Genomic DNA, 72,089 nt, shown 5'->3' on the forward strand with positions numbered 1-72,089 from the left:
TGTGAATGGCCCCAAAGAGCTGTTCCGCCTGGACGCAAAGGGGCGGGCCTTCGTCATTGTGCGTCACCCAGTCATTGGCTGCCGGCCACCCCTGAGGGTTGTAATGACCAGGTGGCTCCTTTCAGCCAAAGGCAGTTCTCCGGAGAAGTGTACAGCTATGGGCGGCAGCAGCCGACAGTCTCAGCTCTGGGAGTGGGTGGCAGGGATCTGGGCAAGGCATCTGTAGAGTCTCCTGCGGCCTCCAACCTTGCCTCCTCTTGCCCCAGGGTGAACCACACCCCTCCTCCCAGGTGCCTTTGCCTCTGCCACCTCCCCTGCCTCCAAGGTCCCCTTCCTGCTCCTCTGAAAAGTCCTCCTCAAACACCAGCATTGCACCCTTTGAGCCCTATGGGGCTGATTGACCTGAATCACCTCCTCTTCTGCTTCCCCGACATTCCTCCACATCCTAACAGGTATGTGGGCCATGTCTCCTCTTGCCCTTGGAAGCAAGGACCAGCCCCATCTGTGTCTCTAACAGGGCCTCACACAGACCTGGGAGTCTATGAAGTGACTTAGAATGGACAACAGAATTCAGAGGACCCTACGCTCAGGAGCCCACAGCCCAGGGTCTGTCTAAGGTCTCCAGGCTGTTGGCAGAGCTGGGATGCGAGCCCATGACACCGCTCAAGTGTCCCCTGATGCCAAGTCCGGGTGAGAGGACATATTTTCTAACTCACACACCTGGTCTCAGTATTTTGTGTTTCTGGGTGTTAGGCTTCTTGGGATTGTAACCGTTGCTCCCCTGGGTCAGAAAGCTCTAACTTTGTCATCTTACGGAAGTTGATCCACTGCTCAGAAATCCCGTCAACCAAAACTCCCAGGGGAATTTAGAATCTATACATATTGCAGAAACCTCAGCGGTCAAGTGCATGGGATTTCCAAAGGAAGTGAAAGCTGGCCCTCAGCACCAGCTGGGACACCCAGACCGGATGGCCACAGCCCCCCAAAGCTAACTTTGTCCTGCAATCCGGAATAAGCTCATTTTCCCTGAACCAAAACTCACAAGCCCCCCCAGCAGACAACAGAACTGGGTCACTTGTCAGTGGCACTGACACGGTGTCCCCTGAGGGTCTAGGAGGCATTGGAAAGACTCTGGCCATGGACTTTGCATTTAGAAATCAAAGACTCTCCCCGCCCCCCGCCCCCCATAAGCAATTGCCGTAGGATCCTGCCCTAGGCCACCCAGGAATGGGCAAAAGGATAGACAAAAGACAAAAAAGACACTCTTAGGACAAATCAGAGGCCAGTGTTGTATCTGTTCCCTAAGGGTGCTAAGAAAGGACGTGCCCATCAAGAATAATTTTGAACAACAGCCAAGGCAGCAGCTGGAATGTCCCTCTAAGACGATCTAAAGAAAGGAAATAGTGCAAAGAAGGGCGTTCTTCAGAGCCACAAATGTCCTCTTTCTCCGGCTCAGTCTCACCCTTGGTCTCTGAAATTCTTCTTCCCATGCACAGGCACCAGCATTTCTGCCCCATGATCGTGTGTGTGGGGGGAGAATGGGAGAAGTGGCCGCCTGACTCTGCCGGGCCAGTTGCCTGCAAATTGTAGGTCATGGAACACAAGGGGCTCCAGGCTCGGGGTGATGTTCCCCAGACACCATCTGTCACCCCTTTAGGGTCTTCTATTTGCTACCATCCAGGGGACCAAAGATTTTTCTCTCCCTCAAACCGTACCTTTAGACTCAGGGCCTTTCTTTCAGGAGGGCTTAGAGAGGGTTGATAGGAAGAGGGTCTGACAAAATATGGGGTCACCAGCTTTGCCAGGGAAAGGGAGGCCTAGGCCAAGACCTGTAGAGTGTATTTGTGTTTATCTGACTTGGACAGTTGGTTGGGATGAAAAAAGAGAAGGCCCTTTTCAGCAAGTGTATACTCCCTGGCGATAAAAAGGAAGGAACCGTTGATACAACCACTTGGATAAATCACAATGGTGTTCATGTAGAGCAAGAGAAGCCAGTCTCAGATGTTTATATACTGTGAGATTCCACTGATAGGACATTCTCGAGGACAGAACTATGGGGGGGGTTATGCGTGGGGGCCAGGGTACTAGATAACAGGAGAGTGGCTTGGTGTTTTGGGGGGATAGGATAATGGAACTATTGTGTATCTGACTATGGCGACAGTTACATGACTCTATACAGGTGCTAAAATTAAAAGAATCATACACCAAAATAAGTCAATTGTACTCTAATGATTTTTTTTCAAATAAAAACTTAAAAAGTTAATAATGATAGTGGCTGACATTTGTTTCCCATGTACCTGACTCTGTGCTAAGTGCATGTTTCTTCTCGATGAGCCCATCTGGCATCAGGTTTTGCAGCTTGCGCAAGGTCATGTAGTCGGTGGCAACTCGAACCCATGTCTGTCTGACTCAAGAGCCTGTGGTCGAACCACTGTGTGATGGTGCCTCATTTGGTGGGCAGAAGAGGGAAATGATCACAGTGTCTGAGAAGAGAACACCAGCAAGAATCAGGTTCTCTTCTTCTTCTTCCTCCTCTTTTCTTTTTTTTTTTTTTTTTAAATATTTATTTATTTGTTTGGCTGCACCAGGTCTTAGTTGCAGCATGCAGGATCTTTGTTATAGCATGCGAGATCTTTGTTATAGCATGCGAGATCTTCGTTACAGCAGGTGGGATGTAGTTCCCTGACCAGGGATCAAACCCGGGCCCCCTGCATTGGGAGCACGGAGTCTTAACTGCTGGACCACCAGGGAAGTCCCTCAGGTTCTCTTCTAATGGAGGGAAAGTGTTGGGTGTGGAGAGGGTTAGCCCTGTTATAGACAGGGCCACAGGGTTGAATTTATATCCATCTGCTTCAGGTGGCTTTTGGAGACCCAACCCCATTTCTGTGGTTCTCCCCCAGGGTCGGGGACTGGGAAGCTGAGTGGAACCACTGTCCACTGGGAGCCACACCCACCATCAAAGGAAAACATGATTGGACCAGTTAGAGCCCCCTGCCCAGGGCCAGGGATGGAGAAGTAGGGATTGGAAGTGTTGACTTGAAAAAATGCACAACATGAGAGTTGCGAGTTGAGTTTAGTTGGGGCAAAATGAGGACTGCAACCCAGGAGACAGCATCCCAAATAGCTCTGAGAAACTGTTCCAAAGAGGCAGGGGGACGATTAGTGTATGTGTATTCTTGGTAAAGGAGAAGTACATGCAATCAAACACAAATTTTTCTACCGGGTTTCTGCTAGTCACGAGGAGCAGAGGTCACCATGTGGGGATTCAGTGCTTTTCTAGATGTGAGGAGATGCAAGGGTTGGGCTCATGAAATCAGCTCCTGAAAACATCTAACTATCTAAAGACCTGTTCCTCCCATCCTCCAAAGCACAGAGTGCCTCCTTCCTGGTCTCCACCCTGAATTCCCTTCAGGGGATGCGGAAGGTCAGTAGCTACAGCAGCACAAAGTGATTTAATTCTTGTACAGGCAGATGGCAAGTTCCAGTTTATAGCTGACAGGAGATAAGGGGGTGTTTTTTGTTTTCTTCTCATTTATCTGTCCCATAAACTGACTTCTTTTCCTATTTTGTTAAAGAATATTTCATTTGTTGGACCGCACAGATGGGTCAGATAGGTAGGCTGCCTGTAAGTTACTAAAGTTGTTCTATGGGAATCAATGGTCCTAGAGAGCCCTGTAAGGCAAGTAGGAGCTACTCAGCACAGGCCGGGTACGGAGTATTATAAGTAGAGGAAACACAGGTGCAGAGGCCCGAGGTTGAAGAGGAACAGCATGTATTTAGCAAACTGAAGAGTTCAGAGTGTTTCAGGAGAGCCAAGCATAGAAGCCAAGCCAGGAGGGGGCCTGGGCTGGGCCACGCAGGACTCCTGGGCTGACCAGAGGACTGGGAACCTTTACCCTGTTGGCAGTGACAGGCAGAGTGGAGGTGACATTTAGAAAGATCACTCAGACGGGCAGACAGAGTCTGTTAGGTTTGAGTTATATCCAGGTGTGAGTTGAGTGGTCTGGAGTCTGGCAAGGGCAGGAAGGACACATGGATGGGTTCAAAGGTATTTGGAGGGTAGGATCAGCAGGCCATGGAGAAGGTTCAGATGAGGAGGCCAGGAAGGGAGCACTCACAGAACTCGGAGCCAGTAACGACGCTGCTCCTTGAGATGGGAACACAGAAAGAAGACACTGGGCTGTGACCAGGAGTTTGCTTTTGGAAACATTCTAGTTTAGGTGCCCATGGGTCATTGGAGTGGAGATGTCCTGTTGGTGGTCACTTACCTGTTCTAGGGCTCGGGGTGCGGGTGGGGGGTGGGGTTGGAAGGCACTGAGCTAGCAGTGAGGGCTGGGCTTGGAGGGGATCAGCACGTGAATGGTTCTCAGAAGCCCTGGGAGTGGACAGCCTGAGTGGGAAGAAATAGGAAAACTGTAGAGGGAACAAGGAAGAGAGCCAAGAAGGAGGACCAAGGCAGAACCTCAGGAACCCCCGCATCTAAGCACAGTCACTCACCCTCCACCCTCGCTGGATTTTCCATAGCAGTACTCTACCTCTACTATTTTCTATGTAATATTTTTTCTTTAAAATAAATTGCGCAGTTCTAGCTAGGTGATGTGGCCTCCTTTCTTTGTTTGAAAAGGAGATTCTCAAATGTGAATCGTGCTTGCAAGACATGCCCACACCCACCTGAGACTTGTTCCTGTAAGAAATCAGGGTTGGGAGAGAGTTGAAAAGAGAATGACTTTCTTGCTGACACCTAAAAATCAGCTCAAAAAAAAAAAAAAAAAATCAGCTCAGATCTCACCTACAACCAGTGCACTTGGCACCCGTGGGAGCCATGCCCTTTGTTTAAAGCAGGGGTCCTCAGACTTTTTCTGTAAATGACCAGATAGGGAATAATTTAGACTTTGAGGGCCACTTACGTCCCTGTGGCGTATTCCTCACCCCTTGCTCCGTCTCCTCGTGCAATCCTTTAAAACCCTTCACAGTTCCGGGTGTATAAAAAACAGGCCCAGGGCTGGATTTGGTGCCCAGGCTGTAGGAGAGAAGAGCAGACCCCAAGAGAGATAGGAGTCTGTGGTGTTCCTTGGCACTCAGCTTCTTTTTTTAAATTTCTATTTTATATTGGAGTATAGTTGATTAACAATGTTGTGTTAGTTTCAGGTGTACAGCAAAGTGATTTAGTTATACACATACATGTATCTATCCTTTTTCAAGTTCTTTTTCCATTTAGGTTATTACAGACTATTGAGCAGAGTTCACTGTGCTGTGTAGTAGGTCTTTGTTGGTTACCTATTTTATTTTATTACTATTTTCCAAATTTTATTTATTTATTTATATTTTTATTTGTTGACTGTGTTGGGTCTTCGTTGCTGCATGCGTGCTTTTCTCTAGTTGCAGAGAGCAGGGCTACTCTTCATTGTGGTGCCCAGGCTTCCCGTTGCGGTGGCTTCTCTTGTGGAGCACGGGCCCTAGGCACATGGGCCTCAGTAGTTGTGGCATGTGGGCTCAGTAGTTGTGGCGCATGGGCTTAGTTTCTCCTCAGCACGTGGGATCTTCCAGGATTGAACCCATGTCCCCTGCATTGGCAGGCGGATTCTTAAGGACTGCGCCACCAAGGAAGTCTCTGTTATCTATTTTAAATATAGCAGTGTGCACATGTCAATCCCAAACTCCCAATCTGTCCAACTCCCCCCCATAACCGTAAGTTAGTTCTCAAAACACTCATCTTCTGGCCACAAATAGCATCCCCTTTGGAGCCACGAAAGTCCCTTCACCACCTGTTTTTAGGCTCCTCCCACAGGATGGCTCCTTCCTTATCCCTGGCGAGTCCTGATGGAGGTTTGCCTACACCTCCTTGCTGGTAGTGTCACAGGATCAGAGACTCTCAGAACCCTTTGTTCAGGGATCCACTTTTGGGGTGGCCCCTCAGGCTCGGTCAGCATTTCAGCACCAAAACCTCCCTCTGGACCCCACAGACTCCTCTTCTGATGTCACTCCTTCCCTTCAGGGTCTCTCCATGCCTCAGCCTAAGGCCTCACTGTCCCTCCTTCCCTCACTGAAGAGCAGCCAAGTTGAGATCACCTTATGACCCCTGATCTCTGAGGACTGCCTTCCCTCCCTCATGTCAGGAGGTGGAGTTCAGTGACCCCACTTCCACCTTGGGTGTGAGTGTCGCTTCCATCTGAGGTGGAAGGGGTGCTCTAGGTCTTGCAGGGCAAGGCTGTAAGAAGCCTTGCAGGTTCTGATGGAACCTGTCTTTTTTTTTTTTTTTTTTTTTTTGCCTGCTCCTGGTCTTAGTTGTGGCATGCGGGATCTTCCTTGCAGCATGTGGACTTCTTAGTTGTGGCATGCATGCCCAATCTAGCTCCTTGACCAGGGATCCAACCTGGAGCCCTTTCACTGGGAGTGCAGAGTTTTACCCACTGCACCACCAGGGAGTCCTGAACCTGTCTTTTGGACACCTGTTTAGAGTGAGGCCAGCTGCCTTGAAAGAAGTCTGACAATCCCAGGACCACCATGCTGTGGGGAAGCCCAAGCTGGTCAAGCAGAGAGAACAAATGGAAAGAGAGGTGCTCTACATCCTGCAGCTGGCTTGTTGATTTCTCCAAAATAGATCATTTTTTTAATATAAAAATACCTCCCCGAACTTCATGAAATGTTCAAGGGTGAGTCAAAAATTATCCTCACTCCGGTTATATTAAAACTCCTGTTAATTCTACAGCCAGAGTGCAGATAATTTTTCACTCATCCTCATATGTTAGGGGACAAAATCAATATAATTTTAATGATATAACCATGGATTCAACTTCACAATATCTCTGGTGGTTCGGTTTTGGCAGACATGCTGTGATAAGTGATATACTTAAATCCATATTGGTTTGTTGTTGTTGTTGTTGTTTTTAACTTTTAGCTGTGTTGGGTCTTCGTTGCAGTGTGCAGGCTTCTCATTGCGGTGGCGTCTCTTGTTGCAGAGCATGGGCCCTAGAGCGCGTGGGCTTCTGTAGTTGGGGCACGTGGACTCAGTAGCTGTGGCGCACGGGCTTCGTTGCTCCATGGCATGTGGGATCTTCCCAGACCAAGGCTTGAACCTGTGTCCTCTGCACTGGCAGGTGGATTCTTAACCACTGCGCCGCAGTTAAGGGAAGTCCTTAAATCCATATTGTTAACAAACTGAGTCACAATGGAGTTCTAATGTAGTGGAGTCAAGGTGAATTGTCCATGCAAGACACAAATGCAATCTCAGTATACCCTGTTAGCATACATGTCAGCTCTATTTGGGTTTTCCTTTTCATCCAGTTATTACCATCTAGGAGAGACATATGGTGTGCCAGTGGTACAGCTTATTCAGGTGTTTGAGGAGGAAATATTAAGAATGTGCACAGATGGTATCTAACTCCATAAGAGCAAAAATGATTACCAGGTAGTTGCTATTGTCTTTTCTCCTTGATAATCATATATAACTCACAGTACTTGTGGAAACGACATTTAAAAAACACCAATGTAGTACCTTTTTTTTTTTTTTAAATTTTTATTGGAGTATAGGCGATTAACAATGTTGTGCTAGTTTCAGTTGTACAGCAATGGTAATCTGTTATGCAGATACATATATCCACCCTTTTTTAGATTCTTTTCTCATATAGGCCATTACAGAGTATTGAGTGGAGTTCCCTGTGCTATACAGTAGGTCCTTATTAGTTATCTGTTTTATAGGTAGTAGTGTGTATATGTCAATCTCAGTCTTCCGATTTATCCCTCCCCTCCCTACCCCTGATAACCATACGTTTCTTTTCTACAACTGTAACTCTATTTCTGTTTTCTAGATGAGTTCATTTGTAGCCTGTTTTTAGATTCCACTTATAAGCGCTACCATATGATATTTGCCTTCCTCTGTCTGACTGACTTTGCTCAGGACGACAGTCTCTGGGTCCATCCATGTTGCTGCAGATCTTTTTTAATGTATTTTTTTCAGTTTGTTTTTATTTTTTTATTGAAGTATAATTGACCTACGATACTATGTTAGTATTGTAGGGGCGCAGTGTAGTGATTTGACATTTCTATACATTTCAAAATGCTCACCACAATAAATCTAGGTACCATCAGTCACCGTACAAAGATGTTATGTAATCATTGACTGTATTCCCCACACTGTATGTTTCATACATGTGACTCATTTATTTTGCCACTGGAAGTTTATACCTCTAACCTCCCTCACCTAGTTCTTCCCTTTCCTCACCCCCTTCCCTTCTGGGAAGCACCCGTTTGTTCTCTGTATCTATGACTCTTGCCGTTTTGTTATGTTTGTTTATTTTGTTGTCACACGTAAGTGAACTCATCTGGTAGTTTGTCTTTCTCTGTCTGACTTGTTTCACTTAGCATAATACCCTCTAGGTCCATCCATGTTGTTACAAATGGCAAGATTTCTTTCTTTTCTTTTCTTTTCTTTTCTTTTTTTCTTATGGCCATGCCACATGGCTTGTGGGATCTTAGTCCTCCGAGCAGGGGTGGAAACTTGACCCTTGGCAGTGAGAGCTCGGAGTCCTAACCACTGGACTGCCAGGGAACTCCCCCAAGATTTCATTCTTTTTTATGGGTGAGTAATATTCCATCATATATCTTCTTTATGCGTTCATCTATTGATGGGCACTTAGGTTGCTTCAGCCACTCTTTGTCTTTTGATTGGAGGGTTTAGTCCATTTACAAGCATGTTTAAAGTAATTATTGGGGCTTCCCTGGTGGTGCGGTGGTTAAGAATCCATCTGCCAAAGCTGGGGACATGGGTTCCATCCTTGGGCCAGGAAGATCCCACAAGCCATGGAGCAACTATGTCCGTGCATCACAACTACTGAGCCTGAGCTCTCTAGAGTCTGTGAGCCACAACTATTGAGCCCACGTGCCACAACTACTGAAGCCTGCATGCCTACAGCCCATGCACCACAACAAGAGAAGCACCACACTGAGAAGCCCATGCACAGCAATGAAGAGTAGCCCCCGCTCTCCCCAACTAGGGAAAGCCCGTGTGCAGCAACAGAGACCCCATGCAGGCAATAAATTAAAAAAAAAAAAAACACGTAATTATTGATTAGTATGTTCTTGTGGCCATTTTGGTTAATTGTTTTCTGGTTGGTTTTGTAGTTCTTTTTTGTTCCTTCTTCTTTTACTCTCTTCTCTTGTGATTTGATAACTACCTTTAATGTTATGTTTGGATTCCTTTCTCTTTTTTTGTGTACCTAGTATAAGTATAGTTTTTTTGGTTTGTGGTTACCATGAGGTTTATTTTTTATTTATTTTTTTAAAATTTATTTTTTTGGCTGCATTGGATCTTCGTTGCTGCATGCGGGCTTTCTCTAGTTGCAGAGAGTGGGGACCACTCTTTGTTGAGGTGCAGGCTTCTCGTGATGGTTTCTCTTATTGCGGAGCATGGACTCTAGGTGCGTGGGCTTCAGTAGTTGTGGCTCTCAGGCTCTAGAGCGCAGGCTCAGTCGTTGTGGTGCATGGACTTAGTTGTTCTGTGGCATGTGGGATCTTCCTGGCCCAGGGATCGAACCCATGTCCCCTGCATTGGCAGGCAGATTCTTAACCACTGCGCCACCAGGCAAGTCCCTACCGTGAGGTTTATATACAACAACCTATATGTACATGATTATTTTAAGTTAATAACTTCTTAAATTTGAACACATTCTAACAACTCTGCATTTTCACTCCCCTCTGCCACTGCGTTTAATGTTTTTGACATCATATTTTACACCCTTTTGTTTTGTGTGTTCCTTAACTACTTATGTGGATATAGATGATTGCTCTAGCTGTTTTAGCTATCCCAGCCCAGGAACCAGACATTTAAATAAAGACAATTTCAGATGGCTCCAGCCCACACTGTAATGTCATGAGACCCCAAGTAAGAACAGCCCTGCTGAGCCCAGTCGACTCCCAGATCATAAGAGATAATCAAAAGCAATTATCCTTTTAAATCACTACATTTTGGGGTGGTTTGTTACACAGCAATTGGCAACTGGAACACCACCTAAAATCGATGTCTCATCAGGAAGTTTTCTGTCTCACTCAGGGATAGGGTTTACATTCTCTCTTCTCTAGTCCAAACCTGACAATTTTTCCTTGGCTTTGCAGGTCAGTCTCTGGTCCCCTCACCAGAAAACCATATGACTTTTTCACCCAAGTCTGGTTACTCAAAACTAGGAGTCCTTGAGCTAGTCAGCTGTGGCAGTTACTTTTGGTTGCCTAACCCAGAGTCATTGCTCAAAACTGTCCTCCTCTCACTTTAAAGCCTGGGATGGTCAGATAATACACTTTCTGAGTTTGCTGGGGAGGACTTTATAACCCCTCTTTGGCCAGTGATGTGAGGTCAGCTGTTGGATTCTTGAAAACAGTCTTTGCTTGCAATAAGGGGGAAGCTGGGGGAAGAAGCTGCCTGACATCACCACCTGCTTCCTGCTTCTGAACATGGTGTGAGGATGTAATGTGATGTGTGGGGCTGCTGCAATCATCTTGAAACCATGAGGGGAAAGCTAAGAACCCAGAGCCCTGTCATCTTCTTTATGAGAAAAATAAACGACTCTTTCTTCAAAACATTCTTGGTCTTTTTTTTTTTTTATTTTTTGCAGCTGAATGCATTCCTAACTGTGACATCAGTCACGTCCACTTTAGAGACAAAAAGATCTCATTTTTCCCTATAAAGGGGGTCTCCCTTTGGAGTCCTCCATGTTGAATTTTTGTCTCCCGGAGCTGGAGATTCAGGGGGAGGGAAAAGGAACATCCTGCTGCCTGGGGCTCGAACTAGAGATTGGGGTGGAGTTGGGGTTTCTGACAGTGAAGACTTGGGGTATGGCTGACGTGTGCTCTCCCCACTGCAGAGGGCCTCCCCTAATGTCAGCCCTGGATCTTGATCACATGAGGAGTCAAAGCTAGCACCCTGAACTGATGAACTAGGAAACAGGGAGGTCCCCCCAACACTGATGATCCGGGGGGCAGAGATGTCAACCACCATAGACAGTCTTTGCTGAATCAAGTCAGGAGATTGGGCTGTGGTCCCAGCTCTGCCACTAACTGCCTTTGTGTCCCTGTATCTCAACCAAACTCCCTGAGGGCAAGTGCCCGGAGCCCTCATCCGTGAACAGGACACTCTGTTCACAGGGAACCCGCTGTTCCCAGGCCCCTGGTCTCTGAGCCTCTTCTCGGAAGCACAAGTAATCCTGGGTCGAGAGGCGCCCATATCCAAGAGCAAGTGCCATTCTGGGAACATCCAACTTAACGGGCGGGTCTTTGGGAAGGGAAACCTGAGCCCCTGTTGAGCTGAGGGCAGCTCAAAGCTGCATGCTTCCTGAGCACCAGGTGCAGTTGGGGGAGGGGGAGGGCTGGAGGCAAAGATGAATCAGAGGAAGAGCCTGCTTTGAGCCAAGCAGAGTAAGGGAAGGATCCAAGTTCCTAAGCTAGCTGATCTGCTGCCGGCTCTCTCTGGCTGGCTTCCTGCAGCTGGGCCCGGGTGGTGGGGGCCAGGCTACACGGTGGGGGTGGGGATGGGAGTGGGGCAAGCGGTGTAGCAGAAAGCTGGAGTCATGGCCTCTGGACAGGCACTGTTCAGGGTTTCTCTCTGGCTCCCTGGGAGGCCGAACTGCTGGGAAGTTCTGACCAGGCAGCAGGCTTCCCAGCTTTCCTAGAACCTTCTGTAGAGTCAGCCAGGAAAGGATCTGCCCATGGTGCCCAGAAGCTGCAAGTCCTCTCTCCTCCCTGCACCCAGGAGACTCTCCCGCCTGAGTGAATGCCTTCAATTACAATAAAGCAAACAGGCATATGATTGTGGCTCAGTGAATGCCGTTAGTGTTCCTGGAGATGTTCACAAACCTTATCTCATTTAGTTCTCTTGACAAGTCTAAAAAGTACTCTGTTGCTTTTATAGATGAGGAAACAGAAGCAAAGAGACTGAGTGACCTCCAAGGGGTCACACCAGCCAAGAAGCGACACGGCCGCAATTTCCACTTGGGCTTGTTGACCTTAACCCCCACTTCAGGCTGACCGTCCGTCACCTGGAGAGTAAATCCCGTGCCACGCAGCTGGGCACACAGGGCCTTATGGGTGTGGTCCCCACAAGCTCTCATTTCTTGAAGCAAGGAAAATGTCAGGGAGAACCACACAAGGGACTTCAGCTGAATATGCAAAGTCTTGTTTTAACATTTTATTATTATACTTAAAAAAATAAGCAAATAGGGAACAATGTTGAGATCAGGCAAAGCTGGGTGGAGGTTACACGGGCCTCTATTACGTTATTATCTGTGCTTTCCTGTAAGCTTGAAATATTTCATAATTAAACCTTGATTGCCATATAGGTCCTTCTGTGGGGTCTTGTGATTCCCCCAAAGATGTTCCAGTCCTTATCTGAGGACCTGTGAATACGTGACCTTACATGGCAAAAGGGGCCTTGCAGACATGATGGAGTTAAGGATTTGGGGATCTAGGGATTATCCGAGGGGGCCTGATGGAATCACAGGGTCATTCATTATGAGAGAGGCAGGAGTCTCAGAGTCCCAGGAGACGTGAAGATGGAGCCAGAAGTTGGAGTGATGTCGTCACGGGTCGATGAACATGGGCAGCCTTTAGAAACTTGGAAAGTCAGGGAACTGATTCTCCCCTAGAGTCTCCAGAAGGAGCCATTCTAGCCCCTTTAAGACTCCTTTGAGACTTCTGACCTCCAGAACTGTGAAGTAATGGACTTGTGTTCTTTGAAGCCATGAAGTCTGTGGCAATTTGTTGCAGCAGCAATAGGAAATGCATCTGGGCCTGGTCAGCAACTATGCCAATTGATGGTAATACAGTTTCTCAAAGCAGGAACAAGAAGTCCAGGAAAGGGCCCCCTCCCAACCAGGATGGCACAGCTGGCCTTCTCGAGTCTTGAAGGCCAGTCGGTCCTCGGCTTTCCCTAGAGTCCAGTCAGCTCTTTCTAACTTTGGCAGGAAAGCAAGGAGGCCAAAGGTTCAGGAAAGCAAGGAGGCCAAAGGTTCAGGGAAACAAGAGCCCTGACTTACATAGTCAACATCAACACTTTCTTGGCCTGAAATATCCAATTCCTCCTGGGCTCCAGTGCCAAGATACCAGATACTCCTGTCTGGGCTTTAACTGCCTGGGCCTTCTCTTCTGTGTCTTGCAAATGAAAAGACTACTTTTCCAGTTGGTGGACACCCAAGTGCTTCTGATTTCTCCCCTTGTCCCCTCAATTTCCTTGTTCTCCTGCTGCCCTAGAGCTCGCTGGGCAGAGAAGTGTGGCTTCTGCTCTCCATGCCAATTTGACAATTTTAGTGCACGCTCAGCCTATAGTGGTGCCGAGTTCTGGGGGAGATGGGATGCGGTCCTTCTGGAGGCACCCCGCTCCAATCAGCTTAAGAGCTTACAGGCTAGTGGAGGAAACTGTGATGTGTACCTGGACAGCCATAGGCCAAGGTGGCCTGTGACGAGAGCAGGAGGGAGGGATCTGAGATTCCACATTTGTTCATTCAGCTACTTGTTAAGTCTCCGAAATCATTTCCCATCTGCCCACCTGGATTCTAAACACTGAAAATGTGGCCCTTTGCCTTGAAGGCGCAAAGAATCTTCCTAGAGAAACAAAAATAAAATACAGGCAAATAAAAAATTTCCTAGCAACACCAGGTAGTATCAGTAAGGATATGAGTGCCTTTGCATTGCTGGGACAGCTATGGGGACTCAGACAAGAGAGAGCAGGCAGGGCTCTTCAGGGGAGGTGGGACTCAAGTCGGATCCTGGAAGACCCTCAGGACTTGTGCTGGAAAACGTCTGGAGGTGGTCTTAGCTGGGGGCCGGGGCTGCAGTGGGAGAATTGAGGGGAAAAAAGACAGAATGAGCAAAGGTACAGAGATACTGACAGCAAAAGGTGTTCACAGTTGTGAGGGGGTCTGGAGTGGCTGGCGTTAGCTGTTGGGGGAGGTCAGGTTTTATGTTGGGAGAAAATACGTACGTTAGAATAAACCCATGTCCAACCCATGCATGTCTTTAATGGCGTGGCTTGTCAGTGCTCCTGAGGGACCCTCACGGGTGAGTCTATTGGGATAATGCTGGACCTCAGGTATTCCAGAACACTTGGCAAGAGCAGGTGTCCTGCACAAACAGGATGAGGAGGACACGTCTGATATGGTGGGACAGTCTTAAAATTAAATGTGCTCAAAGACATAGTGGGGATGGTGGGAAACGAATTAGAGGTCAGACAAAAGGGGTTGAAACGACAGGCTTAACTGGAAAAGCTGAGTAAAGGATATTGTTCCCAGGAAATGAAAGTGATACGAACAAGGATTCATGCCCAGTCACCTTCCCTGGGGGAAGAGAAATTGATCAGAACTTCAGCAAGGATCAGCCAGATCTATCGTGTTGATTACATTCAAATCATACCAAAGGACAATTTAGAGCCACCATCGCACAGTCAGGGGGGCTGCCCTCAGAGTGGCTGAGCTTGCCTGGAGGATGGGGGGGCTCGGGAGTCCGTGTGGAGGAGGGAGGCGGAGACAGGAAGGGAAGGAGAAGAAATGACTGCACAGAACCAGCTCCAATGTGGGTTTAGGATGAAAGGTTAGAGAAAAAAGAAAGGCAAAGAAAGGACAGGTAGATAAGATGTCATTTTGAACGTGAGACAGAGAGAGGTAGAAAGAAAAGATAAAAGCTGGAAGCAGGAGAGAAGGATGGAGGCAGACATGGCAATGATGAACTGAACCAAGATGGGGTAAAAACAAGATGATAAAGCAGAAACCAAAGGATCTGAGAACAATGGGTCATGGGAGAGGAGAACAAAGGCCAGGACAGGGCCAGGACAGGCTGGGAAGCAGTCATGTTGCAGCCCCCAGATTGGATTACACAAAGGAGACTAAGAGATCCTGCCAAAAACAGTGACAAGTGCCCTGCTGTCTGGCTGGGCTGGGAACCGCAGCTCTACAGTTAGCGGAATGTTTGCTTCGTGAGAAGTTTCGCCACACAGCAAGCCCTAGTGAATTGGGTGGGCTTTCTTGCAGAGCAGGGTGTTTGGGGTCTTTCACTCCAGCTGTGAGGTGAGGCAATCAGGCCACTGCGATGACTGCAAGTCTTTATCCAGGTGATGCTGCATGCTGAAATGTCATATACCAGTGTTTGTTACATGATGCTCCAAATAAGTCAGAGCCTCGTTTGGGTACCTGTATTTTATAGTTTCTGAGAGTTGTACTTGATCTGCACAGGATGGTAAGTTCCCTTACGAGAGACAGTATGATGCAGTGGTCGGAGTGTAGGCTCCATGTGCGGTGGCCTGGGTTTATATCCCCGCTCTGCTACTTACTAAAAGTGAGAACCGTGGCCTTGATTTTATGATCTGCAAAATGGGTACAATGATAACACCCATCTCATAGGGTTGTCATGAATAGTAAATGAGCGTCTGCAAGTTAAGTGCTTAGAACGGTGCCTGGCACATGGAATGTACTCTCTGCATCTTAATAATTATGATTTCTTAGAGCTCATAAGCACAATATATGAGGACAGGAAGTAGAAGGAGGCCCTCAGTTGACGGAGGAGAAGCTACTCTGGAGTAGGCTGCGTGTGCAGGGGTCAGAGAGGTGGAAAGGGGCTTCCTACTGAAGCTGCGGCTTTGGGTGTGGCCCTTCCTGAGGGCTCACTGGCATTTCTGATTCAACTAAGTCCAAGAGACCAAACCAAGGGCCTCATCTATCCACAAAGTGATGAATAATGCCTGTTCTAGGTGAACTGTGTGCGCAGCCCCAGCCTTCATGGCTCCTCTGCCCTGGAGATATGGTCTAGCCACTTGACAGTGGAAGAAACAAATCAGATTTGGATTTGCTAGCATTTTGACCTTCTCTGCCCTCAATTTCCTCCCCTACCTCAGAGAGCTGTTATAAAGGTCCAGTGAGGGACTTCCCTGGCAGGGCAGTGGTTAATAATTCACCTGCCAGTGCAGGGGACACGGGTTCGAGCCCTGGTCTGGGAAGATCCCACATGCTGCAGAGCAACTAACCCATGTGCCACAACTACTGAGCCTGTGCTCTAGAGCCCGTGAGCCACAACTTACTGAAGCCTGTGTGCCTAGAGCCAGTGCTCCTCAACAAGAGAAGCCACCAAAATGAGAAGCCCATGCACTGCAACAAAGAGTAGCCCCCACTTGCCGCAACTAGAGAAAGCCCGCATGCAGCAACAGAGACCCAGTGGAGCCAATAAATAAATAAATAAATAAATTTAAAAAATCCAGTGAGTAGGGTGAGCAAAGACAAACACAACTGGATCCTTGATAAACATCACTTACAGAGCTAATGTGCAGATGAACTGCAGCCCTACCCGTGAAATACAAATTTTGCTGGTAATAGAAGAACCGTAAATAGTGTCTTTACGGACTAGAGGCAGAAAAAGGACTTCTTTAAAAAAGGCTGAAAGCACAATCGTAAGGCTCAAGATTAATGTGATCCCTCAAAATATAGGATTTCTGTAAAACAAAGGACACAATGGTCGAAGATAGTGACCAGATAACAGATTGGCAATGATACTGCAATATCTCAAGCCAAAAAGCAACTAGTATCTAGAATATACAGGTCTTCCTGCACATCATCAAGACAGAGAAGAACCCAGTGGAAAAATGGACCAAGAATAGGAACAGGACATTTTGAGAACAGGAAACCAAAAGGACTAAACAAATACGTGGAGAGATGTTCTTTGGTTATAAGGTAATTGCAAATTAAACCAATGCAATATTACTTGCCACATATTTGGCCAAAAATAAAAAGCTGAGTCATGCCAAGTGGGTTAGGATGTGGGGCTGTTTACGTGTTACTGAGACGAAGCTCACTCAGATCACTGCACAACAGACCAGTGAATCAGAGACAAGGTGTTGAGGCAAGCTAGTAACATTGACAAAGACATAGTGCAGCAGGGAGACACAAGGCACAAGCAATTTGGAAACAAAGAACAAATTAAAACAATGATCAGCATAATATCAAGTCCATAGGAGAGCCAGCTGGAAACACCAAATTCTGGCAGGATCCGGTAAAGAGAAGGTAAATGTTTTGTCTTTGTTGACAAAGGCATACTTTATCAACTTGTTGTAGGTCACTGCATGAGAGAAAAGGTTTTTCCAAAAAACAAGGATTAAAGCCAGTATATTTCCCAAAGTCACAAAGTTATAAATCATATTTACCAGTTCACTCAGTCCCACGTAATCAATTCCCATTGATCTGGATGAAACAATCAGGTTTCCCATTAGTTTTGTCATTTGTTACCCGGTGCAATGATACTATCTAAAGGTTATCAGAAACTTACATTTGTTAAAAATTCCTTTTTATCAGTCTTCTTGGAAATCTTCATTTTGTAAAAGCATCAGGATAAGGCTTAAAATAGCATGGTTAAAGATTTGAGTACAATGCAATTAGCAGGAAACTTGGTTATAACATTTTTTTAAAAAATTTTATTTATTGGCTGCTTTGGGTTTTCTTTGCTGGTGCCACAACTACTGAAGCCCATGCACCTAGAGTCCATGCTCTGCAATAAGAGAGACCATCACAATGAAAAGCCTGCACCTCAACAAAGAGTGGTTCCCACTCTCTGCAACTAGAGAAAGCCCGCATGCAGCAACGAAGATCCAATGCAGCCAAAAAAATAAATTAAAAATAAATAAATAAAAAATAAACCTCATGGTAACCACAAACCAAAAAAATCTATACTTATACTAGGTACACAAAAAAAGAGAAAGGAATACAAACATAACACTAAAGGTAGTTATCAAATCACAAGAGAAGAGAGCAAAAGAAGAAGGAACAAAAAAGAACTACAAAACCAACCAGAAAACAATTAACCAAAATGGCCTATAAGAACATACTATTCAATAATTATGTGGTTTTTTTTTTTTAATCTATTGGCTGAGTTGGGTCTTCATTGCTGCACGCGGGCTTTCTCTTGTTGTGGCGAGCAGGGGCTACTCTTTGTTGCAGTGCATGGGCTTCTCATTGAGGTAGTTTCTCTTGTTGTGGAGCATGGGCTCTAGGCTTGTGGGCTTCAGTAGTTGTGGCACACGGGCTCAATAGTTGTGGCTCACGGGCTCTAGAGCGCAGGCTCAATAATTGTGGCGCATAGGCTTAGTTGCTCCATGGCATGTGGGATCTTCCTGGAACAGGGATCTAACCCATGTCCCCTGCATTGGCAGGCAGATAAAAAAATAAAAAAATAAATTTATAAAAAGAAATTAATTAATTAATTAAAAACAACAACAACAGTGAGATACTACTACATACCTATTAGAATGGCCAAAATTCAGAACACTGACAACACCAAATGCGGGGGAGGATGTAGAGCAACGGGAACTCTCATTCATTGCTGATGGGAATGCAAAATAGTACAGCCATTTTGGAAGCTAGTTTGGCAGTTCCTTACAAAATTAACATACTTTTACCGTATGATCCAGCAGTGTGCTCCTTGGTATTTATCCAAGGGGTTGAAAACATGTTCACGCAAAAACCTGTACATGATGTTCATAACAGCTGTCAACTATAAACTGGAATTTGCCATCTGCCTGTACAAGAATTGAATCCCTTTGTGCTGCTGTAGCTACTGACCTTCCGCATCCCCTGAAGGGAATTCAGGGTGGAGACCAGGAAGGAGGCACTCTGTGCTTTGGAGGATGGGCGGAACAGGTCTTCAGATAGTTAGATGTTTTCAGGAGCTGATTTTATGAGCCCAACCCTTGCATCTCCTCATATCTAGAAAAGCACTAAATCCCTACATGGTGACATCTGCTCCTCATGACTTGCAGAAACCCCCTACAAAAAATGTGTTTGATTGCATGTACTCCTCCTTTACCAAGATACATACATACTAATCTTCCCCCTGCCTCTTTGGAACAGTTTCTCAGAGCTATATGGGATGCTGTCTCCTGGGTTGCAGTCCTCAACTAGCAACTCTCAGGTTGTGCATTTTTATTTTTTATTTTTTTTGGCACACGGGCTTAGTTGCTCTGCAGCATGTGGGATCTTCCTGGAGCTGGGATCGAACCTGTGACCTCTGCATTGGCAGGCAGATTCTTAACCACTGCGCCACCTAGGAAGCCCGTTGTGCATTTTTTTTAAAGCTCTTTATTGGAATATAATTGCTTTACACTCTTGTACCAGCTTTTGAGGTACACCAAAGTGAATCAGCTGTATTTATACATATATCCCCATATCCCCTCCCTCCTGCGACTCCCTCCCACCCTCCCTGTCCCGGCCCTCTAAGGCATCACTCATCATCGATTTGATCTCCCTTTGTTATACAGCAGCTTCCCACTAGCTATCTATTTTACAGCTGGTAGTGTATCTATATCTATGCTGCTCTCTCACTTCATCCCAGCTTCCCCTTCGCCCCCCACCCCCCCACCCCAGCCCCGTGTCCTCAAGTCCATTCTCTACATCTGCATCTCCACTCTTGCCCTGTCACTGGGTTCATCAGTACCATTGGGCATTTTTGTTTTAAGTCGACACAGCTTTACTCATAACTGCCAGAACTTGGAAACGTCCAAAATATCCTTCCGTAGGTGAATGAATAAACTGTGGTCCATCCGGACAATGTACTATTATTCAGATTAAAAAGGACTGAGCTCTCAAGTCATGATAAGACATGACGGAAACCTAAATACATACTACTACGTGACATTGTAACAGGGAGGAGCTAACTCAGACCCCATGTGGGTTCTGTTTCTTGGACTTTAAACTTTGCTTTTCATTGCTTTTGTTATAATAATCATACATGATGGCCTGCCTCAGGAAACACTGCCCCCCTGCCTGAATGTTAAACTGAAGTGCCTCTGCTCAGCTCACAGGCAGACACTCTGCCCTGTCCACCCTGGCTGCAGAAAAGAAGAAATTAACATAGCCTCACATTGAGGCTGGTCATTTCCGGAGATGTTTGGCAAGACTGATGGCTCTTTCACTTTACTTCCTCACAGCTTCTCCCTGTCTGATTCTATAAAAGAAACTGGCATCCAGACCCCGATAAGATGGTTTTTAGGAGACACTAGTCTGCCATCTTCTCAGTCTGCCATCTTTCTAAATAAAGTTGTATTCCTTGCCTCCCCACCTCATCTCTGATTCACTGGCCTGTCATGTGGTGAGCAGGGCAAGCTTGGACTCAGTAACAGGTCCTCTTCTCAAAGGTCTGAGCTGCAGTTAAACACATTTTGTATTTATACGTCTCCTTGCCTGCAAAAAAGATCCAAGGAAGCCCAGAAATGTCACCTAGTTGTCCAAACAACTCCCTCACCCCTCCCCTACCAATAGTGGGAGAGTTGGAATTTGAACTCACATCCCTTGCAGCTGTATCTGGTAGTTTCTATCCCTTCTGTGAACTCTGGTACCCTCAGGGTTTGTGATCCAGGAAGCAGTAGGACTCCACAGGCTAAGGGAAGTGAGTCAGAGTCTTGCCACTCATGGATTTCAAAACAGAAGAGACAGCAGACTTCACTCCATGAAGAAATACATCAGACAGTTTTGCTATGACATCAAGCGAGCTGAAGTCAGCAGTCAACAGACACCCACAGGATGTGACAGGGTGTATTTTGACCACACCTTTATAGTTACAGTACAAGCTAAAGGGAAAAGCCCAGACATCATGACTGGCAGAAAAGTGACCATTTGGGGGAACCTACTTTATATTTTACAAAGCTGTGTTTTCAATGCAGAAGGCAGGGTCTTCACATCACCATATGTGCACAGACCAAACCAGCTTCAGGTTAATGGCTCCTGACAATAAGAATTAACGGATACCTCCTGTCCTTGGTCCTCCCTCATGAAACCATCACTCAGTGGTACCTGGGCTTCCTTGGATCTTTTTAATCGACTTCTGCTGCAGCTCCTACCTTACTCACCCGAGACCATAGCCTTCCTGTTTGGAAGCAGCGGTATTCAACCTTGGTTGAACCTTAGAATCACCTGGAGAGCTTTTAAAAATTCCAGTGCCAGGGTCGCACCTCTCTGGTTAAATCAGAACTTCTGGGATTTGGGTGTGGGCATCAGTATTGGTTAAGCTCCCCAAAGTGGTCCCAACATGCAGCTGCTTTTTTTTTAAAGTATAGGTACTGTACAATATTATCTAAGTTACAGGTATACAATAAAGTGATTCACACAATTCTTAAGGGTTATACTCCACTTATAGTTATTATAAAATATTGGCTATATTCCCCAGTGTTGTACAATATATCCTTGTAGCTTATTCTATACCTAATAGTTTGTACCTCTTACTCCCCCACCCGTATACTGCCCCTCCCCTCCACTGGTAACCGCTAGTTTGTTCTCTATATCTGTGACTCTGCTTCTCTTTTGTTATACTCACTAGTTTGATGTTTTTTTGTTTTGTTTTCTCACCGAGCAGTGAGGCATGTGGGATCTTAGTTGCCTGACCAGGGATCGAATCCGTGCCCCCTGTATTGGGAGCATGGAGTCTTAACCACTGGACCTACAGGGAAGTCCCCACAGTTTGTTGTATTTTTTAGAACATGCAGCTGCTTTTAAATCCTGCTTAGGGGACATATTCAGAAAAGATTTATTAAATTAAGCATGAAAAAGGATTCCTTCTGCTGAGACCAGTGACAGGGACCTTGTCCTGGTCCATGTTATAAGTAAGAATCGCCTGCCCAAGGCACAGGTGTCCCAGGGGAAAACGGCTTTGCTGAGGGTACAAGTGGGACCCAGGAGCCTTCAAACTGGACAGTCTCCTGACTCTTAGCCTCACTTCTCCCAGATCAGCCATTCTTTTTGCACCCATCAGAGAGGGTGCCACCAGAACCCACTTCCGTAACTCCCCAGCGGGCATCTGGCTGCTGGGGAGACTGTTCTCTGGCGTAGTAGCAGGCGGGGTCAGGATGGTGCCGGCTGGGAGCTGTGGCCAGAGTTCCAGCAGAATCTGGGGCCCCTATGCTTACAGCTCTCCCTCTTTTCCTCCAGCTTTCCTGGATCCCACCATCTAGGCTGTTTGTTCCGCAGTTCTCCTGAACTACAACAAAGACAGGGGTGGATTTAAAGGGGAAAAGATAACTTACTGTAACTGAGCAGGTCTGACAGGAGCACAATTTGAGGCAGACAGGAATTGCCACATCCGTTTCTGAGATGACAGATAACAATAGCTCATATATATTTTTACAAGTTGTGGTAAAATATACATAACATAAAATTTATAATTTTTACCATTTTTAAGTACGTTGTTCCGTGGCATCAAGTACCTTGACATTGTTGTGAAACCATCACCACCATCCATCTCAGAGGTTTTTTCATCTTCCCAAACTGAAACTCTGTCCCCATGAAACAAGTCCCTGTACCCCCTCCCCGCCAAGTCCCTGAAACCACCATTCTGCTTTCTCTCTCTGACTCTGACTGCTCTACGTACCATACATAAGTGGAATCATACAGGATTTGTCCTTTTGCAACAGGCTTGTTTCACTTAGCACAATGTCTTTGAGGTTCATCCACATTGTTGCACGTGTCAGAATTTCCATTTTTTTTTAAGACCAAATAATATTCCATTGCAGGTATAGACCATGTTTTGTGTATTTGTTCATCCATGGTGGACACAGGGATGGCCTCCACCTTTTGGCTACCTGATAGCTAATACTTTAGAGCACTTTCTGTGTGCCAGACACTCTTCTAAACACTTCACTTACATTAACTCATTTAATCCTCCCGGCAACCTGTGAGTTAGATTCTATTTTCACTGACACTTTCCAGATTTGGAAACTGAGGCACAGAGAGGGACATTCACTCGCCTGGGTAGCCCAGCAAGTCAGGACTCCAACCCTGCTAGTGAGAGCTGCAGGCTGCACTGAAGCTAGTGCCTAGGATCAGAGCCTGGACTTATTATTAGAGCAAGAGGCTCTACCACGGCTACCACGTGTCCACGTATTTTAGAAGTAGAAAACCGAAGACTTAAGGCACTAAATGACTTGTCCCATAACTGTGGTGACCGTGTGACCTGAACCCCCAAATCAAGATGCATGGTTTGATATTTCTTGGTAAAACAAAAACAAAAGCCAAGCTGAGAAGTGTCATTTGAATGGACCCCCAAATATCAGTGACACTGGGTCATCTTGAGGCTTTATAACGGGGTTGCCCAGACAGACGTTCTAAACCAGCACTGTTGGGACTTCCCTGGTGGTCCAGTGGTTAAGACTCCGCACTTCCACTGCAGGGGGCATGGTTCCGTCCTTAGTCGAGGAACTAAGATCCCACATGCCTGCAGGCTGTGCCGTGCAGCCAAAAAAGAAAAAAGAAAAGAAACAAATAGAAGATAAACCAGCACTGTTTGGGAGAACAGGGGCTTATCCCTCTATCTGGTGAGTGTGCCAGGGTTCCGTTAGAGATTTACAAGACTTGGTTGAGAGCCTTGAGGGTGACTTCTCTTGGCAAAAGTGAGTCACATCAGGAAGACTGCAGGTTTCCACTCCAGAACATGGGCCACGGCTTCCATCCCGCCTGGTCATACCGGCTCTTGGCTCTGGCCAGTCTTCTTATTGTCACAAAAGACCTGGGAGCAGGAGGATGTTAAATTAGCCCAACCCTCTACCCTCTATGGGAAGGACAGCACAGGGCTCCCCCCACATCCCCCCACCCCCCCACCCCTGTGCCAGAGAGGACAGGAGACGCTCATATGAAAGATTCCCGAATCACACTTCCTGCTGACACATTTCACCTTGTTTCCGTCTCCATGGCAACAGCCCCTTGTAATCCCTCTTTCATTTCCTGACAGCCAATTCATTCTTCACAGTGCTACCAGATATCTCTTAAGATGTGAGTTTGACCATGCCACGCCCCTCCTCAGAAACCCACAGTGGCTCCCTGTTGCCTGCAGAGTGTACGCCTGAATACTCCTGGCACTGGATGCCCTCCATATGGGCATTGGCGCCTCAGACTTCGTTTCCAGCCCCATCCACCGCCTTCTCCCTCCACACCCTGCCCTCCTGGACACTCCATGTGCTGCCCTGTCCCCCACCCGCCCCTCCCCATCCGTTCTCCAGCTCGGCCCTTTCCCTAAATGCTTCCTCCGTTCTTTTCTATACTTATTTAATTTATTTATTTACTTGGTTGTGCCAGGTCTTAGTTGCGGCAGGTGGGCTCCTTAGTTGTGGCATGTGAACTTTTAGTTGTGGCATGCAGGTGGGATCTAGTTCCCTGACCAGGGATTGAACCCAGGCCCCCTGCATTGGGAGCATGGAGTCTTAACCACTGCACCACCAAGGAAGTCCCAATGCTTCCTCCTTTGTAAACCTGTCCCCTCCTTATTCCTTCCTCAATTGCAGCACTGCAAATAGCAAATGAATGCAGTCAGCCCTCTTGTTGCCCTGCCTTGGATTCCGGTAAGGTACTCACAGGTCGCTTCCCCTATAGACAATAAGTTCTGCAAGGACACTGACCATGGATTCACCTTTGGGTGGGGCAGAAACCCGGGCTCTTCTATTTATTGGTAATATGATATCCTCTCTGGGCACAGCATCTTTTCCTAGTCACCATCTCTCTGTTCTGTTTTTATAAAGATGTTTCTTAAAACGGGGTTGGAGGAAGGTGAGGACTGTTGAAAGTCACCCTGGGGTGAACGCTGCTACTGACTGTGGGAAGTACTAGTCTAGTGTAAGGTAGAGCAGGGAAACGGCTGAGAACCACTGCTTGGAAGCCATGCTGCTTGAAAGAACAGCCCCATTTCCTCTCCAATCGCCTCAACCTGTTGCAGATGGGATTTGGTCCTTACAGAGCCGCCAAGTTCCTTCCTCTAATGTGATCCCCCAAGAGCAAAAGCCCAGCACATTGTTCCACACTCGACACTGTCAGTGCCATTTGCCTTGTTCAGTCTCAAACTCTCCACTTTCTTAGCCCCCTCCTGTGGGAAAACATTCAGAAGCCTTTCTGAAACCTTGAAAATGTTACTAAAAGTAATTAAAGTATGTGGGCCGGGCAACTGGGTGCAGGATGTCCTGCTTGAGCAGCAGAGGAACTAAGGGTGCTGGGCGTGGAAGCCATGGGGGCATAGGCTACCATGGAAACAGAAAATTGATCCTCTCTGGGGGCGCAGCCCCTTTCTCACTTGCGCACCTCATATCACCCTGTTTGGCCCCGGAGGATGGCTGGTTAGCCAGAGAAGGGTAAGATTCCTCAGGGGAGGAACAACCTAAGACAGGCACAGTCGCAGAGGGGCAACAGGGGTGGGGCACAGACCCTTAATCCTTTTGAGAGAGGTCTCCTGCCCCCAGGGCTGTTTTGCTCTCCACGCCCAGCTCAAATCCACACCCAGCTCAAATCGGACCCAGGAGGCAAACAAAGATCATTGCCCTCAGTCATGTGAGGTCTTTGTTTGTTTACTCAAAGATAACATTGTTTGTGGGACTAAACTGGGAGTGTTAGACCCTTAGGCTATGCCAAGAACTCAATAAAAGCAACCTGGGATCAATCAGCGAGGCTCTTGATCCTAGAGGTCTTGAGTCCCCTGTCCCATCTTTCTCTTAAATCTGTGTCTGTTTTTCCTTTAAGCTCCCGGCACCCGTCACTCACCTCGAGTCGCCAAGCTGGTCTCGGCACCCTCCTCCTGCCCCTCTGCTGGACCCTGTGTAAACCCCCTACACTGGATTATCTTGAGCCCAGCTCACATTAGTGATGCTCTTGCTTCATCCTGGCACACTGTCCCCAGACAACTCTGTCACTTGTGGGGCATTGGTAGCAGATGAGCCAAGTCTTAGTCTGTGTTCAAGAGCTGTCTGAGCTCCTGATCAGAATTTCTGACTCCTAAGTGGATAGCCTTAATTTCTCTCCTAATTAATGTTTTTATTGGGAGAGATATACTTACATTATCGGGTCCAATTCTTCACCCCTCTGCTTCACTGTGGGCTGAATATATCCCCCCATCCCTTGATTTGGGGCTTGGCCATTTGACTTCCTTTGGCCAGTAGGGTGGAAGTGACACTGTGCCTTAGCTGAGTCTCCAGCATTGCCGTGAAAGGAGCTTACCCTGCCTCCTAAGTCTGGGTCTGCAAAAAACACACGTGGAGCAAAGCTGCCCCAGCCAACGTGCAGACCTAAAGCCAGAAGCAGAGCAGCCCCATGACTGCAGATTCATTAGAGCCACTCGCCCTGCTGACCCCCCAGAGCTGTGAGATTAAAGGATTGTTATCTTCAGCCACTGAATATTGGGGTAGTTTGTTACACACCATTGTTGTAGCAACAGCTAACCAATACAGTCTTACATAGAGATGAAGGTATAAAACATAGATATACGAATTAAGATTAGTTATGCAAGGAAAACCCACATCACCACCACCAAGGGAAGGAAGTAAAATATCACTGAACACCCCAGAAACCTGCATGTGCCCTTCCTGATCACCACCTCCTCCCTCAGCCCTAGAGGTAAGTAACCACAGTTTTGACTTAAAAAAAAAATTCTTGCTTTTTTTCTTAGTCTACCACCCGTATGTGCATTCCTAAATTAGTTTGCTTTTGATTGTTTTTGATCTTGATGTGAATGGAATCTTACTGTGTATATTTTTTTGTGTGTCCTATTTTATTTGCTCAGTATGATTTGTGAGAATCAAAACAGATTGTTACATATAGCTATTGTTTGCTCATTTCCATCACTGAGTAATATTCGTTATGTAAACAAACTACCATTTATTGATGTATTCTACTGCTGACGGATATTTCAGATGTTTCTGGTTTTCTGTTATTACAATCAATCCTGTGTGAGCATTCCTATAATCAGGGGTTGGCAAATTTTTTTCTGTAAAGGAATATTTTAGGTTTTGTGGCCACGTATGGTCTCTGTTGCATATTCTTCATTATTTTGAAATAAATTTTGAATTACGGGAAAAAGAGGAAAAGCCTTAGAAAAATGTAAAATCGTTCATAGCTCACAAGATGTACAAAACCAGACTGGAGGCAGGATGGGGCCTTGGGCTGTAGCTTGCTGATCTCTGCCCTCACACGTGGATAAATGTTTCTGCAGGAGCATAAGGGCTGGTCACAGGGTTCACACACCTTTAGCCTCACTAGATAATGCCCAGTCTTACATTCAGCATGTGGAAGATGGAAATCCCATCTCCTCAAGCAAAGGGGACCATGGGCACCTGCTGCACAAAGAAAATGACATTCCTGTGGTCCCTTGGGGCTGGAGTGCTCTGCCACTCCAACTTCTTTCCCTCTCGGTCCAGGTGGTGCCAAGCTGCACCGCTGTCAAGCTGGTGCCTGCCACAGTGTGCCAGGGAGGGTGGTGTCAGACAGGCCAGAACAGGGAATCACACCACACATGGAGGCGAGGTGGGGAGCTTGGATTTTATTCTGACCGGCAATAGAAAACCAGTGGACCGAGTGAAGAAGGGCCCAGGACAAGTCTGAGCTACATTTTAAAAAAATCGCTTTGGCTGCTGAGAGTGGAATTTTAGGGGACAAGAGAGGAGGAAGGGAGAGCAGAAGGTAAGGATGTGACAGCTGGGGGCTCGTGAGAGTGGGGGGGGGTGGGCAGGGGCCAAGCTGCCTGCGTCAAGTCCTTCTCCGACATCATCGTCTGCGCCTCCTCCTTCACACCCACAGCTCCAGCCACCCTGCGCTCAGCCCCCAGCACATCCCACACCCAATTTCTGCAATCCTCTCTCCTCTCACCCGGGGAACACAGTTCACATACCCTGTCCGTGTGAATCCTTCCTGGCTGCCCCCACCCCCCACCCCGACTCCCCCTGCCGACATCTGCGTCTCCACGTCATCTGATTTAATGATAAATGTAACATATGCCCTAAGTCTGTTTTCTCACTGAACTTTAGGGGACTCTTACCTTCGAGTCTTATCTTTGTCGTTCTGCCTACCGCAGGCCATCCAGTGGGCATCGAAGCAAAGAGCTAAATCCGTTGTCTGGCAACTGCCACCAGCAGGGCAGATGCAATCCTGACTGGGGTGGTTAGGAACCTGAGGGCCATCGGCTGGTAAAGTGGCTGAACCAGAACTGGAGCCCACAGGGTACGTGGACCCTTCAAAAGATTAAGGAAGTGGCTGCCTACGCTGTGCCACAGGGAGCAAAGCTGGAGGCGCCCAGGACTGGAACCTCCCTCACAAGGAAGCTGGACCACACCAGCTGATTAGCTTCTTTTATCTCTCCTACAGCATCGGTGGTCCATTACAACCACCTATGCCCCGGACGTGACCCAAGGCGCTGCTTCTATTCAGTGTGAGTTCTTGGCTCCATTCTTGCCTGTTCTCCTGAGAAACTGCCACACACAGATAAATTAACTCACAAAAAAAGGTCACACCATCCAATTGGTTGGCTATTGGGATTCTGGAGAAATAAAAAGAAGAATAGAGGGAGAAGTTTGCTCTTTATGCTTCTGTTTTCTTGCCCTTGACAAGAAAGAAAAAGTGATTTTGCAGTTTTCCAAAACAAAAAAAGAAAAGAAAAGAAAAAGAATAGAGGGAGGAGAAGAGGAAATAGGAAGTGGAGCTGGTCTGGCGGGGGAGGGAGAGAAAATTGGGAAAGAATAAATGCTGGTTTGAGGGACTTCCCTGGTGGCACAGTGGTTAAGACTCTGCCTGCCAATGCAGGGGACACGGGTTCCAACCCTGGCCTGGGAAGATCCCACGTGCCGCGGAGCAACTAAGCCTGTGCTCCACAACTACTGAGCCTGTGCTCTAGAGACCTTGAGCCACAGCTAATGAGCCTGAGTGCTGCAATTATTGAAGCCTGCGTGCCTAGAGACCATGTTCTGGAACAAGAGAAACCACCACAATGAGAAGCCTGTGCAGCATTGAAGAGCCAAGGCAGCCAGTTTAAAAAAAAAAAAAAAAAAAAGAATAAATACTGTTTTTTGTTTTTATTATAAGCTATTAGGATATTATTTACAATAGTACAGTAAAGAATGTGTTTTATTAAAACAGCAAATTCTTTCAAGGTGGATTATACCAGGGCTACACACACTGTGTTCCAGGGACAGGGACTGATCTGTGAACTGCATGGCCAGTCCAAGAAGAAATAAGTGCAGAAGTTAAGAGAAATTTTTAAGACAGTTTCATAGCAATTTGGCAGAGTAATTTTCCGAATGTTGAGTCTAATAATGAAATCAGGACTTGTATTTTGTGAGTTTATTTTCAAAATGTCATTTTCTTAGTGTAGGGGAGGCAATTTTTACCTCTGCCCTCTTGGGGTATTTGGCTGGGCCTGAGAATTAAATTGGCATATAACAGATTACCAGGAGAAAAGCATACACATTTGTTTATGTGACACAAGGGCCCTCATAAGGAAATGCAGACCCAAAGAAAGTGACAAACCCTAAATGTTTTTTATGGTAGGTTGAACAAAGAGAGGCAATTGTAGAAAAGTAACAAAAATAAAAGGGAGGCTAAAGGAAGATGAGAATTATTTCAACAAGATCTGTTTGTACAGGATTGTCTTGGGTTCAACTCCCTGGCCTTGGTGATAAGAAAGTTATCTTCATCCAAGTGTAGGGAAGACATCTTCCATCTGGGGTTTTTGGCGTTTTTGTTTTTTTTTTTTGCTATGCGTGGGCTTTCTTTTTAGTTGAGGTGAGTGGGGGCTACTCTTTGTTGTGATGCACGGGCTCCTCATTGTGGTGGCTTCTCTTGTTGCGGAACACCTGCTCTAGGCGCTCAGGCCTCAGTAGTTGCAGCACATGGGCTCAATAGTTGTGGCGCACGGGCTTAGTTGCTCTGTGGCATGTGGGATCTTCCTGGAGCAGGGATTGAACCCATGTCCCCTGCATTGGCAGGCAAATTCTTAACCACTGTGCCACCTAGGAAGCCCCCATCTGGCGGTTTTATCTCCAGCTTTTAGGGAGGAAAAGGGGAGAGTCAGAGCACCCTTCTTGCACCTGCTGTTTTTTAAATGTATTTAGCTCAAACTAATCCTTATGCCAAAGTGGTATACTTTGGGTTGGCATATTCTGCCACCTTCCCTAGCAACTTTTAAAAAAAGTTTTTACTGGTGTACAACTATAACATATAGAAAATTTTGCTTTTTGTTTTTGTTTTTTCAATAAACTTTATTTATTTACTTATTTACTTATTTGTTGGCTGCGTTGGGTCTTCGTTGCTGCACATGGGCTTTTTCTAGTTGTGGTGAGGGGGGCTACTCTTCATTGTGGTGTATGAGCTTCTTATTGCGGTGGCTTCTCTTGTTGTGGAGCACGGGCTCTAGGCGTGTGGGCTTCAGTAGTTGTGGCATGTGGCTCAATAGTTGTGGCTCGCAGGCTCTAGAGTACAGGCTTAGTAGTTGTGGTGCACGGGCTTAGTTGCTCCTCAGCATGTGGGATCTTCCCCAACCAGGGCTTGAACCCGTGTCCCCTGCATTAGCAGGCTGATTCTTAACCACTGTGCCACCAAAGAAGCCCCCTAGTAACTTTAAAAAATTTTTTATTTTATATTGGAGTATAGTTCATTTACAATGTTGTGTTAGTTTCAGGTGTACAGCAAAGTGATTTAATTATACATATACATATATCTATTCTTTTTCAGATTTTTTTCCCATTTAGGTTATTATGGAATATTGAGTAGAGTTTCCTGTGCTATACAGTAGGTCCTTGTTGATTATCTATTTTATATATAGAAGTGTGTATATATTAATCCCAACCTCCTAATTTATTCCTCTCTCCCACCTTCCCCCTTTGGTAACCATAAATTTGTTTTCTAAGTCTGTGAGTTTGTTTCTGTTTTGTAAATAAGTTCATTTGTACCATTTTTTAGATTCCACATAAAAGTGAAATTGTATAATACTTGTCTTTCCCTGTCTGACTTACCTCACTTAGTATGATAATCTCTAGGTCCATCCATGTTGCTGCAGATGCATTATTTCATTCTTTTTTATGGCTGAATAATATTCCATTGTATATACGTACCACATTTTCTTTATCCATTCATCTGTTGATGGAATTTTAGGTTGCTTTCATATCTTGGCTATTGTAAATAGTGGTTTCCCTAGTAATTTTTAATGTATTTTATGGAAGTATTGATCTGTGACACATTGGCAATAAGGAGAAACAAACCCTATCCCTCAACCAAGAGGCTGGAGAAGTGCTGAGCTCAGCTGGGGGAGGCCTGGGAGGAAGAGGCTGGGGCTTAGCTGGTCCCATGGGGGCTGTGCGGGGAGGCCCCTTAGGGTCCTTTGAAGAACTGAGAACCGAGTCCCCCTGGAGAGGCAGCACCAGGTGTTGATGCTCAAAAAAGAGGAATGGCCAGTGCTGGACAGAAAAGCAGCCACAACCAGGATGGAGGCTACTACAAAAAACAGAGAGAGGATGGCTTGCCACAGGTAGTCAGAGAAACAATGGATTTCCTCTCCCTGGTTCCATTCTCAACACAAAAAGAATAAAAACATAAAACAAGGACCTACTGTAGAGCACGGGGAACTACATTCTATACCTTGTAATAACCTATAATGGAAAAGAATATGAAAAAATAGATATATGTATAGATGTATAACTGAATCACTCTGTTTTGTTCACCTGAAACTAATACAACATTGTAAATCGACAGCACTCCAATTAGAAAAGAAGAAGAAGAAGAAGAGGAGGAGGAGGAGGAGGAGGTGGCGGCGGCAGCAGCACAAGAGCACAAAGACGTGAGGATGAAGACCCTCTTCACTCATCTCTACCCACTCCCTCCAAACCCAAGCCATTGCTTTTGGATGGTGTTGAGAGGAGATTTGAATCCAATGAGACTGAAGTGCTTAAATGTGGAAAGTCTTAGTAACCAAAGTGTGACTCTCAGAGCAGGTTGACCCTGGAGCCACATCTACCCAAGGCAGCACGTGCCCCTTGGGCCACCCTCAAGATCCGTGAGGGATGGGACTTCCCTGGTGGCACAGTAGATAAGACTCTGGGCTCCCAATGCAGGGGGCTTGGGTTCCATCCCTGGTCAGGGAACTAGATCCCATATGCATGCCGCAACTAAGACCCGACACAACCAAATAAATAAATAAATATTAAAAAAAAAAAAAAAAGATCTCCGCGGGTATTACTGATGCGAAAGTCAATTCAAAAATCCTGGATTATGCTGGGACCTTTGCTACCTTAGGCTTCCATCTCAATATTTAGGGCGGAATAATTTTCACCAAAACCAGATGAACTGCCTGAATGAATCAAACTTGGGGAACTCAACACGGCTGCCTCTGGAGGGAAGGGAAAAAGCAAATCCTCCAGGAACTCTGAATCCAGCTGGGGAGATGACACAGCACCGGACCTGTCAGGTGGTAATGTGAGGACGGCTCCAGGTAGAGCACCAGGGGTGGGCTCTTCGAGCAGCACATCGGGGGACTTCGAATTAATGGGAGAAGTTAATGTGCAAAGAGAGGCCTCTTTGAAGACTGGGTGTAGAAGGCGGGTAGAAGTTTAATAGAGAGGGAGCGATTTGTTTGTTTTGCTTTTTGGCTAGAAGACAAAGGAAAAACCACAACAGCCTCAGAGTGGCCAGAATGCCAGAGGGCTTCCTGGGTAATGAACACAGAGCAGGTGACTCAGGTCTGTATCTCAGAGTCATGGGTACCTCAGGGGCAATAAAACCAGACTCAAAGGGCACCCTTGGTAGTGGCTCATAACTGCTTGAGTGGCGATAAGGAATTTTGAAGATCAGCCAACCAGGCTGATAACATCCCTAGTTGCAAACAATGGAGGACAAGCCAGAACCTCCTCAGATCAGGAGCAGGCAGGGTCATCCTGACCTAAAATGAGACAGGCTCGGTCCTGAACATGAGGAGGGGTTGGCTCCCCATCCCGAACCCTCAGTAGGTCAGGGTGATCCACTCTGGGACACCTCTTATCTCCTCCACTGTGCACTCTCAGTGTATTCCAAGACACGTACAGCTACAGCGGAGAGTGAATGTGGGTGGCTTCGAGGTAGAGCTGAGATCTCATGCCTGGAAGAGACCCCTGGGGCAGAGCCTAGGCAGCTCCCAGAAAGGTGGAACCATCAGCCTTGTTACATCACCAGTCTCTTTCCAGAACACCCTGTTATATCCTTCTGTTCATCTGCAAAACCTCTCTTTTTCTGGGAAAAGGGGTAGGTGGTTATTTTTCATTTTCAGAAATTCTCAAGAGGTAAAACCAAGGTTTAAGGATTCGAGAGGAAAGAAAGCAAATGTTCTGCCAGCTTCCCCTGGCTCAGCCCTCAGGAGAGCCCTTGGGCCCTGCTACCCTGTGTGCTGTGCTTGTTCCTTTCGTAGGTAGCAGCATAAGGAACTGGGAGGTGGGGGTGAAAACAACACAGCCCCACGTTCCGGAGAGCCTCTGCTCACCAAGCTCATCGTCTCCCTCCAGACTGGCTTGGCTTCTTCCCTTGTCTTCCTGACCAGGCCACAGGCCCAGGGTCATTCTGGATTCTTCCTTCTCTTTTGCCCTCAACGCCATTCTCTGTCTCCCACCATCTAATCAATCACCAAGTCCTCTCCACCTCGCCTTCTACAACTTCTCAAATGTAAAATCTTGATAACCAGTGAATAGAGGTGCTGGCTACGTGGAGGTTCGTGACACTAGTCTCTCTATTTGTGTGTCAGTCTGTTTCCGAAAGAGGAAGTTAAATGTCACAAAAGATAAATAACGTTTCTCAAATTGGTCCCCTCCACTCTGTTCCTTCAGCCTCTCACCATCTCTTGCCAGGATGACTTCTTTGCAGTCTCTCTGCCTCCTGCCCTTGCCCTCCTCAGCCCCAGCCTCCACCTACTCCTACCAGCCACCCTTAGATGGACAGACGTCCTTCCCTCAATGCTGACTGTAGACGGCAACAGTTAAACTGCTTGTTTGGGTTTTTTTTTTTTTTTTTTTTGGCCACCCACGCTGCATGTGGGATCCTGGTTCCCTGACCAGAGAATGGACCTGCGCCACATTAGAAGTGCAGAGTCTTAACCACTGGACAGCCAGGGAAGTCCCAGTTAAACTGCTTTTGTGTGTGTGTGTATGGTATGTGAAAATGTACTAATTTCATTCTTTTTCATGTAGTGGTACAGTTTTACTATTACCACTAATAGCAGGGACTCTTTTCTCCACTGTATATTCTTGCCTCCTTTGTTGTAGATTACCAGTTAAACTGCTTTTAATTGAAGGAGTTGCAAGACATGAGACCCAGCTAGGCACTCAGCCAGGAAGCCTTTACCCCAGGGTGGGGGTCAGGACCCGGGTTCTGGTCCCAGTACAGCCACTAGCTAAGCCATTTCCTGTGCTTCTGGTCTATAAGAAAAAAATACATAAAAACACCATGTTTTCACTTTCAAAGGGATTTGAAGCATGTTATCATCTTGTATGAACCACAAAACAGACCCTTGTGTTTGTTTTTGTGCCAATAAACAACAACATCCTACTGTATAGCGCAAATATTAAAAAAGAATGTATACATGTTCTTTTTGATGTTTTAAGTGAATACAGAGTCTATCACATCTGGTTTCAATTCAGAAGATGAGGACTTGGCGCTTTTTTAACCTGCCACCACTCTTTGTAAATATTTATCTTCTTTTCACCATTTCAATATGTTTACATCACATCTTTAGATTAGTATCATATAATGAATACTGCATTATGTTAATCATTTAAGTCTTTTATCATTCTTTTCATGTAAACCACAAAACTATTATTATTTGTATATTGATCCTCTTGGACTGATTTTATTTTTTTTAAGTATTTTTCTTTAATATTTTATAGTTTTTTTCCCCTGGGAGTTTCTGTAAACACTATTTTTTTTTCTTTAAGAACTTTTATTGAGATACAATCGACACAATAAACTGCATATATTTAAAGTGTAAAAAAAAAGAATGAATGTATATGCATAACAATCACTTTGCTGTATAGCAGAAATGAACACAACACTGTAAATCAACTATACTTCAATAAAACAAAACAAAACAAAACAAAACAGACTTTTGGGGAAGGCAGGGCATGTTTTGAGGTTATTTCAGCCAGGGTGTCCTAGGTGAGGTATGAAATGAGTACCTTTCTGCTCCCTTCCCAGAGGAGGGCAGATACACGTCTGGCTCAAGCAAATTGAGGACCTCATCTCAACTGACTCACTTGTCTGCAACACGTTCAAATGCCAAAGCAAACAGAGAAGAGGAGAAGCCTTGTAGGAAGAAGGAAAGCAGACACATATTTCAATTCATTAAGATGTATTTTTAAAGGCATGTATTTTAAACTGTGCAACAGAAAAGGACTGATTCTTTGGATGACCAACCTGAAGTTTGCAGAGGTGAACTGATTCTTGCCAAAGTAATTCTTAGTATAATAGGGAAGAACCTTTGTATTCTGTTTCAAGTTAATCACTAAAGGGTGTTACCTACATAAGCTTAAATTGTACATGATGATCCATCCCTAGGAACCCTGCCTCCCATGCAATGAGCATTAAGCTAAAATACTGGGACTTCCCTGGTGGTGCAGTGGTTAAGGATCCACCTGCCAAAGCAGGGAACATGGGTTCCATCCCTGGTCCGGGAAGATCCCACATGCTGCGGAGCAACTAAACTAAAATACCTTTGTTTAGCTCACAGGAAACATCCTGACCAGGCCCACCTGTGAATAGCTGCAGGAAGGAAGAAATTAACACATCCCCTCTAGAGTCTAACTGAAACCAGGACTTTACCCCCTTCCTTTTTTTTTTCATTTATTTATTATTTTTTTAAGATTTTTTTTCATTTTATTTATTTATTATTTTTTTTGAGGTACACCAAGTTCAATCATCTGTATTTATACATATATCCCCGTATTCCCTCCCTCCCTTGACTCCCCTCCACCCTCCCCAACCCAGTCCCAGTCCTCTAAGGCATCATCCATCCTCGAATTGAACACCCTTTTTTATACAGCAACTTCCCACTGGCTATCTATTTTACAGTTGGTAGTATATATATGTCTGTGCTACTCTCTCACTTCATCTCAGCTTCCCCTTCACCCCCCGCCCCCCCAAACCTCGAGTTCTCCAGTCCATTCTCTGCATCGGCATCCTTTTTCTTGTCTTGTCCCTGAGTTCACCAGTACCATTTTTAGATTCCGTATATATGAGTTAGCATACAATATTTGTTTTTCTCTTTCTGGCTTACTTCACTCTGTATGACAGACTCTAGGTCTATCCACCTCATGACATATAGCTCCATCTCATTCCTTTTTATAGCTGAGTAATATACCATTGTATATATATGCCACATCTTCTTTATCCATTCATTTGTTGATGGGCATTTAGATTGCTTCCAAGATACTTTTAATATGGACCATTTTTTAAAATATATTTATTTATTTGGCCTGGGTCTTAGTTGCAACATGTAGGTTCCTTAGTTGCAGCAGGCAGGCTCTTTAGTTGTGGCATGCATGTGGGATCTAGTTCCCTGACCAGGGATCAAACCTGGGCTCCCTGCATTGGGAGCTCAGAGTCTTATCCACTGCACCACTGGGGAAGTCCCTATATGGACCATTTTTTAAAGCTTTTATTGAATTTGTTACAATATTGCTTCTGTTTTATGTTATGGTTTTTCTGCTGCAAGGCATGTGAGATCTTAGCTCCCCGACCAAGGACTGAACCAACACCCCCTGCATTAGAAGGCAGAGTCTTAACCACTGGACAGCCAGGGAAGTCCCCCCTCCCCTTTTAGTGTAAAAGAAGCCTATATTCTAACTTAGGAAGATGGTTCTTTGGGACACTAGTCTACCATCTTCTCGCTCTGCTGGCTTTCCAAATAAAGTCGCTATTCCTTCCCCAACAAATCATCTCTTGATTTATTGACCTGTTGTATGGCAAGCAGTACAAGCTTGGACTCAGTAACATTAGTAATAATAGTAAGAGTAAAAATAATAATAGCAGCATAAAATATTTATTATATATCAGGAGCAGCAAAAAGAGCTTTCTCATTGACTTCCTACAATGACCCTGTGGTATGAATAGCATGCCTTTCACATAGATGAGGAAACAAACCATGAGAGTCCTAAGTCCTGGTACCAGGAATTGACCGTTGCTCTGCTGGACTCCGTGGCCCATGTCCCTGTAACTGCTCCACCATATGTCTCCTGGCCGCACTGGCTGGTTTCCTGGTTATTGTCAGGGCTGGGGTGGCACAATAATAAAATAAATTTTAAAATAAAACAAAGTGTTCATGTGTGTGTGCATGTAAAACATGTGTGTCTGTGTGACCCAATCATACGCATCCCCTCTTCACTTCTCAGGTTGTACCTGCTGGGACAGGTGGAGGCCTCTTTCCTTTCAAGAACATTTTCTTCAGTGCCCTCAGTGGCTATGTTCAATCTTCATTGCCTGAGGTTGAGAAAATCTACCCCTGAAGGAATCCAACCTGAGCGTAACTCTCTAGAAGGTACGTAGCACCCCTGATTTGCTTACCGAACAGCTCTCTTTTGTGTAAATTTGCTCACCAGGTGAGCATCACCTTGTTACCACGGGAGCACCACCTTCCCATCTCCCTCTGCTCTTTCTCCCTCTTTACCTTCACTTCTTGCTTCATGCTAATTTTTGCTCCCTTCTGTGTTTGGAAAGAAAATGAGGTGGAGGGGGACTCCCTAAAAGAAAGTCCAGAAAAATGGAAAATAGGGACACTTCCCATCATCTCTGTCCCGGATGCTGTTCACAGGGCCACACCTGCCCTCCAATGCCCCAGTGCAGGAAAATCTACTGTCCCTGCCCCCTCATGTTTCAAATAGGCATAGGAGGAGCTGGGCAGGGGGGAGGGGGCGGGGATGGTGTTCCTGCTGCCCTCTGCAGGGAGGGGGTCCTGAGCACCCCATGGAGCATTTATAGAAGCCCTTCCCAGCAGCAAGGTCGGAAGAACCTTGTTGGAAGGAGCACAGGGATCCCCAGAGAAGCCTGGGCAGGGAAGACAAAGTGGAAAAACCCACAGTCAAAAAAGGAAAGAAAAACAGAGGCATCCTCTTAGGAAAAGACCAGCGTCCACTGCTCCCTCACGTGGCTGCCAGTGCCTTTGGTGCCCACAGGTCAGAGCTGAGTCTCTTTTTGTCCAGAACCAGTTTTCAGTAACTAACCAGCTCTGAGGCCCTTGCTTTTCCCTTGGGCCTGCTATTTCTCCTGCTTTCTTGAGGGCTGTTTTTTCCCCTTTGATTTTCTCTCCCACTGTCCCTTCCTCCTTCACCTGGGAAGGCCCCCAGTGAACACCACCAGACTTGGGTGTGTGCCCAGGGATGGAGCAAACGAGGACCAAGAACGAAGACATTAAACACCGCCCCCTCCCCGCCCCCGCCATCTAGGTGGTCCCCTTCCCAGAACTCAGTCATTTTGACAAGCCTACAAGTTCCAGTCAGAGAACAAGTTTTCCACAGTAATCAAGCTCAGGGAGGACTGAGGTAACAAGAGCTAAAGGCTGTTATTGATTGACGTATAGTTGATGTACAATATCATATGTTACAGGTGTACTATATAGTGATTCACAAGTCTTAAAGGTTATACTCCATTTATGGTTATTATAAAACATCAGCTATCTTCCCCATGTTGTAAAGGCTGGGTTTGAAGGGTGGCAGATTAGTGTAGACAAGGCCAAAATTTAGACCCAAACCTGTAAGAACCCAAGGCTTCAACAGGCAGCAAACTTCCCTGGTGATGCCAGAGTGCTTGCTTTGTAACCCTCATCTGAGCAGTGGGTGTATCAATATTCCCCATCGTTCAATCAATACCAACTTGCTGAGTGCCCGCTCTGAGCTTAGCACTCTGCAAACTGTCGTGGGCGATGCCAAGAAGCAGAACAATAGCATTCTTCCCTTAGTTATCAGGTAGTAGAAATAGGACAAGCACGTGGGAGAGAATCGCATACTGTTTCACATGGTTAGTTTAACTTCAAAGGGAACAAAGGGAACACACAGTTAATTTGTGCCAGAAGAGTTCAGAAGGAGGTAAGCGTGGGGAGTGTACTGGAGTTCTAGGGCTGCCGTAACAAGTCACCATAAACTGGGTGGCTTAAAGCAACAGAGATACATTCTCTCACGGTTCTGGAGGCCAGAAGACTAAAATTAAGCTGTTGGCGGGGCCATGCTTCTTCCAAAGATTCTAAGTGCGAGGATCCTTCCTTGCTTCTTCCAGATTCTGGTGGCTCCAGGAGATCTTTGGTTTATGTCAACATCACTCCAATCACTGCCCCTGTCTGTACGGCCATCTCTGCTATGTCTTCTTCTTCTTCTTTTTTCTTATATTTATTTATTTGCCTGTGCCAGGTCTTCGTTGTGGCATGCTTGACCATCGTTGCAGCATGCGAACTCTTAGTTGCAGCATATGGGATCTAGCTCCCTGAACAGGGATCGAACCTGGGTCCCCTGCATTGGGAGTACGGAGTCTTAGCCACTGACCACCAAGGAAGTCCCTCTGCTATGTCTTCTAAGGGCATTTGTCCTTAGATTTAGGACCCAGCCAGGGAATCCAGGATGCTCTCATCACAAGATGCTCAACTTAATTATATCTGCAAAGACCGTCTTTTTTAAAAAAAAATATTTATTGCAATATAGTTGATTTACAATGTTGTGTTAGTTTCAGATGTACACCAAAGCAATTTGATTATACATACAATTATACATGCCTATCATTGAATTATACATTCAATTATATAAATACATATATACTCTTTTTTTTTACATTCTCTCCCCTTAACTTTATTACAAGATATTGAGTATAGTTCCCTGTACTATGCAGTAGGTCCTTGTTGGTTATCTATTTTATATATAGTAGTGTGTATATTTTAATCCCAGACTCCTAATTTATCCATCCCTCCCCCGCCCTGCTGTTTTTCCAAATAAGGTCACATTCATGGGTTCCGGGGCATGGACATATCTTTTTGGGTGCTACCATTCAGCCCGCTATAAGTGATATTCCTCGTGTTTGGGAAATGCACTTTAATTCTTCACTCATTCACTCAGTCATACGCGTTGAGCACCTGCTATGTGCCAAGCACCATTCCAGATGCTGGGGACCCAGCCCTGCAGGTTCCTGCTCCTCATGAAATTTCCATTCTAGGGGGAGGAGATGGACCATACATCATTAGACAAATAAACAAGAAAACATTAGGAAATAATGAGGGCTGTAAGGGAAATGCACCAGGGACATATGATGGAGGGATCTGGTGGCTACTTTAGACTTAAAAGGGAAAGACCTTCTGTGAAGGTGATGTGGAGCTGAGGTCTGCGTGCCAAGAAGGAGCCCATGTGCAGGGACTGGGCAGAGGAAACAGCAAGAACAAAGCCCTTGGGAGCAAGCTTAGCACATTCAAGGAGCAGAAAGAAGGGCTGGGACATGGTGAGTCAGAAAGGAAGTGGCAGGAAATGGGCCTGGAGAGGCAGATTGTGACAGATGGTGTGATCCCTGGAGGCCAGGTAGGGAGCTTGGCTTTTATTCCAAGAGCCAGGGAATCCATTCGGTTTGAGTCAGGAGAACACTACAAGCTAAGTCATGATCTGGGTGTGGAGAGGGAAATGGGCTGCAGGAGGGCAAGAGTCGATCAGGGAGACAAGTTATGAGTTAGGAGGTCACTGCTGCCATAATTGAAGGTATGGGTGGTAGCTTGGACCAGGTGTGGTACGGAGATGGAGAGGACAGATTCTGGAAATCTCCCGGAGGTAGAGGTGACAGGACTTCCTGATAGATTGGTCCTGTGGGGTAAGTAAAGGAGAGAATCAAGAATGGATTTTACTTACACAATATTGTAAAGCAATCATACTCCAATAAAAATTAAAAAAAGAAAAGAACGGATCTTAGACATATAGCTGATTTACTTCACTGTACAGCAGAAACTAACACAGCACTGTAAAGCAACTATACCCTAATTAAAAAAAAAAAAAAGAATGGATCTTAGTAGCCAAGACCTGGAAGCAACTTAAATGTCCAGCAACAGATGAATGGATAAAGAAGATGTGGCACAGGAAATTCCCTGGTGGTCCAGTGGTTAGGCCTCCACATTTCCACTGCAGGGGAGCATGGGTTCGATCCCTGATCGGGGAACTAAGATCCTGCAAGCCTTGCGGTATGGCCAAAAAAATGAATTAAAAAAATTAAAGCAAAAGAAGATGTGGGGACTTCCCTGGTGGCACAATGGTTAAGACTCTGAGCTCCCAATGCAGGGGGCCTAGATTTGGTCCCTGGTCAGGGAACTAGATCCCACACACATGCTGCAACTAAGAGTTTGCATGCCACAACTAAGGAGCAGGCGATCCACAACTAACGAGCCCACCTGCTGCAGCTAAGACCCAGTACAACCAAATAAATAAATAAATAAAAATTTAAAAAAAATAAAAAAATTTTAAAAAAGATGTGGTACATATATACAACAGAATATTACTCAGTAATAAAAAGAATGAAATAATGCCATTTGTAGCAGCATTGATGGACCTAGAGATTATGACACTAAGTGAAATAAGCCAGGCAGAAAAAGACAATTATCATATGTAATTGTTTATATGTGGTATCTTTAAAAAAAAAGGATACAAATGAACTTATTTACAAAACAGAGTCACAGAAGTAGAAAACAAACTTATGGTTACCAAAGGGCAGAGGGGAGGAGGGATAAGTTAGGAGTTTGGGATTAACATATACATAATTCTACATGTAAAATAGATAACCAACAAGGACCTACTGTATAGCACAGGGAACTACACTCACTATTTTGTAATAACCTGTAAGGGAAAAAAGACTCTGAAAAAGAATAAATACATATATATGTATAACTGAATCAATGAACTCTGCATCTGAAACTAACTCAACATTGTAAATCAACGATACTACAATTAAAAAAAATTAAAGTTAAAAAAAGAATAGAGCTTAGACTTATTCTGGTGATCATTTTGCAAGGTACACCTGAAACTAATGTTATATGTCAATTATATTTCAAGATGAAAAAATGTCAACATGCTAAATGAAAAATAAAAAGAGTGGCTCAGGTTTTAGAGCAAGCAACTGAACTTCTGGTTTTGGCTTTGGTTTTTGCTTTTAATTGTGATTAAACACACACAATGTAAAATTTACCATTTGAACCACTTCATGTACAATTCAGTGGCATTAAGTACATCCACAACGCTGTGCAACCATCACCGCTATCCACTTCCAGAACTTTTGGGTGTGTATATTTTCTGCATTGAACAATCCAAGTATTCATCAGATTCTGCAGGAAGCAGAGAACGTGAAGTTTCTTGGCAGTCAGCGCCACTGCATCTAAAGGCCCATCTCTGATGCGGGCTCCTATGTCCTCCTTTCCAGTGGGCTCCTGAACACAAGGCATGTGACATCATGCTTTTTTTTTTTTCTTTTTTCTTTTTTTTTAAATTATTTTAAAATAAAATGTATTTATTTATTGGCTGCATTGGGTCTTTGTTGCTGCACGTGGGCTTTCTCTAGTTGCGATGAGCAGGGGCTACTCTTCATTGTGGTTTGTGAGCTTCTCATTGTGGTGGCTTCTCTTGTTGCGGAGCATGGGCTCTAGGTGTGCAGGCTTCAGTAGTTGCAGCACACAGGCTCAATAGTTGTCGCACACGGGGTTCGTTGCTCCATGGTATGTGGGATCTTCCTGGAGCAGGGATGGAACCCATGTCCCCTGCATTGGCAGGTGGATTCTTAACCACTGTGCCACTTAGGAAGTCCCCATCATGTTTTATTTTTCTCTTGATTTCTCTTGATTTTCAGCAGAACCTAGGAAGAGTCCTGGGCACGGTGCTGATTAGTAACTTCCCTTTGACGCTAATTAGGACTGAGGCCCTGATACTCCACTAACCTGCCTCCCCAATGCACATGCAGGAGGCTTCTGGGTGGAGCAAGGGTTAAAATCCTTTTTACCTTAACAGGAAACTTCTCTCCCTCTCATCTACAGGGGATATCAGTTGCCGATGCCAGCTCCGCGATTCGAGGTGAGTGACGGGTGCCTCAAGCTTGAAGAAGACACAGACACAGACTGAAGAGAAAAGTGGGACCGGGGGGCTCAAGACCTCTCGGATCAAGAGCCCTGCTGACTCATCCCACGTTGCTTTTATTGAGTTCGTGGGCTAACATTCTCAGGTTACACCCATAAACAATCAAAGGCCTCACATGACTCAGGCAATTAACTTTGTTTGCTTCCTGGGTCTGAGTTGAGCAGGTGTGGATTTGAGCTGGGCCTGGAGAGCAAAACAGCCCTGGGGGCAGGAGACCTCTCTCAGATATTGGGGGTCTGTGCCCCACCCCTGTTGGCCCCTCTGCGACTGTGCCTGTCTTAGGTTGTTCCTCCCTTGAGGAATCTTACCCGTCTCTGGCTAACCAGTCATCCTCTAGGGCCAACCAGGGTGATATAAGGAAGGCTCTATGCACCACCCCTGTTGGCCCCTCTGCGGCTGTGCCTGTCTTAGGTTGTTCCTCCTCTGAGGAATCTTACCCGTCTTTGGCTAACCAGCCATCCTTCAGGGCCAAACAGGGTGATATTAGTCTCCACGCCTCGCACCCTCAGCTCCTCCACTGCTCAAGCAGGACATTCTGAATCCCATCGCTCGGCCCACATACTTTAACATTTTCAAGGTTTCAGAAAGGTTCCTGTATGTCTTCCCACAATCAGTTACAGAAAGGTTGGCTGAAGGACAAGAGGGCTGATACCTCCAATTGAAACCCTGGAGGAGGCGGAGGCATTACAGATGCCTGCAGCGAGGGAGGAGGGTGGAGGGTGGAGCTGAGGGGCTCTGAGCGGCCTGGTTTGCAAAGAGACCTTGGCCTTTAACAGCTGACTTAAGAGACGTCTCTATGATTAAAAAAATAAAACAAAACAAACAAAGGCTACCTATGGAGAACTCATCGTTCCCCATCTCCAAGCTTGGGCTCCCCTAAGTTATGTGTGTGAATCAGTAACAATTGCTTCTATAGTTTAAGGATTTATAGGGGATTAAGACAGTGCATCTCTATTTTCTAAATGGTTGCATTTTTATACCCCTCTGGGGAGAAGCTTAATGGTGTCTTCTAGATACTCCTGTAGAGGAGCTATCCTGTAGGTAAAATAGCAAACTAGTTAAGAGACTGGCCCAGCAAGAAGTTAACTAATTACCTTTATCCTCTTATTAGTATAAGGAGCTTAAATGGATTTTTTTTAATTGAAGTATAGTTGATTTACAATGTTGTGTTAATTTCTGCTGTACAGCAAAGTGAGTCATACACACACACACACATTCTTTTTTTATATTCTTTTCTATTATGGTTTATCAGAGGATATTGACTATAGTTCTCTGTGCTGTATAGTAGGACCTTGTTGTTTATCCATTCTATACAAATAGCTTACATCTTAAGTGGTTAAGCTTAAATGGTTTTAATTCCTGTTTTAGTTTGCCATTGCTGCTATAACAATCTATCCCACAATTGGTGGCCTGAACAATATAACTTGTTATCTTACAGTTCTGTAGATCACACATGTCCTGGGGCTAAATCTGGGCGTCACCAGGGCTGTGTTCCTTTCTGGAGGCTCTAGGGGAGAATCTATTTCCTTGCCTTTTCCAGCTTCTAGAGGTGCCATCACTCCTTGGCTCACGGTCTCTCCCTCCATCCCCAATGCCAGCAATGGCTGTGGCATCTTTTCACTCTAATCTCTTCTTCTGTCTCCCACTTTCAAATTTAATTATCCCTGTGATTATATTGGGCCTGTGATTATATTGGGCCCTGTGATTATATTGGGCCCACTGGGTAAAACAAAACAGTCTTATTTTAACTTCAGCTAATTAGCAACCTCAGTTCCATCTGCTCCCTTAATTCTCCTTTTCCATGTGAGGTAATGGATCCAAGCAAGACCCTGTAGGGCTCCTATGTACAAATCCTTTCTGTGTCCCCCGTGTCTTGTTTGTAGGCAATAGGCTTCATTCAGCCTCCATGACCTTCCCTGAGTTCCAAAGTGTGGATTCAAACAGTTGCTAATCAGGAAAGGGAGGGAATCCAGAAACAAGGGAGGAGCAGCCAAGAAATACTTGGGGGTAAGGCCCTGACTCCTCCTCAAGGAATAGACATAACTGTATATCTTTAAGTTCTTCTGCAGAACTAGCCCCACCCCCTGCCAAGGTGAAGGATGGTATTGATAACTTCAAGCTGAGCACAAGACTCCTGGAACACCACCCTGTTACCTCAGCAGCAACCAATCAGAAGAAAGTCACATGTCCTGCAGCCCTCACCCCAAATGTTGCCTATAAAAACTTTTCCCCCCAAACCATCAGGGAGCTTGGAGTTTTTGAGCACAAGCCACCTGTTCTCCTTGCTTGGCCCTGCAGTAAACCTTTCTCTGATCCAAACACCACCATTTCTGTTTTATTTGGCCTCCCTGTGTGTCAGGCACATGAACTTTGTTTGGTAACACCCATAAAAGAGATCATCAGAACAGCAGGCTCGCTCAAGTGAAGCCCATGGGTCAATGGTCAACAATCCTTGCCCATGGACAGAAGTCATAGTCTCTTTACAAGTGCCTCGCTGAAAAAGAAAAAAAATCAACTTTATTGAAGTATAATTTACATACAATAAAATGCACCCATTTTTAAAATGGACACTTTAATGAGTTTTTGACATTTATACTCACGAATCCATCAACACAATCAACATATAGAACATTTCCACCATCCGAGAAAGTTTCCTCATGCACCTTTATGCAAGCCATCCCACCACATTCCCACTGCTGGACCAGGAAATCACTGATCTGCTTTTCATCACTATAAAATAGTTTCTTTTCTAGAATTTCATATAATTGGAATCATGGGTATTTTTTGTGTCTGGCTTCTTTCACTCAGTTTAATATTTTGAGACTCATCCATGTTGTTACACATATCAGTACTTTGTTCATTTTTCCTGATGAATAGTATTTCATTCTACGGCTATACCACATTTTTAAAATCCATTCCTGGACTTCCTAGGTGGTGCAGTTGGTAAGAATCCGCCTGCCAATGCAGGGGACGTGGGTTCGATCCCTGCCCCAGGAAGATACCACATGCCGCAGAGCAACTAAGCCAGTGTGCCACAACTATTGAGCCTGTGCTCTAGAGCCCATGAGCCACAACTACTGAGCCCATGTGCCGCAACTACTGAAGCCCACATGCCTAGAGCTCATGCTCCGCAACAAGAGAGGCCACCACAATGAGAAGTCTGCGCACCACAAGGAAGAGTAGCCCCCTGCTCGCCGCAACTAGAGAAAGCCTGTATGCATCAACGAAGACCCAACACAGCCAATAAAATAAATAAATAAATAAATTTATAAAAAAAAATAAAAAAATAAAAAAAAATTCATTTCTTTGTTGATAGGCATTTGGGTTCCTTCTAGGTTGGGGCCATTATGAATAAAGCTTCTAAGAATATTTGTGGACAAGTCTTTGTGTGGACACATATTTTTATCTCTCTGGGGTAAACACACCTAGGCGTGAATTGCTAAGTCATGTAGTAAGTATATGTTGAACTTTATAAGAAACTGTCAAACAGTTTTCTGAAGTCGTTACTTCATTTTGCTTTCCCACCAGTTCTGTATGAATGTTTCCATTGTTCTACATCCTTGTCAACACGTGGTGTTATCTGTTCTTTTACTTGCAGCCATTTTAGTGGGTGTAAAGTGGTATCTCATTGTGGTTCTAATATTGCATTTCTTTGAATATACATTGAATCTCTCCCTTCCCCCTGCAAACATATTCCTTAGAAAAGAGAATTGCCTTATATTTGTGTCCTTATAAAGTGTCCCATGTTATGGAAGGGCTATCTCAATTATTTTATATAACAAATCTTTGGGGCAGACACATTAGTAACAGAAAACAGAAGTGGCTAAAAGTCTATTTAAAATGAAACTAGATCCCCAGATCCCCTCCTCTATTCTCAACAGATGGGTAACTGCCCCTTTCTTCACCCCAGCTAAAGCCTCGAAATTTATTCTCTGCAGATAGTAACAGAGTCTTGAACTGAGCCACACCAGAGATGGTTAAGGGTCAGGATCCTGTTCTCTAAAACTGGTGGACCAAGTAAGGAAAGTGGGGGAGGCTCAGATCACCCTACACCCTACCCAGGCTGGACTAGCCCCATCTGTGAGCCCTGAGCATCCAATCAACTCTTTGATGTTTTACTATCACATAGGAACTGAGAGGCAGGGATTTTCAGACATTTGGGGATGATGATCTCTTAGATGAAAGACAGAAGCAAGACAAACAAGAATCAAAGAAATCAACTTGAAGGAAACAATGACAAGAAAGGATGTACACAAAGGAGATATGTGAGAAGATACTGCATCTATGGAATAAAGAGATGCTATGAAAAAGGGACAGAGAGTAAAACAAAGCTCCCCAAAATATATTATGCTAAATATATTACATTATGTAATGTTAACATGTTATAATAAGATATAATGGTAGAATTAGAAACTCAGAGGTGTTGGAAGATGAAATTGAGGGAATCTCCCAGAAAGTAGAGAAAAAGACAAAGAGCTAGAAAATTTGTCAGAAATGATAAGAAAACTAGGGCACAAGCCAGCAAGCCCAGAATCTGAGAACCAAGAGAATGGAGGGTAGAAATTATTGGAAAATAACTCAAGAAAAAATTTCAAAAACTGATGACATCAGTTGGTGGAATATAAGGGCCTTTTTGTCAGTGGATAAAAGCAGACCCACCACAGACATCACCATGATACCTCAGAGCACTAGGGACAAAGAGAAGCTCCCTTTTAAAAGCTTCCAGGGAAAGTATAACAAATTGAATTGGCAGCAGACCTCTCATCGGGACAATGGAGGCTAGAAAACAATGGGAAAACACCTTAAAATGATCTGTAGGAGAATGACTTGTGACCAAGAGTTCAATTCCAAGACAGATCATCAGTCAAGGATGGGGCTGCATGAGAGCCATTAACAGACATGAAAAAGTTTCAAACATTTTAGCTACCATGCACCCACTTCCAGAAAGCTTTTAGAGGATGTATTCCAATGTAGGAGTAAACCAAGAAAGAAAAAAAGCCATTTGACCTGGGAATCTAGGTCTCAACACAAGAGCAAGGAGAAGGGAATCCTCAGGGCAGTGATGGTGTAGAGAGATCCCAGGATGACAGCTTGGCTGCAGCGCAGAGAGCAACCTGTCCCCTTAGGGGCCAGTCACCAGGCTCTTGGGAAGATGCCCCAAAGAGAATGATGTTGGTAAAATGCATGCTGTGCTTAAATCTACAGTAAGGAGTTTTATATTTCCAAAGGAGATTTGGGGGAAAATGAGAGATAAGTATGGAGAAAATAAACCTAAAAAATAAGACCAGTATTAAATCCAGGAAAAATTAAAAGTTGGGCAGGAGAGAAAAAGTAATCCCAGTGACTAGCTGTGAACAGTGTGCAGATATGGTGGTGGGGGCCAGGGAGAGGGCTAAACCCTCATTTCCAGCATGAGAAATCAACACATAATGCCTACTAGCCACATGCCAGCATGACAATATATGAGGAGACTACATAATTTTAAAATATGGAAGTAAATGCTAAAAGAATTGGCTAAAATGTTTCAAGAGTTGATCTAGGGAGCAGGGTGTAAGAGTGATTTTTTTTCAGAAGAAGCTTTGCAGGACTATTTGACTCTTAAATAATGTGCATATATTTCTTTGATTAAAAAAAAAGCAGACAAAATTATCTGCATTGACTTGAGAAAGTATTCACAATGTAACATTAAGTTAAATAATAGGATATAAAATGTATATTCAATACAGTCTCATTTCACTGAAGTATGTGTATGGTGGGAGGCAGCTAGAAAAAATTTTAGAAGGAAATATTTCTGAGTGGTAGGACTAGGTGTAATTTAAGTTTTCTTCTTTATATTTGCCTAGATTTTCTCATTTTTATTTGACAGTTGACATTTATTCATTTGCAATTAGAATCAAAAGCTTAAATAGAGATGCTGTGTTGGTGGCGGTCAGCTTTGCAAGACCAATGTTCTTTTACATCATCCTGTTTCTCCACTTGGGATTTCTTCCAACTGAAAGTTTACCCATTGTATGAAGGCTCAGCTCCTGGGTCAAATGTCTCCCTCTTCATGGAATTTTCCCTGAAGACAGCACCTCCCAGTCTCTGCTCTGTTGAACCTGGTGTTTTGCCCATGTTATTTACACAAGCTGCCGTGTGGGTTTGGGAGGATGTGCTCTCAATTCTTTACGCTGCTGTAGCCCCTTGGGAGCAAGAACCATTCCTTACGTACCTCCATATCTCCGTAAGGAGCACCCAGATGCAACCCTCACTGCAGGCATTCAAGTTTATGAACTGTATTTTACAGGTGGGGAGCTTGGTTGTGAACACAAGCAGGTTAACTCACTCACACCACTTTATTATCTGCTTTCAAGTGCTGCACTCTGCAACAAGGCAGGTAACTTGGCTGGCAAGATCAGTTTTGGGGGTAGGAGGTTTTATACGCCCAGTAGGAAGACAAGCCCCCATGCAGTGGTGGCTTGACGCCACCTAAAAGCATCCTTGTGTTGCATAGATGAAGGCTCACATGCTCAGAAAACTCAGCTCTTTGTCCCCTTTGGACAAATAAAACAACTTAAAGGCATCCCGTCAATTAGTGAATGTAGCACAAAGGTATGTTCAAGCCTTAAGATCAGAACTAAGGACAAAGCAGTTGGGTTGTCTGTTAGATGAATTGAATGCTTATTTTAAACTGAATTTATTTAAGTGGGGGAGATAAATTATGAGTTTGGGATTAACATATACACACTACTGTATATAAATTAGGTAAACAACAAGGACCTACTGTAGAGCACAGGGAACTATACTCAGTATCTTGTAATAACCTATAATAGAAAAGAATCTGAAAAAGAATATATCTATATATCTATATATCTGAATCACTTTGCTGTACACTTGAAACTAACATAACATTGTAAATTATCTATACTTCAATTTAAAAAACACCGTATATAAAGCAGAGAGATTCAACAGCAGGCTCCAAAGTCAGCCCACCTGGTTGGAAGCCTGGGAACCCTGGCATCCCCACTGCCTCTGCTTGAGTTTCACAAAGTATGTGTTAATCTTTACATATTTCAGACAACTCATCTGTAAGATGAGACGATATTTACCTCATAGGGTGGTGAGGATCACATGAGATAACGCAGGCAATGAGCTTAGAATAATAACTGTCCATTATTGTCCATTCCACAGAGGACATTCCAAGCATTAAAAATTATATAAAGTTCTAGCATAAGAAGATGTATATTACTTTTTTTTAAACATTAAAAGCAACATGTTAAGTATGATCCCATTTTTGAAAAGAAAAATGTGTGTATTTATAGGTACATTTGACGTCAGTAGAGAAAAGTTTAGACGTATATACACCCAGATTTGAATTTAACATGCATATACATTTTCTTTAGTGTATATATTAGTGGTGCCGTGCAAAAATGCACACTTGAAAATATCTAGACCTGCACTGTCCAATTCAGTTGCCGCCAGCCATATGTGGTTACTTAAATTGAAAAGAACTAAAATTAAATAAAATGTAAAATTTTCTCCTTCATTCTAGCCATAGTTCAGCGCTCTGCAGCCACGCATGGCTAGTGGCTACTTCACAGCTGTGAAGGACATCACAGATGTGAACATTTTCATCACCACAGATGTGAACATCTTCATCACCACAGAACGTTCTAATGGACATCACTGGTCTACGCGCCCCAGGGGAGGGGACTTCTTGGTGATCTTTTCTCTTCCTTTGCTGTAAAATGGAAAGACTTCCTCCTAACTTGGCCCAATGATTTTAACAGGACCTCTCAGAAGACCCTCCTCTTAGGTAAGGAACACTGCTCACTCTCCGTTTTCACCAGGCATCAACCTATCTACATGTAATTTTCTTTATAATATTGGATGACAACCTCCATCATCCTTTTTTCCTTTCAAATTATTTTTTAACATATGACAATTCCTTGAGATGAAAAAAACACATTTATCAAGCAGCCTCACTGTCTGCTCATGAGGCTCCTGAGGGTGTCAGAAAGTACAAAGGTGCAGCCAAATTAATTTTCCATAACCCCGTCCAATAGAAGAACCCTTGCCACCTGACTCAGCCCTCAAAGTTCTAAGTACTCAGATCAAAAATAAGCTGCATTTTAGGGGCTCCGCAAACCCTTACTATATCAAGCCCAAAGTGTTAAAGGCAGCACATGCTACCATCCTCACAAGACATCCCGGGAGGTAAGAACCCACCAGAGGTTTGGTTATTAACCAGTGTGGAACAGGTGAACCCGGCAGGTCTGTTCCCCTGGGAGAACCTGGGATCCGCTGGCTTGTACTGTCTTCTGGCGCCCCCAAACGGCGCCACATATAGGAAGCTAAAACCCCAATATTTACTCTTTATGAACTAAAGACTTTCCGCATTTGTTTCCCTACAGGGTCATCTGCTTTCTCAGTGACAGTTTACAAAACCATGATACTCAGATCAAGATTTCACACCAGAAAGTCTATTGTGGTTATAGAGAATTAGCCCCTAAAGACGCTATAACTAATTTTTAGATTTTTCAATAATTTTTATAATATTTTAAAGCATACAAAAAAGTATAGATGATACAACAGACATTCATGTATTTATGATTCAGCTGAACACCTAAAATATTATAGATTTATTTGCAACCCCTATCCTATTTCCCTTTCTTCTTCGAAGTAAAAATAACACTCAGGATAGTATTTTCCAGACCCATGTGTGTATTTATGCTTGTACAACCTTTATTAATAAACGCATATAGTGTTGACTTGTGTGTTTCAAACTTTTTCAGAAAATTGGTGTCATACAGTATCATATTGTCATATAGTATCAAGGTCTTGTTTTTATTGATCAACATTGTCTTGTGTTATTTATATTAATACACGTATGTTTGAACCTACATGAATGTGTATATATGTTAATACCTAGTTGATTCATTTTTTTACTGTTGAAAAATTCCTTATATAACTCTTTCCCTTTTATTTATCTATTCTCCTTACAAAAAGTAATGGTAATTAGATAATTCATCTTTTTCTACTAACCCATATGAATTCTTTTCATATTCTAAATAATAACCCTTTTGTCTGGTTATCTGATTCTCAAATTACTTCTTTCAGCCTGTGACTTATCTCTTCTCTTTGTTTATGGCATCTTTTCAAATGCAAGATTTTCACACATCGAAGACAACTGTATCCATCGTATCTTTTATGATGTACGCATTTCAAATCTTATAAAATCCTTCGGTATCCCAAGGTCACGTGGTAGTTTTTTACCTTTTTAAAAGAATTTTAAAGATTGACCTTTTACCTTTAGATGTTTAATCCCCCTTGGTTTTATGTGTGAATTTGGTACCAGGTGGGTGTCTCTCTTTCTGCGTTTCTCTCTGGCAGAGTGTACATTAGCATAGCCTCAGGAGCTTTTAAAAAAACCAGTTTCTGGGCCTCATCCCAGAACTGATGAAATCTTAATCCCTGAGGGTAGAGCGGAGACATCAGGACTTAAAAAAACCCAACTCCCCTAGGTGGTTCTAACATGCAGTCAGGGCTGAGAAACTCTGCTCCAAGGTCAGACCAAGGGTAGAATTGCTGGGGTGTCTATCATGGGGTGGGGATTACATCGTTATCTATACTGGATTTTGCCAGTGCTCTGTAAAGTGATTATAACTATTTACAGTCCTTCCAGCAGGAGAGGTGCAGTTGCTTCACATTTTTGAAAATATGTGGGCATTATTATTCCAATTAAACGATAAGGAAACCACACTCAGAGAGTTTAGGTGATTTAGGGACTCGCCTAAAATCATGCAGCACGTGCAGCTGTGCCTCCACCACCTTTGACATCCTGCCTCTCCGTTTACACATATTGCTTCTGTCCAGTGTGCTTCACTCACTAGCATCCCTGGACAAGAACACTGGCAATATTTTGGGTTCTGTATGTACCCCATTTGGCTCCTATTTGGACTCTAAATTTAACCTCAATGTGGAGAGATTCACCCTACAGCTCACATCGTCTAAAATTCTGGAGTCAGCCATTCCCAAAACACAGAGAAACATCCATTTAAGGGGGGGAGGGGCTGTATATTAACCAGTGAGTTACTCTCCAAAAACCGGTTGACAAAAATGTTTACATTCCTAACTCTGTGCCAAGGAGCAGGCGGGATGTTCTAAGAGTTTCAGAAGCATAAGGCAGGGTTTCTGCTCTTGGGAGATTTGGAGGCTCTCATGCAAATGAGACAAGGCTTATGCAACTCAGTTTTAAATTATCAGTAGAGGGGGCTTCCCTGGTGGGGCAGGGGTTAAGAATCCGCCTGCCAGTGCAGGGCATATGGGTTCGATCCCTGGTCTGGGAAGATCCCACATGCCGTGAAGCAACTAAGCCCCTGCACCACAACTGCTGAGCCTGTGGAAGCCTGTGTACCTAAAGCCTGTGCTCCACAACAAGGGAAGCCAATGCAATGAGAAGCCCTCGCACCCGCCACAAAGAGTAGCCCCCATTCGCTGCAACTAGAGAAAGTCCACGTGCAGCAACGAAGACCCAGCTCAACCAGAAAATAAATAAAAATAAATCAGTAGAGATTTTTAAGTGATATGATTTTAAAGAAGTGACAGCTGTGAGCGAGAGGTTTGGACTAACCTTGGAAATTTTTCCTACTCTGAATGTCTAGGGATTTATGAGATAAGGAAGTCTTTATGGCTGAAGACTAAATAGAACCTTCTCCGGGGTCATGGTAGGCAGCCTCTGAGATAGCCCCTGGTGGTCCTTGTCCCCTGTTATTCAAGTCCTTGTATAGTTCCCTCTACGCTGACTAGGGCTGACCTGTGTAGCCCGTTGGATGTTGTGGACATGATACCATGTGACTTCTGAGCTAGGTCATAAAAGGCACCATAGTTTCTGCCTTGCTCGCTCTTGAACTGCTTGCCCTGAGGGAAGCCAGCTGCCAGGTGAAACACATTCAAGGAGCCCTATGGGAAGATTTTTTTAAAAATATTTATTTTATTTATTTATTTGGTTGCGCTGGGTCTTCGTTGTGGCAGGAGTCCTCCTTTAGTTGCGGCTTGCTGGCTCCTTAGTTGTAGTATGTGAGCTCTTAGTTGCAGCATGCATGTGGGATCTAGCTCAGGGACTGACCCTGGGCCCTGCATTGGGAGTGCAGACCTTAACCACTGAGCCACCAGGGAAGTCCCCTACGGGGAGATTCTTCAGATGAGCCACGACTTCCTGCCAATAGTTAGCGCTAACTTGTCACCCATGTGAGCACATCACCTTGGGAGCAGATCCTCTGGCTTTAATCAAACTTCAGATCAACTGCACCATGTCTGACATCGTGACCACAGCCTCATGAGAGACTTGGGGCCAGATCTACCCAAACAAGCTGCTCTTGAATTCCTGACCCACAGAAATGATGTGTGTAATAAATACTTGTTCCTTTTTTTTTGTTTTTAAGTCACTCAGCTTTGGTGTAATTTGTTTTGCAGCAATAGATAACTTATACAATGGTTTTCTTATAGACGCATTACCAATCTAATAAGAAGAAAACAATTCTAATTGCTTAAAAGCCTTTAACTATTGTTATTACTCCCACAAACTCTGAAAGAGGCAGATAGTGAAAGGGAAGTCTTAGAGAAGGTGAGTTATTTATTTAATTCACAGGGATTAGACGGCAGGGATAAAAAGATAAGTCAGATTTCAATTCTTTTTTGTCCAGTATTTGCACTATCAGGTTATAGTGTGTGTGTGTGTGTATATATATATCAAGAAATATATATATAGAGAGAGAGTGTATAGTGTATATTTCAAAAATAATCTGGCAATTCATTTATGGCCTTAACATGTTAGGTTTACAGGTGCATACATGGTATATGTGTGATTTAGAAAAGTTTTGCAACTTTTAAAAGCACTGAAAACACACTAGCAAGCATTCTACGCACTCCTGTTTTACCCACTTTAATAAATGGTCACCATTTATTCCTAGAGAAAGGGTCAACTTGTGGGCAAATTCACGACTGATAGTCTTTTTCGGCTCCACATGCAGAACAGGAGAGGGAGGTTTAAAATAATCAAAAAGAAAACAGTGGCAACAAGAGAAAAACAAAGATAGTTTCCTATTACTCACTGCTGTAACAAATGACTGAAAACTTTGTGGCATAAAAAACACAAACTTATTATCTTACAGTTCTGGAGGTTAGAAGTGCAAAATGGGTCTCAGCTCAAAATCAAGGTGTCTGCAAGCCTGCATTCATTCTGAAGACTCCAGGGGAAAATCTGTTTCCTTACAGTTTCTGGAGGCTGCCTGTATCCCTTGGCTCATGACTGCTTCCTTTATCTTCAAAGCCAGCAGTGTAACATCTTCAAATCTTTTTCTGTGACCTCTGCTGTTTCCATTGTCACATCTTCTCTGACTCTCCTCTCTCCTCCTCTTCATCATAAGGACCCCCTGTGATCACATCAACCCATTGGAAGAATTCAAGACAATCTCCCCATGTCAAGATCCTGAACTCAATCCCATCTGCAAACCCCCTTTTATCACGTAAGGTAACATATTCACAGGTTCCTGGAATTAGAATGTAGACATCTCTAGGGGCCATTATTCTGCGGCGGGCGGGGGGACTTAGAATCATGGATGAGAGGCAGGTTGAAAATGCACTGTGGTAAGTGGGCTGCAGAGCTCCAGGCCCAGACATTCAGTGGAAGCCCCAAGCTTCATTTCTGGCAAGGGGGTGGAGGGTCATGGGAACTAAAAGTCTCAAATTAGATGGGGGATGGAGCTGGATCCCTGCTTAAAGCTGTGGGCTGGGCCAAGCTAGTCTAAGAGCTAAACGAAATTGCTGCTGAAACCTGCCTGGGCTAAGGTGTATAACAAGCTGCAAGTCCAGAGACGTGGGATGACCAGGATTCACCCTGCAGCCTGGGGAGTGAGCCAGGCTGCCTGCTGGCTTAGTGCCTGGTTCTGTGTCCTTCTTAATCACTCAGTGGGGCAGCTCAAGCATCATAAATGAGAGCCAGTTCTGGACTAGAGCCTTGAGGATGGGGATGGGAGGAAGGCAAAGGCAAAAGCATAAAACCAGGAGGGGTGAGCACAGAAGGAGAGAGACGAGGAGAAACATACAATCTCTGAATGTGGCCTATAAACTAATATTATAAAACCCTGAAAAGATATAATAGGAAGGCAGTCAACAAAGTCAGTAGTTAGAATATGAGTTTATTTCAGAAGAAATTAGTCTAATAGAATAATCTGACAGACTTTAAACTGAGCATGTTTAGTTTTGTTTTTCTTTTTCATTTTTGACAATTCTGTTTATCATTGTTTACCAATGGGGAGATGCAGTTTATTTACACTGGCAGGCATAGGGGTGAGGGGAATACATAGTTGGTTAGCAACCTGTATAGGATGGACTACTTATGCAAAAATAAGACTCTCCAAAACAAAGGACAGTGGTGAGTTTCAATACATTAAAAAAAAACCTATTTATTTATTTTTGGCTGCATTTGGTCTTTGTTGCTGCACATGGGCTTTCTCTAGTTGCACCAGGCAGGGGCCACTCTTCATTGCAGTGCTCAGGCTTCTCGTTGTGGTGGCTTCTCTTGTTGCAGAGCACAGGCTCTAGGCACGTGGGCTCAGTATAGTTGTGGCTCGCGGGCTCTAGAGTGCAGGCTCAGTAGTCGTGGTACACAGGCTTAGTTGCTCCATGGCGCATGGGATCTTCCCAGACCAGGGCTTGAACCCCTGTACCCTGCATTGGCAGGCGGATTCTTAACCACTGCGCACCAGGGAAGTCCTTCAATACACTTCAAACTGAGCATGTTCAGTTTGCCCAAAGAGATAAATGAAGTGGTTCCAGGGGGTCCCGGGATGCTGAGGTCTGTTTGAATTTGGGAGGAGGTTACCAACTCTACAATCTGGACTTTGTTAGGGAAAATGGGTGTGTCCTCACCTCGGAGCCCATTTGTGAAGAAGATCTCACTGGGATTTTAAGGTCCAAGCTTGAAAAGGGGGTTCCTTTGCCAAGTGTATAAAAATGTCTTAAGAGGCCACGTTACCCATAGAGAAAACCCAGATGTGTCAGGTCCAAACAGGGAAACAATTCTGAGTCTGGAACGTGAATATCATTTCACCTAGAAAACAGGACAAAATTTTGTCTTTGAAAGTTGGAGGCATGTTCAGTATCCTACCCTTTGCTGTATTCCCACTATACACTTTACCCACAGCTTATTGGTTTCTCTGTAGTAAAGAGTTTCTCAGGTCAAAAATTCTGTTCTATTCTCATTCAGGTCATTCCATAGACTCTTCAAATGCTCTAGTCTACTGCAGCCCCAAGGAATGGCCCTATGAATTCTCAACTATGAGTTTATAGTTTGTAGAGAGGCAGAGAAACTACCTCATTTGGAGACATCAAACCTTTTAAACAGGTAGATCCTCTTTTTACTCAGCAAGGATTTTAATGAGCACCTACTATGTACAAATGTTCTTCTATATTACATGAGATTTCAGAGTACAGTTCTTTTTCAGGAACTTTGGGGGTAAACTGCAGGTTTGAGGTGACATGTTTTAGGAGCTCTAGAATCAGGATCTAAGTTCAAATCCCAGCCATTCCCTGGGCACCTCCTCTGGGTCCAGAGCAAAGTGGCTCATCTCTTTGAGACTCTGTGCACATTTGTAAAATGCAGATAATGCTAGAAACTACCATATTGTTGTAAGGATTAAATGAGTAATGCCTGAAAAGTACTCAGCCCTGTGCCTGACACAGGCAGTATCAGTAGATGCTAGTTAGTAATACAAAACACGTATACATTATCTAAGAAAAAATTTATGGTGCTGATAAACTGAAAAGGTACAAAGAAAGGAGGAATGTGGCAAAAGAGTGAGGTCAGAAATCTGAGGGTAAAGCCAGTCAGCCTTCAAACCAGAGGAAGGACATTCAACAGTAGTAGAAAAGGACCTAGGATTATACCTCTGGAATCTTTGAATATGTGCATCTTTTATTCAGAGGGGCCCTCAGTTAATAGCATTGTATGTAACTACTTTCTGGTCTTCACTGACCACGGGAGGAAGTAGACAAAAAACTAACCAGTTCAATTCACATGGAGATGCGTTGAATGTCAAGTACACGTGCTGAACCAAATTAAAACTCTGAGAACAAAGAGGGGGAAGTGTTTTAGTCTTTCATTTTGTTTTATTTTTTAATTTAATTTAATTTTTATTTTATTTTTTTTATTTTAAAAATATTTATTTATTTGGTTGCTCTGGGTCTTAGTTGCGGCAGGTGGCCTCCTTCGTTGTGGCATGAGAACTCTTAGTTGCAGCATGCACGTGGGATCTAGTTTCCTGACCAGGGGTTGAACCTGGGCCCCCTACATTGGGAGCATGGAGTCTTAACCACTGTGCCTCCAGGGAAGTTCCTAATTTTTATTTTATATTGGAGTATAGTTGATTTACAATGTTGTGTTTGTTGCAGGTGTACTGCAAAGTGATTCAGTTACACATATACATATATCCATTCTTTTTCAGATTCTTTTCCCATTTAGGTTATCACAGAGTATTGAGTAGAGTTCCCTGTGCTATGCAGTAGGTCCCTGTTGATTAACTATTTTAGAGAGAGTAGTGTGTATTTGTTAATCCTACACTCCTAGTTTATCCCTCCTCCTACCCTTCCCCCTTGATAACCATAAATTTGTTTTCTAAGTCTGTGAGTCTGTTTGTGTTTTGTAAATAAGTTCATTTGTATCATTTGTTTAGATTCCACATATAAGCGATACCACATGATATTTGTCTTTCTCTGACTTACTAGTCTTTCATTTTAAAATAACATTTCATCTATTTATAATTGTATTTAAAATAGAATATTTGATAATTACTATTACGTACTTTAGCCCTCTCACTCCCACTCTCTATGGAATGCTCCCCCTTTGAACCTTTACTGCTAATCTCTAAACGGTTATTGATGGAAAACATCCTTCTAATTGGTTCTGCCTGAAGGACTTAACCAGGATGTCACCGAAACACAAGGTGCAAACAAAACAAGGAAAAGTGTTCAACTTCACTGGTAATCAAAGCAATATGTATTAAACACGAGCTGCTATTTTCACTCAGTTAATAAAGATTTTGAACAAAACAACGGCTAACATAGGCAAGGGCCTGGCAGAATGAACACTTTCATAGATTTCTGGTGCATAACAACAAAAACAAAAGCCACACTGTCCTCAAGCTCAACAAGGAGATATTTAACTAAAATGTGCCACCCACAAGAAGGAATTTCATAGCCAGTAAAAGTGAGACTCATGAAGTGGTGACATGGTCACACACACACACACACACACACACACACACACGTAACAAAAGAATACGAGGTAGTTAGGATGCCGTTACAGCTGTGCCTAAAAAATATACAGAAGGAGCCATAAGAAGACACACAGCCACAGTGTGATCAGGAGGTGAGGTTACAGTGATCACCTTCTATTTGCCTCAAAGTTCCTATAATGAGGATATATTATTTTTAAATATTTTCTTTTATAGCTTATCTTAAAATTTATTTTAATTATTTAAAAATCTAGTGATCAAACATCACAGCTCTTGGTCCCCGGTTCATATCCGGGTGAAAAAAGAAACAAAAACAAGCAAACAAAAAAAAAAAACCACAGCTCTCAAGGTGACAAAAGGCCAGGTTGCAGGGACAGTAAAACTATCCAAACCATTCTCCTGAAGGATTCTAGAACATTCCTAAGAACCTCAGCACCTACCTGGTGAAAAAGTCTTTGCTAGTACTCTGTACTTACCTTTGGGGAAAAATGTACTAACCCACCAGAGCTTCACAGTGTAGCAGAGACTTTATAATCCTCAATAATTTGTCTTATTTCACCTTCTCCCCCTTGCTCAGCTTTTCTGAGGAAGTGAGATCTTCAGGCATAACTTCAAGTTCCGGAGAGTCGTCATGGCAAGAACCCCTCTCCAGTCCAAGCGGTTATGGTTTCCTAATCCCCTGGGCGCCTGCTTTTTTCAGGAGCACACAGTGCCGAGGGAGTGTCCTGAATGCTCCTACTATCTGGGAAGAGTCTTAGATTGATTTTTCCCTGGGTCTTTGAAGAAGAGAGGCAGAGTATATAAGAGAGAGCAAAATGGGGCATTATTGATAAGACAGAACATAGGTACAGCCTTCCAACCGAAAGGAATGTTGGGAATTATACTCTGAGTTGTATATACCCAGGAAATCCCACAAAAAGGATGAAGTATCGTGTTGTGGTTTTTTTTTTAAGTATATCTTTTCTCAGACAATATAATTTAAGAGACAGATAAAGTGAAGGGCACCAATGGCTGTGAGGAACGTGGTTCATTAAAACTAGAACATTGTTTGAAAAGAAGAGCCAGACTTTCCTGGTGGTAAGACTCCCAGTTCCCAGTGCAGGCGGCCTGGGGTTCCATCCCTGGTCGGGGAACTAGATCCTGTACACCCCAACTAAAAGATCCCATGTGCCGTAACTAAGACCTGGCGTAGCCAAAATAAATAAGCAAATAAATAAATAAATATTTAAAGAGAGAGAGAAAAAAGAGCCAGCATTATCTAAGTGAATATTGCTAATAATTGTATGATGTCGTTTTCTTTTTCTTTCTTCTTTCTCTTTCTTTCTTCCTTTCTTCCTTTCTCTCTTTCTTTCTCTTTCTTTCTTTCTTTCTTTCTTTCTTTCTTTCTTTCTTTCTTTCTTTCTTTCTTTCTTTCTTTCTTTCCTTCTTTTTCTTTCTTTCTTTCTTTCTTTCTTTCTTTCTTTCTTTCTTTCTTTCTTTCTTTCTTTCTTTCTTTTTCTCTTTCCTTCTTTCCCTCTTCCCCCTTTCCCCCTTCCCCCTTTCTCTTTCTTTCTTTCTTTTTCTTTCTTTCTTTCTCTCTCTCTCTTTCTTTCTTTTTCTTTCTTTCTTCTTTCTTCCTTCCTTCCTTCCTTCCATCCTTCCTTCCTTCCTTCCTTCCTTCCTTCCTTTCTGCTGAGCCACAAGTCATGCCGGTTCCCAGTTCCCTGACCAGCGATCGAGGCCTCACCCCCTGCAGTGGAAGCACCGAGTCCCAACCACTGGGCAATCAGTGAAGTCCCTGCCCTTTAAAACTGTAGACTGGGATTAGATCATTTGCCAAAGAGCCACTGAGTAAACAACAGCAGGAATGCCTGTTTCTCAATTTCTCTTTGGGATGATTACCTCCTCCTTAACCACCTCCTCTGCATTTGCTGACTGAGTGTCAGGGGTCCACACAGCAGCTGTCTACACCATCGGACTGGGATGTAACCTACCTCTCATTGGTCCAGCAAGTTTACATTCACAGAAGGAAACTTTTTCTCTTTTTCCTACCCCCCACCCCCTTTCAAATTCTAGTGCAGTTTAAGCCTCAAGAATGTTTTATCATATAGAAATCCAAGTTACAAATCTTCTCCCAGGAAGTTCTTTGCAAGTTCAGCTGTAGAAGACCTACTTTCCCACCCTCACTGTTTTCTCCTACAGCTTGGAAACGTCTTCGGCCTCCAACATTGCTTGAAGAAAGCCATTCAGAGGCAGAAGAGCCCTTTTGTAGAGGAACTTTGGTCACATTGGCTAGTTCCTTAAAGCAGTGGTTTCCAAGGCTTATGTGTAGGCTGGGTTTGGTGGGTGACATGGATTTTACTGATTTGTGCAAAATGAGAAAAATAAGAACAATGCAAGAGTTTTTCAAAGAGGAACTTATTTATCTGGTTGTGATGTATTCTGAGATCGTGTACTCTTTTACTTTTTGAGTTAAAATGTCTTTTGTAATAGTAAGATAATAAGTTGTAGGTTTTAGATAAAAACATGCATATTTACTCAGTAAAATTAACACAATGCAGATGCCCAAACATTTTTGCTAATTTTACAACTTTGTGAAATCCAAAGTCCAGAGAACCATCACTTTAATGGATTTAATCAGAGAGAGGAAAGTTTTGAATAATCTATATCTGCACACTCAAAAAGTCAACCTACTTGGAAGCAACCAAGGCATCCTTCAGTAGGTGAATAGATAAATAAACTGTGGTCCATCAGACAATGGGATACTATTCAACACTAAAAGAAATGAGGACTTCCTAGGTGGCACAGTGGTTAAGAATCCGCCTGCCAATGCAGGGGACGTGGGTTCGATCCCTGCTCCAGGAAGATCCCACATGCCTCGGAGCAACTAAGCCCGTGCGCCACAACTATGGAGCCTGAGCTCTAGAGCCCGTGAGCCACAACTACTGATCCTGTGTGCCACAACTACTGAAGCCCATGTGCCTAGGGCTGATGCTCTGCAGCAAGAGAAGCCACCACAGTGAGGAGCCTGCGCATCACAATGAAGAGTAGCCCCAGCTCGCCGCAACTAGAGAAAGCCTGTGTGCAGCATAGAAGACCCAACACAGCCAATTAATTAATTAATTTAAAAAAATAAAAGAAATGAGCTATCAGGGCATGAAAAGACATGGAGGAAACTTAAATGCATATTACTAAGTGAAAGAAGCCAATCTGAAAAGGCTACATATTATGGGAACTATATATTCTAGTAAAAGTAAAACTTTGAAGATGGTAAAAACAATACCAGTCGTGGGCAGAGAGGAATGAACAGACAAAGCACAGAGGATTCTTAGCACTCTGTTTGATACTATGGTAGCAGACACACATCATTATAATTTTATCTAAATCCATAGAATGTGCAACAAGAAGGGTGAGCCCTAATGTAAACTATAGAGTTTGAATGATAATGATGTGTCAGTGTGGGTTCATCAATTGTAACAAATGTGTGGTCGGGGATGTCTCGGGGATGTCGATAACTAAGAAGGCTATGCATGTGTGGGGCAGGAGGTATGTGGGAAATCTCTGTATCTTCCACTCAGTTTTGCTGTGAACCTAAAAATGCACTTAAAAATAAAGGCTTATTTTTAAAAAAAGTCAACCTACCAAGCAAAATTAATGATCAGGGATTTCCCTGGTGGCACAGTGGATAAGACTCTGCACTCCCAATACAGGGGGCCCAGGTTCAATCCCTGATCAGGGAACTAGATCCAACATGCATGTCACAACTAAGAGCTCACATGCCACAACTAAGGAGTCCACGTGCTGCAAATAAGGAGCCAATGTGCCGCAACTAAGACCCGGTGCAACCAAATAAATGAAATTTTTTTTTAATTAACAATTAGTTAGAACCATCACGGGGGAGCAAAGATCACTGGCTAGATAATCAAGGCCAGAACATCAGTCTCTTAAGCCTAAAGCTTTAGAACGTCAGAGATCACGTCTCATATAGCTGAGAGAATTGACTTTGATGGTTTCTAGATCTGGCCCTACCCCTAACTTGTCATATGACCTGGAACTAGCCACTTACCACTCTAGTCCGTTTCATCAACTGTAAAGAGCCCCTTCCAGGTCTGAAATTCTGTGACTTAACAAGTTAGTGATCTCCAAGTTCAACATATTAAGAAAAAGAGGGTTCCTTGTGGGTAAAGGGTCAAGTTTGGGGAAGTTCAGACTGATTGCAGAAAGCAGCAAAACACTCAGTGAAACAAAAAACTGAGAAACACTCAGTTTTTCTTATTGCTCTAAGTGGCTATGACTTATGAGCTATTATTCTAGAGTAGCTTGGTGTTGAGGGGGGAAATTAAGAAGAGATTCCTATCCCACTCCCTCTTTTTTTTTTAAATTTCTATTTTTTTAATTTCTATTTTTAATAACTGACTTCTTATAAGATGAGACATCCTGCTCCAAGGGCAATGGATCCAAAGGTAGAGAGTCACTGCCTCCTAGTGGACACACAGCATGGGGCTCGTCTCTAGATTCAGAGATTACCACTAGATACCCCAGCAGCTGCAAGAATCCTTAGTGCTGGAGGGACCTTAAAAAGCCACCTGTTTCACTTCCTTTACTTTGCAGATGGGGATGTTGACACGAAGTCACGTTACACAGTGGGGCCCAGGGCTTTTTGTCCCAAGTCCAGGGCCCATCTCCCTGCATCACATGGCAGCTTCATTAGGCTGCATGGACTCTGCCTATTGCTGTAGCCGTCCTAAGCGCTGCAGAACTACTACTCATTACCTGTGGCAGGGAAAGAAAGATACCACCCCATATCAGTTGTCCTCCCACTGGAACACTGGCGGCAGGAGGATGCCTCAGACACAGTCATGTGACCTAATAAGGCTAGCACAGAGGCAGAAGCTCATGGAACATGAAGGCAGAGATGCCCGGCAAACCACCAGACACTAGGAGAGCAGCAGGGGACAGCTTCTCCCTCAAAGCCCTCTGAAGGGACCAACCCTGCAGACACCATCTTGAACTTCTGGCCTCCAGAATGGTGAGACAATAAATTTCTGTCACTTAAGCCACTCAGTTCGTGGTACTTTGCTATGGTAGTGCTAGCAAATTCATAACAGATTTTGCAGAGTTTTCTCTGGCAAACACCTTCCAGTTGTCAAACAGCCTTTGATTTTTGCAGAACCAAAGTTACCAGTTCTCCAAAGTAGCCAACGCCTGTGAAATTTCAAAACGTGAAAAGGAAACGTGTACTTAGAATTCCAGAATCATTAGAGCACAGTCCAAACACTTATTCTGAGTAGGAATTCCTTATACAGTATCTCCTTCAGCCAGGGGCAGAAAAGAGTGCTATACCCTTAGGGCAGCGGTCTCCAACCTTTTTGGCACCAGGGACTGGTTTCGTGGAAGACAATTTTTCCATGGACCTAGGGTGTGGTGGGGGAGGAGATGGTTTCCGGATGATTCAAGGGCATTACACTTATTGTGCACCTTATTTCTATTATTATTACATTGTAATACATAAGGAAATAATTATACAACTCACCATAATGCTGACAGGAGGCAGAGCTCAGGCGGTAATGCAGGCAATGGGGAGCGGCTGTAAATACAGATGAAGCTTCACTCGCTCGCCCAGCCACCACTCACCTCCTGCTGTGCGGCCGGGTTCCTAACAGGCCACTGGTCTGTGGGGTTGGGGACCTCTGTTCTAGGGCACAAAGAAGGCAGGACAGCCCAGATGAGATATTCTGTAACAGAATATTCTGTAATAGAATAGAGGTGTAGCCTTAGAACACAGGAAAGGATTATTGTGCTCCACTACCTTCCCTACTTGAAGCTACAGAGAGGAGGTCCTCACAGACCTTAAATGAGGAAAATGGGGTTGCTATCTGTGAGCTCAACTCTAAGACCACTTATAAGGGGTCAGAGTGGAGACAAGCAAAGTCCCCCAAGCAAAGCAGAAGTAACATGAGTGGCAAACGCTTCCTATCCAAGGGCTGTACAGGGAAGGATGAGCTTTAGTCACCAATGTTAAGCATTTCCTGTTCCAAAGGAAAGGTTCTCTCTGTTGACCTGAAACAAGTAGACTGCCAGATATTTTTTCAGCTAGGATGGGTTTATTTGGGATCAGCAGAGAATTGCAATTGACGGTCGGCTGCCATGGTGAGCTCTGTGCAAGTCCCCACACCACAAGGGAAAGGAGATCATTTTTATAGAGAAGAAAATGAAGTTGGGAGGGCTAGTGTAAACAAAGGGTCCATGGCTTTTCATTGGCTGAGTCCTTACCAGGAAAGATGAGTCTTTTTTTTTCTTTCTGTTGGGCTCGCTGTTGTTGCAGGGTGTGAGAGCTCCCCCTGCTGGTCCCCCAGCTCTATTTAATTGCAGTATCTATTAATTTTTTACATCTGTTAGGTATGTATTCAAGGAGTATGGCAGACCTTATGTATGTCTCTCTTTTTTTTTATTTTTTAAATAAATAAATTTATTTATTTATTTATTTATTTATCTGTTGGCTGCTTTGGGTCTTTGTTGCTGCACACGGGCTTTCTCTAGTTGTGGTGAGTGGGGGCTACTCTTCATTGTGGTGTGCAGGCTCCTCACTGCGGTGGCTTCTCTTGTTGCAGGGCAAGGGCTCTAGGTGCATGGGCTTCAGTAGTTGTGGCACATGGGCTCAATACTTGTGGCTCACGGGCTCTAGAGTGCAGGCTCAATAGCTGCGGCACACAGGCTTAGTTGTTCTGTGGCACGTGGGATCTTCCTGGAGCAGGGATCAAACCCGTGTCTTCTGCATTGGCAGGCGGGTTCTTAACCACTGCGCCACCTAGGAAGTCCCTATTTCTCTTTTTTAAAATAAATTTATTTGTTTATTTATTTTTGGCTGTGTTGGGTCTTCATTGCTGTGCATGGGCTTTCTCTAGTTATGGCGCACCGGGTCTACTCTTCGTTATGGTGTGCAGGCTTCTCAGTGCAGTGGCTTCTCTTGTTGCCGACCACCGGCTCCAAGCATGTGGGCTTCAGTAGTTGTGGCACACGGGCTTAGTTGCTCCATGGCATGTGGGATCTTCCCAGACCAGAGCTCGAATCCGTGTCCCCTGCATTGGCAGATGGATTCTTCCCCTCCCCCCCATCTGCACTTTGCCTTTTAATTTTCTTTTTTCTTTTTTGACATACAATAAACTGCATATATTTAAAGCGTACAATTTGATATTTTTTTTCTCATTAGTAATGTATGTATGGCAATCCCAATCTCCCAATTCATCCCACCCCAACCCTTTCCCCACTTGGTGTCCATATGTTTGTTCTCTACATCTGTGTCTCTATTTGGCAGATGGATTCTTAACCACTGCGCCACCTTATGTATTTCTGATCCCGTTGGCAAGACTCTCCCTGTTACAAGCGGGATGCCTCAGGCTGTCATAGCTGGCTGCCATTTACCATTTGTCTAATTTCCTATGCTGATTCCATTAGCAGGACAACCTTCAGGCCACAGTGTGGCTTCTGCATGTACCTTAGAGAGACAACGCACTTGATTACATCCAGATTAAAACTGGCTACCCAAGACTGCAATTCCTCATACTAAATCCTCAATAAAAGAGCTTCTGATTGTGATTTCACTCAGTGCCCTGCTAGGAGAGAGACTGCACAGATAATACTTACACCAGGAATTTGGTGATATTTATTCTTCACTGCACATTGATCAAGAGGCACTCTTTCAGTAAGCTTCAGTCTGCACATTTCTTAGTTCATATAAATGAGTTTCTCGGCCATCATGACCAGAGGACAACAGCAAAAAAGAGTGATTCTTTGAGACGTCTATAACTCCCCCACCCTCCCAAATAAAACACACTGTGTGGAGGACTTTGGCGTCCAGCTATGATGGAGGAACTAGTACAGAATAAGCCCTCCTATGGTATAACAGTAAAGCTGGAGTCAAAAATAATGAGCAGCAGGAGGCAGACTGTCATCCTGGAAAGAAGGGACACACCTGGGGTGGAGCCCCAGGACCACGTAGTCTCTGTCTCTGCTGAGCTGAGGAGGCAGATATGAGACCTAGGGGCAGCTGGAGTGACTGGAATTTCAGAGCAGGATCAGAAAACTGTGGGGTCCTCTGTGAAGTAGGGAAGATGGGGAGCAAGCGGAATTTGCATCAGTTGCTTGTGGAAGTACGTAATGGTGCAACCACTTTGGAAAACCATATCTTATAAAGTTACACATACGCTGGCTATATGCCTCAGCAATTCCACTCCTAGATAATTACACAGGAGAAATGTAAACATAGATCCACAAAAAACTTCTCTATGAATGTTCACAGCTGCTTCCTTCATAATAACCCCACACTGGAAACAACCCAAATGGTGAATGAATAGACACACTGTGGGATATTTATACAACTTAATGCTATTCACCAAAAAAAGGGAAACAAATACTGAGACCCACAATATGGGTGATTCCCAAAAATATAAACCCGAAGGGAAGGAGTGAGACACAAAGCACATTTTGCGGAACAAAGCTGTGGGAGGGAAATTTCTGAGGGGCCAGAAGTGTGCTTATTTTGATCACAGGTGCATGCATTTACCCAGACTCACTGAACCAGACATTTAAAATCTGGTCATATATAGGCTTCCCTGGTGGAGCAGTGGTTAAGAATCACCTGCCAATGCAGGGGACATGGGTTCCATCCCTGGTGAGGGAAGATCCCACATGCTGCAGAGCAAGTGAGCCCATGCGCGACAACTACTGAGCCTGCGCTCTAGAGCCCAGGAGACACAACTACTGAGTCTGTGAGCCTAGAGACTGTGCTCTGCAACAAGAGAAGACCACGCACTGCAGCAAAGAGTAGTTCCCCCGCTCACAACTAGAGAAAGCCCAAGAGCAGCAACAAAGACCCAAGGTAGCAAATAAATAAATAAATTTATTAAAAAATAAATTTATTAAAAAATAAAATAAAATAGTCATATAAACAAGGTCCTACTGTATAGCACAGGGAACTGTGGTGTGTTCCAAGGACAAGGAACAAGATAGACTCAAAGGGCCAATATTGCCAGAACAAAGAGCTACAGGACTCCTATCACTCTGTACAATGCAACAACTGCAATGTCCCAAAACTTTCCCAAGCAGCATGCCATGTCCCTTGCCCATCCCATATAAGGAAAGATATTTGCCCCATTCTTCTGCTCAGCACACTGAAAGTGTACGTACTCTGCCCAGTCAGCAGATAACTGCAGGTTCCCTGGCTATAAAAACAGGCAAGCAACCCATGGTCAGGGTCAACTTTCTGTGGCTACCAGGAAGTCAGCCTGCTGTTCTTTTTTTCTTTTTATAAATTTATTTACTTATTTATTTATTTTATTGGCTGTGTTGGGTCTTCTTTGCTGCACATGGGCTTTCTCTAGTTGCGGCGAGTGGGGGCTACTCTTCATTGCAGTGCGCGGGCTCCTCATTGCGGTGGCCTCTCTTGTTGCATAGCATGAGCTCTAGGTGCGTGGGCTTCAGTAATTGCGGCACACGCGCTCAATAGTTGTGGCTCACGGGCTCTAGAGCGCAGGCTCAAGTGCACGGGCTTAGTTGCTCTGCGGTGGTATCTTCCTAGAGCAGGGATCCAACCCGTGTCCCCTGCATTGGCAGGCAGATTCTTACCCACTGCGCCACCTAGGAAGTCCCCAGACCGCTGTTCTTACAGCGCCCTTTCTCTCTAATAAACTCTATCTCCCTTGCATTCTGCCTTGTGTCTGAAAATTCTTTTCCAACTCGCACTCGGACCATGACAGGAGCTATATTCAATATCCTGTAATAAACAATAATGGACAAGAATATGAAAAAGAATATATATGTATAACTGAATCACTTCGCTGTATACCAGAAACTAACACAACATTGTAAATCAACTGTGCCTCAATAAAAAATAAAATAAAAAAATAAAATTTAGTCATATATGATTATACCTTAATAAAGTTGGTTATAACAAAACAAAAGAACAAGGAGGGCTAGCCCCTGGCATTGGTAGTTGATCAGAGGTCCTCCCTGAGAGGTGCTGATAACTTTCACACTCCCTTCTCTAGTAACTTCTACATGTAAAGATTCTGGAAACTTCTCAGGAGGCAGAGTCTGCAGTTAGAACCTGACTCCCCCACTCACTAGCATCATAGGCTTGAGGAAATGATTTAACCTTTCTGAGATGGGTTTCCTCATCCCTAAAAAGGGGTAATGCTTTTTTTTTTTTCAAGAGCTGTTGAGAGTGTTAGAAGATTTATAGCAGTACTATTCATAATAGCAGGAATCTGGGAAAAAAAACCAAACACCTCGTATCCCAAATATCCATCATCAGTAGAATGAATTAAAATTGCAAAGTATTCATAAGTTGTGCTTTTATACAGCAGCAATAAGAATGAAGGAACTAGAGCCATGAACAATAGCATGGATGAATCTCACATAATATTGAGCAAAAGATGTCAGACACAAGAGGAAACTGTATAATGATTTATGCTTTTTTTAAAAACACAAACAAAACTATAATGTTGAGAAATGCATGTTTTTGGGTGGTAAAACTTCTACAGTAGTCCCCCTTATCCATGGGGGATACTTTCCAAGACCCCCAGTGGATGCTTAAAACCTCATATAGTACCAAACGCTATATATGCCGTTTTTTCCTATACATACATATGATAAAACTTAATTTATAAACAAGGCACCATAAGAGATTGACAATAATAAAACAGAACAATTATAACAACCTACTGTAATAAAAGCTATGTGAATGTTGTCTGTCTCTCAGAATATCTTATTGTACAAATTAATGTTTTTTCCAACCTAGGTAGTTATGGGGCACTGTGGCTTTAACATTTGCAGTTTCAGGTGTGACAGCAAAACTAGCACGAGTTTCTTTTTCCTTCTCCACCAACTTCACAGATGGAAGATTCATTCTTATCATAGGTCTTAGTAACATTAGTATTTGATTTTTTTTTCTTTCCTTATTAAGTTGAGAACTTTCACCTTTCCACTTAAAGGAAGCACTTTTGTGGCTTCTCTTTGTCATATCTGAATTGCTCACATCACTACTCTGTCACTTTGGGGCCATCATTGAGTAAAATAAAGGTCACTTGAACACAAGCACTGCGATACCTGGACAAGTGGTCCGCTAACAGAGACAGTAAGTGACCAATGGGTGGGATACACTGGACAAGGGGTGATGCTTGTTCACCAGCTGGAGAGAGCAGGTGGTGTGAGATTTCAACACCCTACTCTGAACACAGCACAATTTAAAACTTATGAATTATTTACTTCTGCTATTTTCCATGTAATATTTTTAGACTGCATTTGACCTTAGTAACTGAAACCAGAGAAAGTGAAACCATGGATAAAAGGAGACTACTGTACAAGCAATACAATGATTACCATAATTTTTTTTAAAGGTTTTACTTTGCAGGAAAAGGCGGGGAGGGTGTTCTGGGAGGCTGTTGAAGCTGTATTTCTTGACCTGGGAGGTGGGGTTTTGTTTTGTCTTGTTTTTGAAGGTGGTTTTTAAGGAATGATTTTGACAAACTAATAAGCTGTATATCTCTGTTTTGCCTTTTTCTAGACGTGTGCTGTATTTCACAATTCAAATGTTGGAAAGAAGGGAGGGAGGCAGAGAAAAGAAAAAGAAACCCTCATTTAGAATAATCTGAGGTGCCCCCAAAGCCAGGACCCGCCCCCCAGGTCCACCCACCACCCGCAGCATGAAGCCCCATCCAGGGAAGCCCGTTATTCGCTGGTCGTCAGATCCCCCGGCACAAACTGCCTAGAACTTGAGCTTGGTACCTCAGCCCTCAGACTCCCAGACAGCGGCTTCTCACCACCTGCGCCTGCGCGGACGTGCCTAAGGGAGACTCCGCTGCGCAGGGGCTGTCTGCACAGCTGGGCTTTAACTCCAGTCCAGGAGCACCTAGAGCAAGGCAGTCGCTGGCCACTGCACGGTGGGCAAAGGAGTTACAGCCGCGTGTCCCCTATAGGTTTCTAAAGGGATACCCGTGTTTAGTTCCAGAAGAGTTGTTCTAGTGTAGGGATCAGCAAACTTCTATAAAGGCTAGACAGTAAATACTTTAGGTTTTGTAGGCCAAGAGGCAAAATCTCAGATATTACGTAGGTACTTAACGTAACAAGAGAGGAAACAAATACCTACAGTTTTAAAAATTGATGTAATTCAAAATATAGTAATAATAATTGAGTATAATTTTTAAAGGTATAGACCTACTGATAACAATAGAATTCTATTTTGGGGATGAGGGTGAAGCATGGAGGATAATATTTTCTTAATTGTGGCTCAGAGCTACTGTTCCCTACCATGAAAACTCACCTGCGGGGCTTCTCTGGTGGCGCAGTGGTTAACAATCTGCCTGCTGATGCCGGGGACACCGTTTGAGCCCTGGTCGGGGAAGATCCCACATGTGCGGAGCTACTAAGCCCATATGCCACAACTACTGAGCCTGCACCCTAGAGCCCATGAGCCACAACTACTGAAGCGTGCATGCTTAGAGCCCCTGCTCTGCAACAAGAGACTCCACCACGAGAAGCCCATGCACAGCACTGAAGACCCAACACAGCCAATAAATAAATAAATTAAAAAAAAATTCGATTGCGATGTTCACCTGTTAATGCAGATCTACACTGAGATTTTTACCCACTTCCTTTTTGAAATGTCTTTTCACACAGATATGTACTGCCAGATACTGATAAACTGCCAGATACTGATAACCGCCCCTAATCAGATGATTTCAACTGACCACAGTCATCACCAGGAAGGCATTTGTAGCATTCTATTAGATTCTTCTCTTGATGTTTGCCTTTTAGCAGGTCATCACATTGCAGATTAACCACTCCCAACTGGAGAGTATGTGGAGCCTCCTGGATCGCACAGTTACGTGGGTTTTGAAATAATGGAAATTTCCTTTGCATTTGCATCAAAGTCTGAAAAACTATTCTGGAATTGCAGT

At 44.2% G+C, this 72,089-nt stretch overlaps 1 long non-coding RNA gene across 4 annotated transcripts; it reads left to right on the forward strand.

Moving 5' to 3' along the window:
- The first annotated feature begins 25,701 nt into the window (after positions 1–25,701).
- LOC130849245 (uncharacterized) lies at positions 25,702–46,215 on the forward strand. Of its 4 annotated transcripts, XR_009052709.1 has the most exons (6): positions 27,258–27,431; positions 27,776–27,968; positions 28,113–28,176; positions 37,142–37,287; positions 42,781–42,817; positions 45,812–46,215. It is a non-coding gene; the product is annotated as an uncharacterized LOC130849245 (long non-coding RNA). The 4 variants fall into 4 exon arrangements; XR_009052711.1 differs by lacking the exon at positions 27,258–27,431 and adding an exon at positions 25,702–26,369 and having other exon boundaries at positions 27,823–28,176; XR_009052708.1 differs by having other exon boundaries at positions 27,776–28,176.
- The last annotated feature ends 25,874 nt before the right edge of the window (positions 46,216–72,089 follow it).

The sequence above is a fragment of the Hippopotamus amphibius genome, chromosome 3 (assembly GCF_030028045.1).
Source record: "Hippopotamus amphibius kiboko isolate mHipAmp2 chromosome 3, mHipAmp2.hap2, whole genome shotgun sequence".
NCBI lineage: Eukaryota > Metazoa > Chordata > Mammalia > Artiodactyla > Hippopotamidae > Hippopotamus > Hippopotamus amphibius.